This window comes from Lactuca sativa, chromosome 6, assembly GCF_002870075.4.
Source record: "Lactuca sativa cultivar Salinas chromosome 6, Lsat_Salinas_v11, whole genome shotgun sequence".
Classification (NCBI taxonomy): domain Eukaryota; kingdom Viridiplantae; phylum Streptophyta; class Magnoliopsida; order Asterales; family Asteraceae; genus Lactuca; species Lactuca sativa.
In genome coordinates, this window is record NC_056628.2 from 155,965,979 (window position 1) to 156,038,067 (window position 72,089).

A 72,089-nucleotide genomic window follows, 5' to 3' on the forward strand; every position below is an offset into this window, starting at 1 on the left:
GCTAAAACCCATCACTTCTAATGTCCAAAAACTCATGCATGGGTGAATGAAACAACCAAGATCCTATTTTTATGACTTATCAACCTTAGAGACAACAATAAATGACAACTAGAAGGAAGTAGCTCATACTTACAAGACTCAAGATTATGGGACAAAATAACATGAAAACCAAGAAGCGAATAAGATATATTACATGGACAAGCAAGGTACAAGCTTTATACCTTATGGAGCGGAATAATGCAATGTAGGCTCTATATCTACAAGCTTGAGCTTAACCAATTTTCAAGGATGGAATTCTCTTTCTTCACCATCGACTTGCATCTTCTTCATCCTCCATCTCCAACAGCCACCTGCATTAGTAGAATTGCCTATTTGTGACCTAATTATTGTTGTACATCAATTGTAGGTTTGAATGAAATTTCACCAAAAAGGTTTGATTTTTGCATCATTGTTGGACCCCGATCCCAAAAAAGGTTCCGACTTTTTTGCATCCAAGTTCATTTGATTTAGTTAGTGTTCCTTTTAAACTATATTCAAGAGTAATGGCATCAAAACATGTGGTTGTTTATATTAATTGAGTTCAATTTCCCATATAACAATGTCTACAAGATAACATACACTATCATAAACAATATTTTTCAGAAAATGCAACAAATTTGATATATTTCCAATTTTACCCACATCAAAAAGTGAAATTCTTTCATTTATGTATAATTTAAGATTTACAATAAGTTATTATTAAATATAGTTGACAAAACCAAGATCTAGCTCAAGTTTATTGATGATTATTGAGGCACAAAATGACAGAACAAACCTGTAAGTAATCAACATAAGGGGCATGTTTATATTCTATGAAATACACTTGATCCTTCTACAACTGTTTGAGCTTAGTTTGGAGTAGATTTATGCGAATGACAACGAATGTCACCCTCAACCGAAGCGGCGGAACACATCGAGCTGTGCGACTATGTTCATGGATAACAGGTAAACTGAATATATATCACAAGTACGACAATAAACAAAATAACATTCGAGTTCAATCCTGATATTTAAATACAAGGTTTTTACATATAATAATAATAATACATGAATTGCCTTAACAGATAAACATATAATACAACATCAAGTAAAGTAGGTCACCTGTAATCCAATCCGTCTTGAACGTTTGTTTAGTGATATCCTGAGAATACATGTAGTTTTGAGGGTCAACACAAGGTTGGTGAGAGTTACAAGTTTTCTGTTTAACCATAGTAATACTTTTAAAAAGTCTAAAAAGTATTATCTTTATATGAATAACAATAGTTGAAATAGTGTTTGCAATGAGTCTTTAAAAGCCAAAATGTATTTTTGTATAAGTAAATCCATACTTAAAAAAAAAAACCATGTTTGTAAAGAATCTTTGAATATCATTGAAAACCAAAGTATATTGTTACATAAGCAATTCCATACTTAAAATTGTTTTGAAAGCAACCAAGCCCATGGTTGTAGGAGAGGGATATATATTCTAATTAATGTTATAGTGAGTCCTATAACCGAGCTATGTAACTAAAATGTACCCGTTACAACGCTTCATTGGACATTGTAGTGACAATTATAGACACCTATCACCCGCTTCGATTGATCAGTTAAGGTTGTAGCTAGCAACTGTAGGTGAGGACGTTAACCCCTTATAGATTAAAACATATGTATCTTGCATTGAAGATTAACGGTTGTAGTAGTGTGGGTATGCTAAGTGTTTAGACTCAGCTAATGAATATGTCTCACTAAAATCCCTTAACTAAAAGGTTTGTGAATAGCTCTCAGCCCTAACTTAATTGTGATTAAGTCACTAGGCATAATAAATATCGTTGTATGAGGTTTATTTAAGCTGAGTATATTTGACATGTTTACAAAAGTGTGGTGTGCTCGCTTTTATAAAAATGAATGTTTCAAATCAATGAGCATATAAATAAAAACGTTGTGTACTTAAACATATAAATAAACATGCATAGTAATAGCTTGAATACTTGAAATACTACAGAGTTAAATAACATGCTTGTTATAATATGCAATGTCACATAAAAATCATTTAATTTTGTATCGTCTAGTATTTGTTGTGTGAAATGGTTATTTCACGATAAAATAACCATAATACATAAACTAAAAACTTATACTAGTTTATTCGTAATAATATTGTAATTGTTAAATAATAATATTTTTATAAACAAGATTTATTGTATTTTCTTATAAAAAGGAAATTAATTTGTATAAACAAAATATATAGGCACATGTACCCCAATGCACGTGCGCACGCACGAAAATAATTAAAATATTAAAAAGGGGCTGTAGGCACTCACCTTTGAAGCGTGAGTTCCAATAGTTCAAATTCAGTTTCTTTGAGAAGTTTGACGTGAGAAACAATAAATCCACAATTCTTGAACTTTTAAATACTCTCAGAGCCAATTTGTAACAAATTTGAATTATTAGGGACTGACTTGTAATTTTGCTAAAGTATAGGGGCTTTTTGGTAATTTAATTATCTGGTTTGGACTGTTTTGGTAAAAAAAAATAGCAAACGAGGGGTTGTTTTAAACAAATGGATTCAGTAATTGGGGTTGGGGCTGATTTTGAATAAATAGTTTAACAGTGGGGGCATTTTGGTCCTTTCACACACTAAATGAAATTAGGGCTTAAATTTACATCCCGTGTTTTCGTTTTCTTTGTTTGATCGGGCATATGAAGGAAAAGGAGATACTAATCGAATGCCAAAGCAGTGAACGAAGACGGGAGATGGAGGCTCGCATGGTGCTCAATCCGGATTTGCTTGATCGATCGATCGCGAAGGAGGATGTCGTCTCCGGTGTTTGACGTAGCCGAAGAAGATAAGGATCGAAGCGGCGGGGGAAGAGGCGTACGAGGGTAGCGGCGTTGCTTCCGGTTCCTCGGTCTTGGCAGACCACGAAGAAGGCCGAAGGCAAGAGGAAGCTCGCAGCGACTAATCAGGGGGTTTTTGGGGTCGATTGCTTGCGAAGGCGGTGTTTCCGGGATCGAAAGGGGCCGAAGAGAGGGAAAAGGAAAAGCAGCGAAGCGGCTGGGATTTCGGAAGTGGAGCTCGACGGAAAAGAAGAATGGTGCGATGGGCGAAAAGGGAAAGAGATTCAAGGATTTTCAGATCGATGGTTTGGTATGGCTGTTCTTGGCTGCTCTTCTCCTCGTTCGATCGGAAGTAAACACGAAGGAAATGGGAAACAGTTTGGATTGAAGAGTAAGGACGAAGCAGCAACCGGTAATCCTCTTGATTTTTTTTTTTTTTTTTTTTTTTTTTTTTTTTTTTTTTTTTTTTTTGAAATTTGGCCTCCAATCCAAAGGATGATGACACTGGCAGAATCGATCAAGGGTGTTTTGTTTTCCCTCTCTTTTATTTGGGTTTTGGTGTTTTGACAGGGAATGAAGAAGATGGTGATCAGAAGATGTTGGAGTGTTCTCGTTTTGCTTGCACGATTAATGAAAGGGAATGGCAGCAAGCAACCCATTTCTGGTACGATAGGATAATTGAAAAGTGTTAAGGAAACTTTTAGGCTTTCTTTTTAGTTAAATGAAAACTCCAAACTTGTGCAATTTATTTGAACTATTCGTTTAATTATTTGTGTATTTTGTATAATGTATTTGTTTCATTATGTATGTAATGTGTGTATTTGTTTCATTTGGTATGTCTTATTAAATTATAGTGGTTCAATAATTATGTATTTTGTGTATGTGTTTATTTGTGTATGAATTTATTGATTGGTATGGATGTATATTTTTAATCGATTTAATATACATTCTTATTGTATGTATGTGTATATTGGTTGGAGGCATTTTATACCATAATATTCACTCACTTTCACATTAGAAGTTTTCATGTATGTTTGTAATGTAGATAAAGAAATTGAATATTTATACATAATAAGTGTCCAAATTTTGCAATATGTACTACTAATTGTTATTTGGAAATGTTACATCACACATATATATATATATATATATATATATATATATATATATATATATATATATATATATATATATATTTATTTATTTATTTATTTATTTGGGAAAAGTGAATATACCCTTAATGGTATATACGCTTAGGTATCCAAAATCACTATACTACATCCAAAATCACTATACTACGTCGTTTTGTATATCATATAATACATTCTAATTGTCCAATGTTCTTATAATTTAACTTATAACTTGATTTACTTCCATGATTTTTATAAATTACATATTTATCTTCCTCTTACATAGTTTTCATTTTCAACTACAATATATATAGCCTAGTAGGTGTTCAGCAAAAAAATGTGATGTAAGATAAAGATACTAGTGAAATTTGGAAAATCTTTAAAGTAAATCAAGTTAGGGGTTGAAGTTTAAGAACATTATAACGAATATATCAAACAAAACGACGTATTATAGTATGTTTGGGTACTTAAGCTTATATACCCTTAAGGGTATATTCAATTTTCCCTATTTAGTATTGTTATATAATTTTAATTATATAACATATATGCATTTTGATTACACGACTAATTTAGATCATTTGAAGTCGCATACGACACCCAATATATATATATATATATATATATATATATATATATATATATATATATATATATATATATATTGATATAGTGGCTTTGTCGTTATACGTTTTATAAACTTTATTCATAATAATAATTACAATATAATTTATATATATTTATTTAACGTGATTTATACCTTAATTTGTAACGCCCGTAGATCCGGGCTAGTCAATTTAGAGACGATAGGCGTCAAAAATGACTTTTTGATGGAAGATTATTTAGAAGGATTAATCTTAACCAATTTGTAGTATATGTCACAAGGTTTCTGTGCATATAAAGAACGCCAAAATCCGAGTTATAACGAAGAAGTTATGACCTGTCGAAGTTTCGCGACAGAACCAACACGACACAACGTGACGTAAAAAGTGAATTTACGTTAGAGCGATATTTATCCAAAACAATCTAAATGAGAATTGAAGATCACATCGATAGTAGTCCAACGATAAAAAGACAGATGAAAACGGAGTTCAGATGAAGGAGTTATGAGTTTATAACGGAGTTTTCCTGTCCCGACCTACTAAAAATAATATATAAGTAATATAATTATAATATATTAGAAATAAAGTCAAAATTAGCCAATGAAGTCTAAACGAGAGTTGTAGAGCATAATCTCACATTCGCGTCGATATAAAGAACGTCGAAAACGGAGTTCGTATGCAAAAGTTATGAATTTCTGAAGTTCGGGGCGCGAAACCCCAAAACTGTCAGAGACCACGACGTGGCAAGCAGTGCCACGACGTGGCAAGTCTCCTGACACCTCTGGGAGTCCCCGAGTCCCCCAGATGCAACTTGCGATGACACATGCAGTGACGACCAAGCCCACGACGTGGCAAAAGGTTCCACGACGTGGAAAAGGCCAGTTTTGCCCTATAAATAGATTTGAAGGGCCAACCGAGTTTGGTTGCTCATTCTCTCATCTCTCTCCCATATTACATCGATTTACGTGCACAGAAGTACCCCCGAAGCCCCGGTATCAACCCCGAGACCCGAAGCAAGTTCCGAAGCCCGAAGATCCCGAGAAGAAAAGAGTTTCCGAGCCGAAGCTCTGCCCGCGAAGAATATTACTTCTACAAGCTGTAGTGCTGTCCGATCGTCTTCTGATCAAGTGAGTGTATAGTCACTTTCGTATTACACATAGATATGAAGTATTTTATAAAATACGTGCTATGTGTATATATATTGTTGTTTATATGAGTGAGTGTGTGGTCACTTTCTTCTAACACATAAATATTAAGTATTTGCTATGAAATATGTGCTATGTGTATAATATAAAGTTGTTTATATGTGTGAGTGTGTGGTTACGTTCTTCTAACGCATAGATATGAAGTATTTGCTAAGAAATACGTGTTATGTGTTTATACATTGTTTGCTTATTTAAGATGAGTGTGGAATGGACGTTTTATATAGTTTTTAAATGAGTTAAACTGTATATGTATTTTATATCTACAAATATGACATGGGTATATGAAATATTTGATGTGAGACGAAATAATAAGTATTTGAACTCAATGTGTTCATTAGGTATTTTATAACTCTATGTGTTCACTTGGTATTTTTGGACTCAATGTGTTCATTAGGTATTTTATAACTCTATGTGTTCACTTGGTATTTTGGACTCAATGTGTTCATTAGGTATTTTAGAACTCTATGTGTTCACTTGGTATTTTTGGACTCAATGTGTTCATTAGGTATTTTAGAACTCTATGTGTTCACTTAGTGTTTGAAGTCAATGTGTTCATTAAGTATTTTTGAACTAGATGTGTTCACTTGGTGTTGTTGAACTGAGTATGCTCACTAAGAGTTTTAGAACTAAGTATTCACCAGATGTTTCGAATTAATTGTTCACTAGGAGTATTAGAACTAGGTGTTTGTTAAGTATGTTGAACTAAGTGTTTACCAGTCATAATTTGTGGACCTTGGCAGTGGGGACTTTGTGTCAATTCCTTAGGTCAATCCTTAGGAATAAATGGATAAAGGATAGTTGATTCTTAGGGTAAATCCTTAAGAAATAAAGGAGATAATGGGAATGAGTATTTGGTTTGATTGTTTGATAATTGAATATAATAAATGTATTATTGTGGGTTGAAAACCCTATATGCTCACCAGGGTCCCAAGCCTGACCCACTCAGTTTAATTGTATCACAGGTATCGATACGAAGCTGATTTGCACTGAGAAATTAAAGGAGATGTAAATCACTAGAGTAAATGAATGTATGTTCTGTTTATGCTTATGTGTCTGTATAAGAACATGACATCCCGATGTTTTATTATTTAATGAAAATACATTCTCTTTGAGAAATGTTTTGATAAGTTTTTATCATATCTTGTTTTGGGAACAAATTCCGCAACCGTTTTCTTTAAACGATTACTCTGATCTATAAAACAAAGCATAAACAAATCGGTCTTTTCTGGCCGTGAAAAATGAGGATGTCACATAATTCTCATGCCCTCTCATCGATTATATAAATTTTCTAAAAGTGCTTGCTTAAGGTTCAGGTCGTGGTGATTCCAAAAATGTAGACAAAATTGAATTATGTTATACTGATCTCTGTGAAACGACGTTTAAAGTTTCGCGTTTAATTAAGCTGAAAACGTCTGATTTTTTACTTTTGTAAATACTTTTACAAAAATATTTCAAATATGAAATTAAATATTAGACTATAGCTTGAGTCCAAAAATGCTTTCGGAATTTCCATTTGAGGTGTGCAAGTCCCTCACCGGATAGAAACGGTTTTAGTGGTTTTAAGAAAAACATTATTATACTAGTTTTGGATTCTTAAAACGGTCGTATCTTTTGCATACAAACTCTGTTTTGGATGTTCTTTATATATTTGGAAAAAAGGAAACACGTACTTCGAGACTAAAATGTTTGCTTTGCTCCCAAGGGAGGAAATAAATGATAAAGAGATTGGAATAAATTATGGTGAAACAATTAGAATAAATGACCAAAATGAAATTGGTAATATAAGTGTCATATTTTCTTATTCAATTGCATGTGATATTATGAATGATGATCCTGAACCACAATTTGTCATTGAATGTCAAAAGAGACCTGACTAGGCTAAATGGAAAGAGGTTATGCAAGATGAATTAACTTCTCTTAATAAGAGCAAGATCTTTTGAGACATTATTCTCACACCTCGTGTTGTGAAACCATTAGGATATAGATGGATCTTCGTACGAAAAAGAAATGAGAAAGACAAAATTGTAAGATATGTGGTTAGGCTTGTGGCTCAAGGTTTCTCACAAAGGCCTGGAATTGATTATGAAAAAACCTATTCTATTGTAATGGATGTAACCACTTTTAGATATTTAATCAGCCTAACATCAATTGAAAATTTAGAGATGCATCTTATGGGTGTTGTTACAACTTACTTGTATGAATCACTTGATAGTGATATCTATATGAATATCCCTGAAGGATTTAAAATGCCTAAAGAATTATGTACAAAACCCAAAGAAATGCATTCTATAAAACTACAAAGATCTTTATATGGGTTAAATCAATCTAGACACATGTGGTACAATCATTTAAGCAAGTAAAGGTTATAAAAATAACACTATTTGTCCATGCGTATTTATTAAGAAAATAACATCCAAATATGTGATAATTATTGTCTATGTTGATGATCTAAGCATTACTAGGACGAATAAAGAAATCCTTGAAGTGATTGAACTTTTGAAGAAAGAATTTGAAATGAAAGACTTTGGAAAAACCAAATATTGTCTTGGTTTATAGATCGAGCATATGCCTAATGGAATACTTGTGCACCAATCGAATTACATAGAAAGAGTCTTGAAATGTTTAAATATGGACAATGCAACAAACCTTTTTACGAACGAACTTTCTACGACAATCTTCATAAAGTATGTACATGGCATTAGAATGAGACATCTGCACAACATATCTACCCTAATAAATGAAAATAATTTTGTCACATGTCATACTTTCATTCATTTTGCTAGATGTCATACTCTCATTCATTTTGCTACATGTCATTTTGTGGTTATTTTGAATTAACTTTTATTCCACATGTAATTTTGTGGATTTCTATTTTATTAAATTCCATATTATATTTAAATTTAATAATAAATGCATATAAATTTCATTAATAGACTTTCCTTATAATTTCAAAATTACTAAAATAAAAGCTCATTAATTTGCTTTGGTTATTTATCTAAATTATTTGTTTAAATTTAAAAAAAGAAAAAACACTTTATTTTTAATAATTCAATATTTTTTTTTTTATTTTTCTTATAAATTCAAATTTCTCAAATGTTTAAACATATTTAATTGTTTTAAATACATCCATGTAATACACGGGGTTCACCCCTAGTAGTATAATAAATGTCTAGATGAGGGGAAGTCAATTATACATTGCACTCTTTTTCCGTTAACTAAAGTTTTTTCCCATTGAGTTTTTTTTAGCGAGGTTTTTAATGAGGCAGTACTTCAAAGTTGAACGCTAAATTTTAAATTGTGTCATCAGGAGGGAGTGTTGTAAATAATTGATGAATGACACAAATAATTGGTGCATTAGTAAAAGTTAGCACTACTAGTTGCGTAGAGATATAAAGAGTAACATATCTAATATAAACATCCCTATGTTGTAAAGAATGTGATACAACATAGGTTATACTTTTTCATAAGTGACATAACTTTTATATTATCTCTAACTCTTCTTTCTTCTCCATTAAAGTTCTTAACAAAGTTACTTGTTTGGTTTAATTTAAAGTTACCTTAATTACGTTGAATTTATATATATATATATATATATATATATATATATATATATATATATATATATATATATATATATATATAAGTTTTAAACTATTAAATTTATTTAAATTTTATTTTCTTTTAACATTTTTAATACTTTTATAATCATTTAATGTAATTTAAAATTATTATAATAAGAGTAAATTATATGACGGTCCATATGGTTTAAGGTAATTTGTATATTTGGCTCATAATCTTTTTTTAAACTTGGTCCATCCACGTGGTTTGGTTTTATTTCGATTTTGGTCACTGGTTGCATTTAAATGACTTAGACCTACCCACCTTACCCCTATCAATACCCTCTCCTTTCTCGTTTCTCTCTTGCTTGCTCTAATCTCTCACGTTCAGTTCCACAACATCAACTTTATCTCCTCCATCCTTGTAACGTCCCAAAAATACTAAGTAATTTTTTTCTTTAAGTCAACCGAAAACAACTATTTATTCATTCCAAAAGCCCAATCAAAGTATAAAATGAATCAAATAGTTATTAGAGTACAAAACATGCCATAGCATGCGAAACACTTGTGGATGCAATGAAATCACGTCGAGATCTTCCCATTGGAATCAAAAGTACTTGGAACACACAAATGAAACCGTAAGCACAAAGCTTAGTGATTTCCACAAAATACCGCATACCATACATACATATCAGCTCGAAGCTGTAATGAGGCTATTTCACCCCAAATCCATTTCAACTCAATCAATGTTTTTCAACCGAACGAGTCTATTTCACCCCCGGGTCTATGCCTCCCTCGAGTCTATTTGAACTCGATCGATTTTTTCCTGCCGAAAAAGTATACTTTACCCCCGAGTAGCTGAGTCTATTTCACCCTACAAACACATAACATACATGTATATCAACATTAATCACAAAGAGAACAAGCACATAATAACACTTAGTGTCCTACACTACTATGAGAAGACTCACCTCGATAGATAAATGAATAGATATCACACACGATCTTCTGGTGGTAAAATCTCTCCCACTAAACATATACAAAACCAAACTCTAATTAATAATTATGGTGGTAATCGATAATCAAGGGCCCTAATTATATTTTCTCTTTCTAAGGTAAAAGACAATTTTACCCTCCAAAGGCTAGACCCCACTCATCTTGACCAAAAGTCAAATTTTGACCAATTACACACTCTGGTGCTACGCCTTGCGTACACAACGCTCTATGTGCTGCGTAGAACCTCAGATGGAAGGATCAGGGAACCATCAGGCTACGTTGGGGGTAGCTGAATTTACGTCCTCTATACAATGTTGTTAAGTCACTTCCATTTTTAGCTCTTAATCTATAAAGACCAACCACCTATTGCTTAGATATGGTCCTAATAAACATCTAAACTGATAAAGTTCCTAACTTTATGTATTTGCATGGCTAAATAGAGCTCAAATCCAAACCCTAGTTTCCTAACACCTTCTAATGTCCAAAAACACATGGATGGGTGAATGAAACAACCAAGATCCTATTTTTATGACTTATCAACCTTATAGACAACAATAAATGACAACCAGAAGGTAGTAACTCATACTCACAAGACTCAAGATTATGGGAAAAAAGAACATGAAAACTAAGAAGCTAATAAGATCTATTACATGGATCAGCAAGGTACAAGCTTTATACCTTCTGGAGCTGAATAATGCAATGTAGGCTCTATATCTACAAGCTTGAGCTTAACAAATTTTCAAGGATGGACTTCTCTTTCTTCACAATGCACTAAAAACACACAAAATGCTCAAATCTTGCTCAAGAGGATTAGAGATTCGAGATGGTGGCTATGGAAGTGGAGGTTGAACATAAGAAGGGCCTCAAAGGTTTAAGGTCCTTAAATAGGGCTCAAAATCCCACAATTACAGTTTGAACCCCGTGCACTTATGCCTTACGTAGGTAATAAAACTCTCGCATGGATTTAATAAATTACGCCTTGCATAATTGGTTATCTATGCCCCACGCAGAACCATAATTCCCAAAATAATAAGCTTTAATAACATACAGAAATGTACCTGAGGAATGGGTGTTACAATCCTCATTCTTCACCTCTAAATGCATCTCCCCCTCCATCTTCACCATCGACTTGCATCTTCTTCATCCTCCATCTCCACCAGCCACCTGCATTAGTAGAATTGCCTATTTGTGACCTAATTATTGTTGTAGATCAATTGTAGGTTTGAATGAAATTTCACCAAAAAGGTTTGATTTTTGCATCATTGATGGACCCCGATCCCAAAAAAGGTTCCGACTTTTTTGCATCCAAGTTCATTTGATTTAGTTAGTGTTCCTTTTTAAACTATATTCAAGAGTAATGGCATCAAAACATGTCGTTGTTTATATTAATTGAGTTCAATTTCCCATATAACAATGTCTACAAGATAACATACACTATCATAAACAATATTTTTCAGAAAATGCAACAAATTTGATATATTTCCAATTTTACCCACATCAAAAAGTGAAATTCTTTTATTTATGTATAATTTAAGATTTACAATAAGTTATTATTAAATATAGTTGACAAAACCAAGATCTAGCTCAAGTTTATTGATGATTATTGAGGCACAAAATGACAGAACAAACCTGTAAGTAATCAACATAAGGGGCATGTTTATATTCTATGAAATACACTTGATCCTTCTACAACTGTTTGAGCTTAGTTTGGAGTAGATTTATGCGAATGACAACGAATGTCACCCTCAACCGAAGCGGTGGAACACATTAGGCTGTGCGACTATGTTCATGGATAACAGGTAAACTGAATATATATCACAAGTACAACAATAAAAAAAATAACATTCGAGTTCAATCCTGATATTTAAATAAAAGGTTTTTACATATAATAATAATAATAATAATAATACATGAATTGCCTTAACAGATAAACATATAATACAACATCAAGTAAAGTAGGTCACCTGTAATCCAATCCGTCTTGAACGTTTGTTTAGTGATATCCTGAGAATACATGTAGTTTTGAGGGTCAACAGATGGTTGGTGAGAGTTACAAGTTTTCTGTTTAACCATAGTAATAGTTTTAAAAAGTCTAAAAAGTATTATCTTTATATGAATAACAATAGTTGAAATAGTGTTTGCAATGAGTCTTTAAAAGCCAAAATGTATTTTTGTATAAGTAAATCCATACTTAAAAAAAAACCATGTTTATAAAGAATCTTTGAATATCATTGAAAACCAAAGTATATTGTTACATAAGCAATTCCATACTTAAAATTGTTTTGAAAGCAACCAAGCCCATGGTTGTAGGAGAGGGATATATATTCTAATTAATGTTATAATGAGTCCTATAACCGAGCTATGTAACTAAAATGTACCCCTTACAACGCTTCATTGGACATTGTAGTGACAATTATAGACACCTATCACCCGCTTCGATTGATCAGTTAAGGTTGTAGCTAGCAACTGTAGGTGGGGACGTCAACCCCTTATAGATCAGTACATATGTATCTCGCTTTGAAGATTAACGGTTGTAGTAGTGTGGGTATGCTAAGTGTTTAGACTCAGCTAATGAATAATGTCTCACTAAAATCCCTTAACTAAAAAGTTTGTGAATAGCTCTCAGCCCTAACTTAATTGTGATTAAGTCACTAGGCATAATAAATATCGTTGTATGAGGTTTATAAAAGCCAAGTATATTTGACATGTTTACAAAAGTGTGGTGGGCTCGCTTTTATAAAAATGAATGTTTCAAATTAATGAACATATAAATAAAAACGTTGTGTACTTAAACATATAAATAAACATGCATAGTAATAGCTTGAATCTTTGAAATACTACAAAGTTTAATAACGTGCTTGTTATAATATGCAATGTCATGTAAAAATCAAATAAGGGGCTGTAGGCACTCACCTTTGAAGCGTGAGTTCCAATCGTTCAAATTCGGTTTCTTTGAGAAGTATGACGTGAGAAAGCGTAACTCCACAATTCTTGAACTTTTAAATACTCTCAGGGCCAATTTGTAACAAATTTGAATTATTAGGGACTGACTTGTAATTTTGCTAAAGTATAGGGGCTTTTTGGTAATTTAATTATCTGGTTTGGACTGTTTTGGTAAAAAAAAAATAGCAAACGAGGGGTTGTTTTAAACAAATGGATTCAGTAATTGGGGTTGGGGCTGATTTTGAATAAATAGTTTAACAGTGGGGGCATTTTGGTCCTTTCACACACTAAATGAAATTAGGGCTTAAATTTACATCCCGTGTTTTCGTTTTCTTTGTTTGATCGGGCATATGAAGGAAAAGGAGATACTAATCGAATGCCAAAGCAGTGAACGAAGACGGGAGATGGAGGCTCGCATGGTGCTCAATCCGGATTTGCTTGATCGATCGATCGCGAAGGAGGATGTCGTCTCCGGTGTTTGACGTAGCCGAAGAAGATAAGGATCGAAGCGGCGGGGGAAGAGGCGTACGAGGGTAGCGGCGTTGCTTCCGGTTCCTCGGTCTTGGCAGACCACGAAGAAGGCCGAAGGCAAGAGGAAGCTCGCAGCGACTAATCAGGGGGTTTTTGGGGTCGATTGCTTGCGAAGGCGGTGTTTCCGGGATCGAAAGGGGCCGAAGAGAGGGAAAAGGAAAAGCAGCGAAGCGGCTGGGATTTCGGAAGTGGAGCTCGACGGAAAAGAAGAATGGTGCGATGGGCGAAAAGGGAAAGAGATTCAAGGATTTTCAGATCGATGGTTTGGTATGGCTGTTCTTGGCTGCTCTTCTCCTCGTTCGATCGGAAGTAAACACGAAGGAAATGGGAAACAGTTTGGATTGAAGAGTAAGGACGAAGCAGCAACCGGTAATCCTCTTGATTTTTTTTTTTTTTTTTTTTTTTTTTTTTTTTTTTTTGAAATTTGGCCTCCAATCCAAAGGATGATGACACTGGCAGAATCGATCAAGGGTGTTTTGTTTTCCCTCTCTTTTATTTGGGTTTTGGTGTTTTGACAGGGAATGAAGAAGATGGTGATCAGAAGATGTTGGAGTGTTCTCGTTTTGCTTGCACGATTAATGAAAGGGAATGGCAGCAAGCAACCCATTTCTGGTACGATAGGATAATTGAAAAGTGTTAAGGAAACTTTTAGGCTTTCTTTTTAGTTAAATGAAAACTCCAAACTTGTGCAATTTATTTGAACTATTCGTTTAATTATTTGTGTATTTTGTATAATGTATTTGTTTCATTATGTATGTAATGTGTGTATTTGTTTCATTTGGTATGTCTTATTAAATTATATTGGTTCAATAATTATGTATTTTGTGTATGTGTTTATTTGTGTATGAATTTATTGATTGGTATGGATGTATATTTTTAATCGATTTAATATACATTCTTATTGTATGTATGTGTATATTGGTTGGAGGCATTTTATACCATAATATTCACTCACTTTCACATTAGAAGTTTTCATGTATGTTTGTAATGTAGATAAAGAAATTGAATATTTATACATAATAAGTGTCCAAATTTTGCAATATGTACTACTAATTGTTATTTGACAAAACTGGAAATTTGGTCATTGTGGTTTTCAAAACCTTTGGATGGGGTTCAAAAAGTTTTCAGCTTGCATGGAAGGTCAAAAATGAAGGTTTTTCTGGGTTTTTGGTCAAAAAAACTTAAAAAGACGATTATGCCCTTTTTTTTTTTTCTTTTTTGTATTTTTTATAATTATTCTAATGCTGTTTTAATTAAAAAATAAAGAAAAAAGCAAAAAAGTATCCCCCCCCTCTCTCTCTCTCTCTCTCTCTCTCTCTCTCTTCGTCTTCTCAAAAATCTCATCTGCGTTTTTTATCATCATCCCGATCGGCCCTTTTGCGATTATGATGGTTGTTTATTTGGAAATCTATGAAGAATACGGAGGATGTAGATGGAATTTTTGTCCCTGTTAAATCCTACGATCTACCATGGTTTCTCTTCAAGAATCTCCCAAATCATCTTCTTCTACGTCTTTTAATTAACATGATTACAACAAGATAGTTTCGCTGATAAACAGATAGAAAGCTTGAGAGATAGTGACAGACCATAGTTTCTTCACCATCGTCATCTCACCTCCTACATGCCCTTTTTCACTATCATCACCACTGAACATCCTCTCCGATTGAGGTACTGAGGAAAAGGAAGAAAAGCTTGAGACATTGTGACGAGCCCTAATTTTTGACCAGTTCTTAAGAACCCTAATTTCATGGATCAGACTTGTTCACATCGACCTCAGGGATGATGGATGCCGGCAAAGGACAAGACTGGGCCTTGCGCTTCAAGTATTGTACCACAAGTTCTTCATCCGTCGGGTGGAACCTGAACCCAGGTGGCAGTCTCAGGACACCGTTTTTCACAAAATTCAGCTTCTCCATCTCTCGATACTAATTTCACCAACGAATTAAATCAAAAAACACTACAACCTTTGATCGATTAACCCAATTTACATCTTGAAAATCCCATTTGAAATCGACTAGAATCGAACAAGAAGAAGAAGGGAGGAGGAGGAGTAAATAGGAATGGGTATGTGAACAAGTCTTGAATAAATCGCAACCAGACCATCATCAACCTTCGTCTTCATAGTAAAACATAGGTGCATCCCTTACGCAGGTCCGTTCATCGGAGAGCCATAAAACAACCACCACTACTGTAACACTACCGACGATTTGATGGAGCCAAAACACCGCAACGATCGTTCATACAGATGGATTGAAAATCGATTGTTTTTAGAGATTGAGATACACATGGGGGTTTTGAGAGATCGATTCTCTATATGTGTTAGTTTTGTCGGAGAGCTCAAGAGATGTGTGTGTGTGTCTTAAGGCGTGTTGGTTCAGAGAGAGAGAGAGAGAGGGTGGGGATACTTTTTTTTTTCTTTTTTTTTTATTTTTATTTTTTAATTAAAACATCATTAGAATAATTATAAAAAATAAAAAAAAGAAAATAAAAGGGCATAATCGTCTTTTTAAGTTTTTTTGGACCAAAAACCCAGAAAAACCTTGATTTTGGACCTTCTATGCAAGCTGGAAACTTTTTGGACCCCATCCAAAGGTTTTTGAAAACCACAAGGACCAAATTTGCAGTTTTGTCTTGTTATTTGGAAATGTTACATCACATATATAAAAATTTATATATATATATATATATATATATATATATATATATATACTACCTTATAAAAGAAATCCTACTATTTCTATAAATAGATCCAATAAAATAATATTATTTTTTTAAGACGTTCAACTCTCTAAGCATAAAGTACAACTAATCATGAATAAAATAATATTAAATTTTAATCTGATTACCTTTGAAATCTTATCTCTTCTAAAAATTTGACCCGATCTCTTATCCAATTAAAATAAAACAAATTATCCATTATATAGGCCATTTTATTTGTAATTTTTTTTAAGCTTTATTTATTGTTTATGTCCTCTAATAGAAATTGACCAATCAGTTGTAAAATCAAATACTTTGTTTAATATTAAAAAAAATATCTATGTATGATTTATGACTAATAGAAAATTAGTTTTCCATTTGTTATTCATGTTCCATAAAATATGGTTGTATTAATTTTATTATTTTTCGTTTTAAAACTTTAGATATTAAAGTGGATAATAGGATATATCCGTTTAGACTTATCTGTATCAAGCAAACCGGGTTGTTAAGATTAACTTTGATTCTCCCTTTTATTAACTTTATCAATACTAATAAAGGTATAAGCAAGTCACTTCGTATGGATGTGTCCTGATTTCTAAAATGAAGGACTATAAACGTACACTACACACCAAAATATTTAGTTTCTTTTGTATTGCGAGGGTTACATTTATTTGTTGCCGTAAAACCGATCGATAACAATATGCATATGTTTTGTGTTACTTGAAATCTAACATGTTTCCGTATAGAACTTATTGCCGAATGAGAAACTATTTTTCGCCGCCGCTTTGCGCGGGTCTACGGCTAGTATATATATATATATATATATATATATATATATATATATATATACACACACACACTATATTATTAAGGATATTGCCCATTTCTTGAAAATTAAGAAGTACAATACCTATTACCTCATGTACAATAGTATTAAGCTTATAATCACATAGTATAGCTATACACGGTATTAGGTATTAGATGGTACCCTAATATTCTCTCTACACACAATAACCGCCGTCATAAAATAGAAACCCTATTCTTTCCGTCTCCTTCCTACACACAACACTACTCACCAAATCAAAGCCACCTGAGATGGACCCTAAAACTTCAATCAAGATTTTGGGTTCTTGCAATGGATTAGTATGTTTAATCGATGACACACGTGACATAATCATCTACAACCCATCAACCAGAAGACATTTCAAGCCATTTCAATCACCTCAAAAAGTTCTTCATTGCTCAAACCGGATCGAATTCGTGTATGGATTTGGGTGTGCATAAAAAAAACCCTAATCGACCGAGCATATGGTGGCGAGCGTCCACCACTACCTCCTTTGCGCAAATACATGATCCACGTCACTTGCCAAGCTTAAAATTGGTCCAAATTGCTTTTGCAATCTTATGTGATTTTGTGGAGAGGATGACAAGCCGGAAGTGACAGAGTTAAAGAGTATAAGTCGAGGTAGACATGGAGGATTAAAAAAAATCGAAGGTTGGAGAGGGAAATCAAAATGACAGAGGTAGAAAGTTAGAGCTTGGAGAGGAAAATTGGAGTCGGAGATGATGAATACGACGGAGTTGTGCGAGGATTCTCCTCCGATTTTTCTTACTCCACATCCCTAAAGCTATTGTTAACCCCAATGAAATCAACCCTATTTTTTTGCCAAAAGTTAAATATATCGAGTGTTTGTTGATGTTAATTAACCACTCTTATTTATTCTTGAAGTATCTTTCTACAGTTTTCCCAAAATACTCAATCATGAAGCATATTTACAAACATTAATGGAGAAACTATATACCATTTTTTTTGACCTAAAACACAAAATTTCTTGTTTACATGAGTATTTTGAGAGAGAGATAGAAAGTGAGAGAGAAGATTAGTTGGATTTTTTCGTTAGTTAAGATGGGGTGATCGAAGATTCTTGTAATGGGGATTTTGTGCAACACTACCCTCATAATTCTTGAATTCAAACAATTTTTTTTTTTTTTTTTTTTTTTTTTTTTTGTACTTAACAAGCTGTAGTAACAAATAATGATTTTGGGTTGACTGTGGTAAGGTTTCCAACTTTACCTAATATTTGTTCTTACATGTATTTTTTCCTGCTTTCTTTGATTATTTTCAGGAAAAAATGGGCAATATCCTTCAGACTAATATTTGTTCTTACATGTATTTTTTCCTGCTTTCTTTGATTATTTTCAGTCAAAGAAACCATGGAAGGCTAATGGAGAGGTAAGACTTTCTTTTATATTTCAGAGTGTTCTTGATTATGTCATATATAACCACTGTAATTTGCTTTTACTTGATACAAACTATCGATTGACAATGGCTTGAACAAGTTAGTGAACAAGCCTGACAAACAGCTCTTTTGTGATGAAATTATAAAGTGAAATCATCTAAATTGTAAAATCCTTGCTGTAACTATTTCCTCTAACCTAACATTTGATTACAATTTGTTGTTATATATATATATATATATATATATATATATATATATATATATATATATATATATATATATATATATATATATATTGTAAAATAAAGTATGAACTATTAGATGAAATTCCAAATGTAGACTCAACTTCTGTCGTATTGTATGACTATGCACTAGCAAGAAACTATCCGTTGAAATGAACTATTCGACACAAAATAGTCTACCAAATGGACGCAATGCATAGCTCACGTCTAAAGGAAACTAATCATCACTGATAAAACTATCTTCCGAAAGAAACTCTTTGCCGCCCGGCGCTTAGCGCGGGTAAACGACTAGTATATATATATATATATATTTATTTATTTATTTATTTATTTATTTATTTGGGAAAAGTAAATATACCCTTAATGGTATATAAGCTTAGATATCCAAACTCACCATACTACGTCGTTTTGTATCATATAATACATTCTAATTGTCCAATGTTCTTATAATTTAACTTATAACTTGATTTACTTCCATGATTTTTATAAATTACATATTTATCTTCCTCTTACATAGTTTTTTCAACTACAATATATATAGCCTAGTAGGTGTTCAACAAAAAGATGTGATGTAAGATAAAGATAATAGTGAAATTTGGAAAATCTTTAAAGGGATTGAAGTTTAAGAACATTATAATGAATATATCAAACAAAACGACGTATTATGGTATGTTTGTGTACCTAAGTTTATATACCCTTAAGGGTATATTCACTTTTCCCTATTTAGTATTGTTATATAATTTTAATTATATAACATATATGCATTTTGATTACACGACTAATTTGGATCATTTGAAGTCGCATACGACACCATATATATATATACATATATATATATATATATATATATATATATATATACATACATACATACACACATACATAGTGGCTTTGTCATTATACGTTTTATAAACGTTATTCACAATAATAACTACAATAGAATTTTTATATATATTTATTTATCATGATTTATACCTCAATTCTCGTGCCCTCTCATCGATTATATAAATTTTCTAAAAGTGCTTGCTTAAGGTTCAGGTCGTGGTGATTCCAAAAATGTAGACATAATTGAATTATGTTATACTGATCTCTGTGAAACGACGTTTAAAGTTTCGCATTTAATTAAGTTGAAAACGTCTTATTTTTGACTTTTGTAAATACTTTTACAAAAATATTTCAAATATAAAATTAAATATTAGGCTATAGCTTGAGTCCAAAAATGCTTTCGAAATTTCCATTTGCGGTGTGCAAGTCCCTCACAGGATAGAAACGGTTTTAGTGGTTTTAAGAAAAACATTATTATACTGGTTTTGGATTCTTAAAACGGTCGTATCTTTTGCATACAAACTTTGTTTTGGATGTTCTTTATATTTTTGGAAAAAAGGAAACACGTACTTCGAGGCTAAAATGTTTGTTTTGCTCACAACTGCTTAATACGAAATTTCAGGTTTTCACACGCATTCCTTGGGTTGTAGTTTTGAGCTATTTGATTTATTTTCCATATTACATATTTGGAAGTAAGATATCATTTGGGATCTTATAATAGTTGAAATAACTCATTTATTTTACATTAGATATATTAAAACTCAATGAGTCAAATTACCAAGAGACTTACTGTGAACTTGACCGTTCACAGTCTTGGACCTAAATTCCGGGATGTCACAACTAATATACCGTTTGTTCATGATTTATTGGATTACACCAAAAAAATACACCAGGTCAACCGAAAATGTTTTAAACTGATAATCGACGCATAATCAAGTCTATATTTGACCATAAGAGATTATAAAAACTACCTAACATTTATCATGTAAAGAGCACTACAAAATCCATTTCCACCGATAAAGTCATCCTAAAGTATTATTTTCCAAAAGAAAACAGATAACCAACCACAAATTAAGCAATGTTGGTATGTGTATTTGGGGAGGGGTTTTCAAGAAAACTAGTAATCATATAGGAAAAAGGTGGAAATGAAAAGCTACATAAAAGTTACTTTAAACTCATGATAAAGCAAATGCTATAATATCGCTTCTCTTATGCATTTCATCAAACACCTATTAGGCATCATCATAAAACATAAATTTCTTAACATCTTTCATCATTTACCTACTTCAAGCATATAAAAGCATTATGTAACGTCGTAAAAATTAAGACTAAAAATTTCGAATTTTAAATTAATAAAACCAGTATCTAAAACATCTTAAAGACCATGGTGAATCAAGGTGTATCAATGATATCCAAATACATCAGAATAATATAAATTGCGGAACGATGTCATGTGTGTACTGCAATCATCACGGGCTCTTCCCATTCGAACCAGAAGTACCTGAAACATAAACTGGAAACCTTAAGCACAAAGCTTAGTGAGTTCCCCAAAATACCACATATCATACATATAAAACATATAATGGGCCCCACCCGACATCGAGCCCTGCTCAGTAAACAGATATGTCCATCATCTGGCCCCGCCTGGTATACATATAAACATATAAACATATAATCACACAAACACATGCAATGATCACAAAGATAATAGTATACATGATAGTCATCGGGCCCCGCCCGATAAATATATAAACACATAACACATACAAGAGTCACGCAGACAACTAGCATCCTAACATATCAAACCATAGGCTAAAATTGGTTCCTTTGACCTGCTAAACATAGTGAGGAAACTCACCTCTAGCTGTTGAATCTCCTAAATAAATCCCAGTCTGTTGGTCCGAAAATCTCCGCGCTAACATCATCAAATAATATCCAATTAATAATTGGATCTCGACCCATAATCAAAAATCTAAGTTACTTGACCAATATCTAGGGTAAAAGACCATTTTATCCTTTTTCTTACTTGGCCCAAAACCAAGGCCCAACCTATTTGCTCCAAAAGCCCAAATTCATAAATGGAATCACAAGGCCAAGTAAGGCCCAACTTCCAAATTGGGCCCAAAAATCATCATGGACCTAATCCCAAGAAAGTCCACAGTCTAACCATGGACCAAATTCAGAAGTCCAATGGCCATCAAGGCCTAAACCCTAAAAGCCTAAGATAAGGCTCAAACCCGAGAAAGTCAAACCGAAAGTCAATATGCTGAGTACGTGGGGGGTACTCAACTTGTATGCTTAGCGTACTCCTTACGGGGCCAGTATGCGCAACGTACCAGCTGGGTACGCCCAACATACTCCCTAGGTTATCAACCTAACCCATTAAACATTTATTTGGTTAAGACAACATGCTAAACTCTCAGATCTGATTCTAAACGGCGACTTAATACGTAAAGTTGGCAACTTTACATCCATGCATGACTTAATGGGGCCCAACACTAAAAAAGAAGCTTAATAAGGCTCTTAATACTTGCATGGACCACTATCTGTTGGGTTATTTTTTGTTGTGTTAATAATGTTTTGTTATGTTTATAGTCCATCTTTTGTAACGAGTTGGGCCTGTCCACCCGGTTATTAATGTGCCAGGGTTAAACTATTTATAGTGCATGCATGCACCGTGATTAGTATCGATTATACTTACCCTAAACTGCCTTTACAGTAGAAGCTCTTTATCGAGCTCTTCTAAGGCAGTGGTTTTTAATCATTAAACACATTTTTGATCATTGTGTTCTTGGGTTTGATTCATATACCTATTTAGATTCTATCGATCTACTATTTTTATTCCAACAATTGGTATCAGAGCGGGATATTGTGTAAATCATATGCAACTCTTCTGTCAAAGTGTTATTAGGGTTTTTCCACTTTTATTGGATATGTTCTGGCCGTCTACATTGTTTTGATCGATTGTTTACGTTGGATCTTGATCTTTAATACGCCCTAAACTATTTTCTAGTATAGACATCTGATTCTTTACAAGTTTAAAGTGAATCGACAACATGCAACCAGAAGATCCATACACTCTTTATTTTAATCTTTCAAGCAACATCGGATCCACTACTAGGATCCCTGTTCTCTTCCCTCATGAAAATCTGGGCGTTGCATTTTGAGGATTACGTCCTAGGTCTTGAAGATAATGGTTCCTTGATATGGGAAGCCATGACTGTGTAGACGTTCATACATACTGGTACAAGAAGGGTTATTAAAACTCAATCCGATTACAACAATCTTCTTCTCCAAGTAAAAGACATTCCACGGGACGAAAAAGAAAAGTTAATTAGTAATATCAAGGCAATGAGGATAATTAGGTTTGCTTTGCCTTTAGACATGTTTCATCAGGTGAGTTCCTGTGATACAACGAAAGAGATATGGGACAGGCTGAGAGAACTCTACTCGAGTGATGCTGATATTGAGCATTCTATTCAGACGCTACTTCTTTTAGAATTTGGAGCCTTTATCCAGAAGCCTGAGAAAAAATTGGATCAAACGTTCAACCTATACAACCATCTATTAAATAAGATGGTAAAACATAAGATAGGACGTGAACTAATAGAACAAAAGGTCACATTCATGAATGGCTTGAAGTAAGAATGGAAAGAAGTGGTGTCAACTGTTAAAGCACACAAACAATTCAAAAGCTACTCCTTAGCAAAACTAGTGGGGATTCTTAGATCCCACGAGGATGAAGTGGCAAAGGAAGCAAGGATAATGTCTGGGATGGGATCTTTAGCCCTAGTTGCGAAGGGAAAGAAAGCTATAGAAGAAGAAGGTTTGGAGTTTGATCTCTCCGACTGCAAGCTCACAAAGGAGGAATACACACTAATGGTGTCAAACCCCAGAAAGTTTGCAAAGAAGAACTTTGGACGCTCCAAAAATAGGAATTGGCAAGGGAGTTATAGTTCTGACAAGGTGAAGGAAGAAAGCTTTAAAAACTCGCCGAAGGATGAGGTCAAGAAGGATAATAAGCTTGTAGGAGATTCTGGATATGAAGGTAATTACTGTCATGGAAAGAATCATTTGGCAAAAGAGTGTATGTTGAAAAGGCTAAATGAGAAGAAGGACGAAGGATAGAAAGATGAAGCTTACTATCTTTGGAAGATAGAAGAGCTTAGAAAGAAGAAGAACGCAGATAATGCTAAGTCTGCTTTAATTGTGCAGGAAGATGATGATGAGTTCGGAAGAGTCGAAGTGTGGTCAATCGATTCGGAGGATGAAGAAGTACGCAGACCCACACATGGCTAGTGCTTTGTCGCAAAGGACGAGTTCCCTAAGTACGAGGGAAAGTGTTTGATGGTTTGTAGTGACTTTTCAGATCAAAGAGGATACACCACTGATAGCGGCAACACTTCGGACAACTATTTCACCGCGAAACCGGTCTCTGAGCAGATCAGTGAATGTGAGAATGTGATCAACAAGGTACATTTTGTTCTTAAATATCTAAATATTCCTGTCTCTAGGTATGAAACTGAATTAAATGATTTAAAATTTACAGTCTCTAATTCAAGTGATAGTTTAAAGAGAACCCGTTTAAGTAATATTAACTTAACTGATCAAATCAGCAGGGTAACATTAAAAAGTGAAGAGAGGCGAATGTGGATTCAGAAGTTAAAGTTGGAGTTATCTAGGTCTAGGGACGATTTTATTTATTTGTAACAAGAAAATTTAGGGCTTTTGAAACAACGAAACATTTTTTTGTTTGATTGCTAAACGTCTTTATTCTAATATCACTTAACTGCACATTGACTGTGAAATAGGAAAGAATATCCATAAAATGATTTTGCCCTTTCTAGAATTGAAAGAGGACAAAATCAATGCAGATTGCTACAGATGCGAATCTATCGTGTCATCTGACGAAGTCTTTGATGCTTACAGAATCGGACTGGACAAAACTGAATCTTTCATACAGTCTAAAGATCATAAGAACATGCCAAAACAAATTTTGAGCGAAAAAGATGAAGAGCAAATTAAATCTGATGTTGTACAGAAATTTGATTCATTATGCACTAAATTGAGTTTAGAAAATACACTTAACGATGAAACTGTATCTGAATTTGATGATGATAGTGACATGAGTGAGATTTCTATGGAGGATAAGGTTGATTGTTCAAAATTTGTAAAAAGTGAACCTACACCTGCGGAAAATTTAATTTCTGAAAATTCAGTTGAGTATGTTCGCATTTCTGAAAATGGTTCAAAAGTTTTAAAGAAAAGGCAACTGTTTTCCCAAACGTTCAAACTATTTCGAACCAGGTTTTTGCAACTTCCAGACTTAACAAAAATCAGACCAAAGAACTATCGTCCCTCGTAGAAGAAGACAATGCTGATGGGTGTGACGAAGATTTTTGGTCTGCCCCATTGACAATGCAGCTGAAACCAAAGGTCTCTCAGAAATGACTTCTTGAAGACGAAGGGAATATATGTGGCAGAACCTTTGAAAAAGGTCATCTCAAGCTACGAGAAAGGAAGTCCTAATTGAACCAAAAATGTTCCAAGTGATACGTCGTTAGAACAGGCTAAAACACCTGTTAGAAAGTCAAAACCTAAGGCTAGTTATCATAAGTCTGATGAGCAATTTGCGTCTCAGAAACATCAACGAAGTGCTAGATATAATAAAAATCTAAAAGAAAGAAAGCATTTCTAGAGATCCGGAAATCTGAACTTTGTTTATCAAGAAAGATCAGCAAATTTGAGAGCAAAAGTCTTTTCAAATCCGAATCCTAAAAGTTTTTCAATACCTTAGTTTACTTCTTCATCGATTTCAAAAGCAAAAGTTTTTCAAAAACCCCCGTTTTCAAAACAAGCGAAATCTTTTGAGCAAACAAAGCGTAATTTCTCTCAAAAATCTAATGCTTCTCAATCTGCCAAAATATCGAAAGATATAAAGGGAAAAGGAAAGGTTGTTTCAGAGTCAAAAGTTCCTTTCAAAAACTCCGAATCAAACTTGAAAAAGGAAGAAAAGAAGGTTGAGAAAAGGTTGTCAAGCAACAAATGAAAAATAAGCAAAGAAAAACCTCTTTTTAAAGAAATCCTAAAGATGACAAGATTGTTGTTTTTAAAATAACTAAGAGAGATAATTCCACTTTGATTAAACGATCTTACTTGGTTGATGAGGTATAACATTTCTTGTGTCTATGAAAACATCACGTGGACCCACACAACTTTGGGTTCCTAAATCTCTTTGATTTTTGTAGGTGATTCGTGATGAGCAGTTTGACTCCGAATTGTGCATTGGCTACTCACGTTACATGATGGGAAGGAAAGAAGAGTTGAGAGAGTTCAGATCGTTGAAGGATGGTGGGGGAGTCAAATACAGAAACAACTCACTCAGAGAAATCAAAGGATATGGAATGATCACGAGTGGGGAATTTTCCATTCGAAAGGTAGCTTATGATGAAGGTCTGCAACACAACCAAATTAGTGATTGTCAATTGGTTATAGGTACCGGGTTGAAATTGTTGTTTGATGATGAGGGATATGAAATTATTGAAAAGGAGACCAAAACAGTGCTTCTAAAGTCCAAGCAAAAAGGCGAGATGTATCCATTAAATCTATATCCTATCAAAGGAAAGTCAACCATATGCTTGTTACGAAAGCACCTTCAGATGATAGTTGGCTTTGGCACCGAAGGCTCTCGCACTTAAATGTCAAGGATATCAACAAACTCGTGCTAGGTGATCATGTACGAGGCTTTCCACCTCTAAAGTTTGAGAAAGATCATCTTTGTGCGGCATGCAAACTTGGAAAGCAGAGTAGGAAGATTCATCCTGTAACATCTGGAATTTCAGGTATCGTAATTTAAATATTTTTTTGAGATGAGAAGAGGGACTTGACAAGTTGACGCCTAAACTCGTCGAGTGGGATCATGATTGATGACTCGGATTAATGAATGGACTCGAAGAGTCGGAGGGTCGACTCGACGATTCCGCGCTGTGGACAAAAACCCTAAATCTTTGGGCCAGTGCCCTATTTAAAGGACCTTATGGCCTTCATTTGCAGCCACACACTCACTTGAGAAACCATAACGACCCAGAAGCATAGAGAGTGAGGGAAGGAGCTAATTACTTCACTTTTAGTGCATTCTTGCAAGAAGGAAGGAGGGGATTCAAGCTAGGCTGTTGGAGGAGCTCAGATCTGTTATCACTTCATTAAAAGTTGTTGTTTGAAGTATGAATCCATGCCAATTTTCGTGTATATAGTAGATCTCATGAAACTAGGGTTTCTTTACCCCTTCTTTAGTTGGAATATGGGGCATATGGAGTCCCATTGAGGAATAGACTTTAGATCTGGACCTTGAGAGGTCCAGAGAGTCCCAACCATCCAGCTTTATGCAGTCCCATAAGAGTTTTGAGTCTAGGCACTACAAGAAAAAGAGCCTTTCACGACGCGCAAATCACGACGCTCACTGATTTATGTTACGCAAAAGAGAGTGACAATAAAAACGTGTCGTCTGTTCAAAAAGTTTGAGGATTTAGGTCACGCATTATTGCGTGCCCTTAAATTAGTGTCTAATGTAAAAAAAATAAAAACACGGAGGGCACATTATCTAAAACGTGCGTCCTCTGTGATTGTCGCTTTATGATTTTTACTAAAACGCGCGTTCTTGAAAGGGGGAAATGAAATCCCCTCAAAATTCTTAAAATTTTTAATACCCCGCTTCAAGATCCCCTTCGTTCTATTCTTCCCTTTTCTCTGCAAACCCTAATCACGATACCATCTCTGTTGTATACCTCAACAATTCATATATCAGAAAATCATTGGGATAATTTCTAGGGCTTTTTAAAACACTCATTCGACTCTTTTCTCTCCCGCCTCCCCTGTCTATCTATTTGGTGCTCTGATATCCCCCTTCTATTTATGCCGCCGTCTCCGTTGCCATCAAAACGAGGATATGAGACAGTGCTTGATCTACGATCGTCCAGTCGCCGATGCCCGATTAATAGGAGTTGAAAACATCATAACATAAAAACTGTTCTTAACCTTGCCGGACTCAGAAAAGTCGATGTGGCACATCCACGAGTATGAGGTGAAGAGCGACGTCCTTTTCCTTCCCGACGTCATTGGTTCGGTTGAGCGGCAAGATCGGGAGAAAGCGCCGAAAACTTACGGGAAGACGATTCACTTTTTTGGCAGGTGGATAGAGGCGATCAACTTCCCCTAGGTCTCCCACAGGTGGATCGAAGGTTGCAAGTTAGATTTGGGATCGAAATTCTGAGGTTTAGGGTACGATCGGAAGCATCAAGATGCAGAAAAAAAAGCGGAGGAGGCATCAGGTTCGAAGATTGTTCTCTTCTTCTTCATGTATGTGCCCTAGATTTCTTTCTCTTACATTCAATCTCTAAAGATTCTTTTATTCCCTAAATTAGGTACGAAGATTATTCTCTTCTTCTCCATTTGTTTTTTTGGAATGACGACCTCTCCTCTTAGGAGTAAGTCCTGAGTCCCCAATACTTGATCTGCAAGTTGTGACATGAGTTTTTAGTGAAGATAATGAGTAGCAGACTTCAAAACCCATTTGTTGGGGCAGCTTTCCAATCTTCCTTAAAGCCAAGAAACGTGAACTGTTTGGGTTATCTTGGAAACAAATTTCCCAGAAAACCTCGGTATGATATCATTTCACGTGCCAAGAAAAACGACTGGATATCTCACGGGATTAGGTTCTCACAATCATTCGGGGAAGATGTTGAGATTTTATGGAAGAATATGGGATTAAGAAGTGGGTTTGTGGTGAAGTCCGTGAAAGAGCCTTTCACTAGAAGCAAAGCTATAGTTAGGTCATTATCCATAGTCTGGGAGGAAGATTTGCTTCTATTCCAGTGTTCTGTTTTCTATGCTGTGATATCTGGGGTGTGCTCTTGCTTCTTCACAAGACTTAACTCCTGAATTGAAGCTTACAACTGCCTCAGCAATAGCAACTGGTATATTCCATTCAAGAAATAACAACCTGAATGCTCAAATTTTGATCTAAGTATTTCTTAAAGATTCATACTATACTAAGATGATTATGGTGAGATATAAAATAGCTTTTTTTGTTCATATTAAGGTCATTAAAGAAGTTAGCACCAGTCTTTCTTTCTAGAGAATTATGGTGTTATCTTTTATTTACTTGTTCGGTTGCAACACTGTTGCCCTGATGAATTCATTGCATCTTTATCAAACTTTTGCAATAACTAGGTGAAGCTTGTGTATGATCTTTATGTGCATTTATAGTGCCAAATCTTGATCATAGGTCAAAGTGGACAATTACATTCAAAGAATATAATTTATGTACTGCATTTATATTAAAAAAAAATTCAACATGTTTTGGTTTTACAGCTTGAGGAGTTCCGTAAAAAGAAAGCAGCAACTAAAAAAGCTGCATCCAGTAATTCTGTTAATGGAGACTTACATGAAGTAAAAACTTCAGTTGCTGATGCTATAAACACTTTCAATAAACCTTCTACAAATAATAATCCAAAGGAGGATAATAATCATAGCAATTTGAATCATTACAGTAATATAGGTGCATTCTTAGGGACATATGAAGATAACAGATTTAAATCCGAGTCAAAGAAGCCTTATCTCAAGTCAATTGGCTCTCTTAACCTTGGAGGTTGACCCGAGTTAGATAAGAAACTCAAGTACACAGAGCATGTTTGCTCAGGGGTAATTTTGGGAAAAGAGCTTGTAAATGCACCTCCCAATGTACTTACCCCTGGTTCGTTATCCTTCTTATTTTCAATTGTTGATAGATACATAGAATTAAAATATAGTTTTTCATTTTTCTTTTTTAATAATTGTAACAGGGGTATCAGCGGAAGAAGCTGAAAAGATTGCTTCAACAATCGATTGTGATAAGTTATCTGATATAGGTTCCGAGTATGAAGGGTAAGATTGTCAAACTTGTTGATAGAGACATAGAGTTAAAATAATCTTTTAAGTAAAAGATTTTGAATTTATGGAATGCTTCAACAAAAATGTAAATAATGATAAAATCTAAATTGGATAGTTTTTTTTTGTTGTTGTTGAAGGTTTTGGATTGACACAGCTGATAAGCAACCTTGCATTGGTATGGACAGTGGCGGATCTAGTGTAGAAGAAGTGGGGTGCATGGACCCCACTTAAATGCTGGTCCCACAGTATATATATATATATATATATATATATATATATATATATATATATTAACATAATAAGTTTTTCTTTATTGAAATTGGATATGTCCCCACTAAATTGATGCTGGCACCCAAGCCGTTTGAATTTTTCAGAAAAAATTGGCTCTCTTCTCCCTCTCATCTAACCTAGTTCACTCCCGCTACTCTCTCCCTTTTCTAACCTAGCCGCCCAAGAAGTTTTCTTGCCCCATTCACCACAGCCACTGCCCTGTTCTCTATGTTTGCCGTCGCCGGAGTGAGCCTGGCCACCACCGCTGCTCATGTTCTTTCTCTAATCACTGCTAGATTAGCCGAATGGTATTTTTCTTATTTCTATTTTTCAATTAATTAAAGTTAGTTTTGTGGAGTATGTATATCTGTAATAATGAGTTCCTTTACCAGACTTTGTTTTTATTCCCCCAAAAAATTAGTGCGTGGTATATTTCTTAGTTTTGATTAGTTAAATTTGGGATTTTTAATTTGTTTTTGTTTTTGTTTTTTTTTTTGGTAATGAAAGTTTGTTTGTTTTAGTTGTTAATCGTTGTTAATAAAGTGGGGTAGTTAATTGAGATTTAATATTTATTAATAGTCTGATTATTCACTAGAACCATGGAAATATAGCTTAAATGTTTATACGTATTTACATATTCATTCTTTTGGGTCCCTGCAGTCTTCATAGCTTTGCTTACAGCTGCATACACAAATATACAATAAGAAGCAAATAATCTAAAATCTGATACTTGTAAAATACCTTGAAAGGCTAATTTATAATATAGTATACATTAATAATATATAACTTGTAAAATACCTTAAAACTTTGCTGATATAACTCATGTCATAGTTGATGAAGTGCATGAACGTTCTATCTTGGTGAGTTAGTGATATTATAATTTTGTTTATCATTTATTTGGTGAGTTAGTAAGATTATAATTTCTTATGTCTAATTTTTTTTTTCAAATTTTAATTCGTTAACAGGGTGATTCTCTACTGATTATTTTGAAGAGTTTTATAGAGAAGCAATCTGCTCAAAGCACACGAAAGTTATCCTTATGTATGTATGATCACATATATGCCGAAACTTACAAAATGTCATAACTCATGAATATTTTTATTCATAAGTTAATTTGTTTTTCAGGTCAGCAAGAGTCGATTCACAACTATTTTCTCATTACTTTGGTGACTGCCCTGTTATTCATGCACAAGGCAGAACACATCCTGTACCAACATACTTCCTTGAAGACATTCATGATAGTGTAGATTATAAGCTAGCTTCAGATTCTCTAGCTTCTTTGAGATCCAATGCACCAAAACAGAAGGTATTTTACAAGTTATATATTAGTAATTTATAGTATATTATAATTATATATTGTCTGGCAAATCCCAAAGTCAGCAGTTCTAATAACCTTGAAACTTTGCTGAATGGAAATGCAATATCTATCCTAGTGTAAGTTAGGTAGTGTAGTCCAATCCTGTAAGTGTGCTCGTAAAGTGTTTCATATTTTTCTAACAAAGATGAGGGACATACACCTCTTCTTCTACATCGCCATTTAGAAAGGCTAATTTAACATCACTCTGATACAAGAAAGGTGAAAGCCCTAGAAGAGTTGATATGGGTGAATAATCTCTATTCTCTAATCTCTCTGCCTTTTTGTTGTAGGATGGATATAATTATATATATTGAATATGGAAAGTTTTGTGTTTTGTGTTGTAAACACTTAAATCTGTTATTTGTTCTGTTGTGTGTGCTGTTACAGGACACAGAAGAAGAAGATACACTTAAAGTTAAAATCAACTTTCACTTTATTTCTTGAAGCTGACAAAAACAAAGGTAAACTACATAATCTGAATCTAAATTGATTGGGCTCATGTGCATTACCTTGCATGCATCATGTGAATCACAATTACGAATGGAATCTGTACAGGTCTTGCCTCCCTCAACAAAAGCTTATGTCTCTTCAATACCATCCGGAAGCTTCTCCTGGACCCCACAATTCATACCTTGGTAATATTCAATGCCTTTCTTCCTTATCATTCACAAGTTGAAACAACTTTTACAAATTAAGACCTTGCACAATAACAAGTAAAAATAATTCCTTATCATTGTACTTGTATTGCTTTGTGTATTATAGCATCCTACTTTCATTTTTTCCTATCACAAGGTTGCACTTAAAATACCCTATTATAACAATGTCATTCTTATACTAAGGGAAAAAAACTAGAAGTACAATGGCATAATAAAAAAAATGAAAGTAGTGTTCAACAATTACTGTGAAACTTCTAGTGTTTAAATTTCTTACTGGTTGTGAACATTTGTTTCTTCCCTTTCTACCCTTCACTTGCAGGTTGATGATTTGTCAAGAATGTTCAGACTATTTTCCAAAAATACCCCATGGATTGGATCCTGTCTCTAGTATGTTTAAAAAGGTTTGTGATTTAGAAGCTTTCGAGGAAACAAGACTCAAGCAAAAGTGAACACACAGAGAGTTGTTGGCACATAGTAAGCTAGATAATGCAATTGTATATAAATGAGTTCATTTTTTTTATAACATTTACTGGAATAGTTATTTGTATTTGACATATTAGTGAAATGAATTATCTTTGTTATTTATGGTATTTTATTTTGTATTATGAGATTTTTAATGTATTATTTAATTTGAAAATTAGTAAATCTATTAATAATATTTTTTTTTAAACATTTAAAATTATGATACGCAAAAATGTGTGTCATCTTCATTTATGACATGACCTTTCTTGACAATGGCTTTCTTGATACGCATTGCGTGTCATTAACACGCGCGTCGTAAGGTTACGACACGTCAATGTGTATCGTCTTCCTTTATGACAGGGCCTTCCTTGATACGCATTGCGTGTCGTAAACGCGCGTCGTAAATGCGTGTCGTAAATGAGCGTCGTAAATGCGCGTCGTCTATAGACGACGCGCAAAAGCGCGTCGTCTTTCTTTATGACAGGGCCTTCCTTGACGCGCATTTGCGCGTCGTTTGAGCCTTTTACGACGCGCAATGAGAGTCGTAAAAGGCTGTTTTTCTAGTAGTGAGGGTTCCATTTTAAGAGTTATTTCATCAAATAGAGTTGTTTGTGCGATGCATGAACATAAAGTTGGGACCTTTACGTGACTTTTGGGTGTTAGAAGGTCAGATCTATAAGTTAGAGAAACGGATCTGACCTCAGAAGGTTGTTTGAGCATTGTAATGGAGGAAACTCGCCGAGTCCATGAATGGACTCGACGAGTCGGGTCATGTTGTTCCGCGATTCGTGATCAGTGGTAACCCGTCGAGTGGCAGGTTAACTCGAAGAGTCGAGTGAGGCCTTAGAAGGATTCAGAGGACACACATGGACTCGCTGAGTCACCCGAGTGCACTTGGCGAGGGTCAAAGTTGGACCATTGACTGAAGTTGACTTTCATTGACTTTTAGGGTTTGGTCAACATTTGGACATTTGGACCATTGGAAGGGTAAAATGGTATTTTCCCCTTATGATAGATTATAGGAAGGGATTAGTCAAGCCTATGAGAATCGTTTTTAATTAGAGATAAATTACTTTATGTGATTAGGCGAAGGCTAGATCAGTATTTCGAGTTCGAGACTTTCCGAGATTATCCGAGGTGAGTCTTCTCACTATACATTACCTAGAGTGGTATCTATGTGCAGACCGGAGGGTCTTATGTGTATGTGTATGTTTGAGAATTATGTGCTTTGTGTTATATGTATGCTATGTGTTACATAGGCCGGACCAGAGGGTCCAACAATTTATGAGGCCAAAGGGTCCTCGATCAGACCGGACGTAGGGACCAACGAGCAACGGGGCTTGAGGGTCCCGCTGGGACGCATTGACCAGAGGGTCGTACCGAGTTGTAGCCTTGAGTGGCTTATGTGTTGTATGTGTTATTTTGGGGAACTCACTAAGCATTTATGCTTACCGTGTTAAGTGATTTGTGTTTCAGGTACTAGCGAGGATCGCGGGAAGGCGCCGACATGATTTGTACACACTAGCAGCGGATTTGTAATTGAGATTCTAGGATATGTTTTACTGTGATAACATTTGATACCCTTGAGTTTTGAGATGATTTATATGTGACATGTTATGTTTGAAAAATGAAAATTTGTTTTAAATTTTCACATCGTTACACATCCAACAATAGTGAACACCAAAGTGATGGAGCCTCTTGAGCTACTGCATTTATAGATCTTTGTGGTCCTTCGGCTATCGAAAGCATTGGTGGTAACAAATATATTCTAGTAATTGTTGATGATTTTTCCTGATTTAACTGGGTATATTTTCTTAAACAAAAATTAGAAGCCACGCCTCAGCTCAAGGAATTTATAAAGCAGATCGAGCTTCAACTACGAAAGCTAGTTTGCAACATTCGTAGTGATAGTGGTTGGGAGTTCAAAAACTAAGCGTTTGAAGAATTCCTAACTAAAAAAGGAGTAGCCCACAACTTCTTTGCTCCTTACACTCCTCAATAGAACGGGGACGTTGAAAGACAAAACAGATCCCCGTGCGAAGCTGCGAGAACCATGCTCTCATTTGCGAACCTGCCACTTTATTTCTGGGCAGAAGCTATCGGCCCGCCCTACTTTACACAAAATCGATCTCTCCTAAACAAAAGATTTTCCATCACCCCTTATGAATTTCTTAATAAAATAAAACCTAATGTTAAGTTCTTTCATGTCTTTGGTTCCAGGTGTTTCATTTTCAATTCAAAGGAACGAAGGAAAAAATTTAATATGAAGGCTGACGAATGAATTTTCTTGGGGTACTCTCTAACTTTAAAGGCATACCAAGTTCTGAACAAGAAATCAAGAAGGATCGAAGAAACCTACTATGTCACTTTTGATGACACTTATTTAAAGTATCATAAGACTGGCTCTCAATCAGAGGAAATTTTTCCCACGAAAAATCCGATGAGAATTCCTCTCTCTAGCCCTTATCATGAGTTCATGAACCTCTTTGACGAACCAGATAAGGCGATTTCGTCAGAATCCAAAGCAGCAGATAACAAGGAAGACGAGCTCAAAAAGATCATTGATGATGCTGCGAAGGATCTTAAAAATGAGCTTCCATGTCCGAAAGACTATGATTTCCATCTCAACCACAAGCTACGAATGCTCCATTTTAGGGGGAGGGTTTTGCTTATACACCCACCTCAAGCACACCCATTCAGGGGGAGCATTCAACTCCTCCAGTAAACCACAAAAGTCCAATCCAGGGGGAGAATCCAGTTCCAAACGCAGATCCAAATCCATCATTTGAGGGGGAGAAGGAGAATGCAAATGATGATTCAGATGCTCAATTGAAATTTGAAGACGTGAATGCTGAACTGGATCCATCTTATGATCCAAACTACCCTCCACTAACTAAATGGACCAGAGATCATACAAAAACACAAGTAATAGGATTGCATTATTCTCCAAAATGGAATTTTGCATGTTCAATTCCTTTATCTCCAAAATTGAGCCCAAAAATGTTAAGATTGCTTTTGATTATTCTGATTGGGTGCAAGTAATGCAGGATGAGCTTAATGAGTTTGAACGAAACAAGGTTGGGAGGCTAATTCCAACTCCTAAGGATGCTTTTGTTGTTGGTCTCAGATGAGTGTTTCGTAATTAGCTTGACAAAGAAAGTAATGTGATACGAAACAAGGCTCGGTTAGTCGTTAAAGGGTATTGCCAAGAGGAAGGCATAGATTACGACGAAACTTTTGCACCAATCGAGAGACTAGAGTATGTTCGCATCTTCCTGACATATGCAGCTCACAAGAACTTTGAAGTATGTCAAATGGATGTCAAATGTGCCTTTCTAAACGGGGAACTAGAAGAAACAGTGTATATGGAACAACCACCACTATCCGTAAGCGAAAAGTATCCCAACCACTGTTACATTCTAGATAAAGCAGTCTATGGTCTGAACCAAGCTCCACGAGCATGGTATGAAACTCTCACTAGATTCTTAAAACACTCTAACTTTAAACAAGGCTCGGTCGACCCAACCTTCTTTCGTAAGAAAGATGGTGACCATTTAATGATCTTCCAAATCTATGTTGATGATATCATTTTTGGATCTACTGATCCTAGATTAACTGCTGAGTTCCGAAAGTTGATGGGTCGGATTAACTTTTTCCTTGGTTTGAATATAAGGCAGAGTCAGGAGGGAATCTTTATCAACCAGGAGGCTTATACAAAGACCTTACTTATGAAGTTTGGTATAGTGGGAGATTCGAAGGTAAATGTTCCAATGGCATTCGGAACGAAACTAACACCGTCATTGGAGAAACCATCTGCCAATATGACACTCTATCATGAAATGATAGGTTCATTGTTGTATCTAACCGCTAGTCATCCATACATTATGTTTTTTTGCTATTGTGCCAGGTTTCAAGCAAATCCTGGCGAACCCCACCTGACCGCTGTGAAGAACATCTTCAGATATCTTAAACGAACAACCTCGCTCGGAATTTGGTACCCTTCAAGCTTAGGGTTCTTTGTGCAAGCATTCTTTGACGCTGATCTCGGAGGTTGCGATCTAGATCGAAAAAGTACAACGGGAGGATGTCAATTTCTTGATAGCAAACTCGTAAGTTGGCAATCGAAAAAGCAAACTTGCGTCTCCCTCTCTACCGCTGAAGCTGAGTACATTGCAGTTGCCTCTTGTACCTCACAAGTAATTTGGATACAAAGTCAGCTTCATGACTATGGGATTAATATGGAGCGAATCCCCTTATACTGCGATTCCGAAAGTGCCGTTTGCATCTGTCATAACCCAGTGCAATGCTCCAAGACCAAACACATCGCACTGAGTTACCACTTCATAAAATATCACGTGGAAGATGGGAATGTCGAAATCCACTTTGTTCGATCCGCTGATCAGCTGACCGACATCTTTACAAAAGCCTTACTTGAACAAACCTTTAATTACATTCTTCAAGGCTTAGGAATGATTAAAGCTGAATTGGTTCTGAAACCACCTTCACACTACGAAAGTATTGGTTGAACTGCGAATGGGTGCGAACGCTCGTAGTGATTCGTAGTCCACTGTTCACACTGCGAATTGGTACGAGTGCTCGTAGCGACTCACAGTCCACTGTTCATTCGGAGGTTCGGAACTTCTTGTATACTTTTGTATATTTTGTTTGTTACTTCTTATTAAATTTTTTTATTTTTATTTCTTTTTCAGAAAAATCAAAAATCCAATAATATTTTATTTGTTTATGTTTTTATTTCTTTTTCAGAAAAATCAAAAATACAAAAATATTTTATTTGTTTCTATTTTTATATATTTTTCAAAAAAATCAAAATACAAAAATATTTTCTATTTTATTTATATATTTAAACACCAAAAATAATAGATAATTCAGAAGGATTGACGGAATATATTATGATACTCTCAATTACGAATGATGGGGCATGTATTTAATTCCTTATCTTTGCACTAGTTAAGCGTCCCTAGAAGCTTGCTGTTGCATATAGTCCAAAGCCTCTAAGACTCTATGTCTGAAGCCTTAATGAATCGAGAATACCAATCGTTTCTTCCTAATCAGGCTAATATTCATATAAGTCATTGAGCTAACTTACTCTTCTCATATTAAGTTAAGAGTTTACTGCTTGGTCACTTTTGTATAGCAGAGGTACATTTCTCTTTGGAACCACCTCCCACTACTTCTCCATCATTTACATTTCACATTCGTAACCCTTAAGACTCTCAGATTTTACCACTAAGGTTTATGGTTACACGATTTTTGTGTTTATGATCTTCAATTCGTTATCACCACGAATTGAGTGAAACCCACAATCCAACACATATCTCAAAATTGACGGTGAACAATTAATATGTTCTAGCTTCTCACCATGGAATTAACGAATATCCACCTTCGTGGTTAGTACCTTGAAATCTATTTTTATTTTTGTGAGATCTTAATGAAATGTTCTAGACCTAAGACATTTCTTCCCAAAAGATATAGTTTTTGTTTTTCTTGAGATTTCTATATTATCCAGCCAATCAAATACTTCCAATGCATACTTGTTCTTATGGCTACACTGGTCAGACAAGTACTTCATACGAACGTTCAGACTTATATTGAGTTTTGGAGTTTGCTTGAAGATTAAGCCACCCTTTCGCCTTATTAAAAAGAAGCCTTTCATTGTTTCACAATAAACAGATGATCGTAATTCAACGGGACACCACACAGGCACTTCAGAGTCTCTCTTGACTTCGAAGGAAGAGATCGTTGCTCGGGATCCATCTGCTTTATGTCAATTGAGACATCACTAGAATTCCATATAATTATATTGATTTATATATTTGTCTTTCACACACTCTTGCATGAAGATCTTTGTGATTTTCAAAAAGTATGGTTCGTAGTCCTAATGGTTACTTTCAGATTCGAGGTACGGGAAATGGTGATCAATTGCGAAAGTGAACAACTGAAAGGGCGATATTTAATGAATAAGATTGCGATTCTGGCATGTGAAACTGACCCTGACATCACGCCGCCTGACATCAACCCTGACACATACCAACCTGTCATGCCATTTTAGGCACTTTTTCAGTGATTATGGAGTGCCAAACGCCGGATTTCTCTCTCTAATCATACCGTATAAAAGGAAAATCGTCGATTCATTCTACCTTAACACTTTTAAAGATATCAATTTTTCTTCCGGTGAATTCTCTCTTTCTCTTACTTTTCATCTTCTTCACCAAGCAACAATGACAGCCTCGTTTGAAACTCCTTCTGTCGCTGAACAAATGGATCAATCAACACTGCTAGGCATCAAGGCTAACCAGATTCTTATCTTGGACCTTGATCCATCCAAGTATGACGCCTTTCTCCAACCACTGATTGAATGCCTAAGATACTCTCTGTTGGCCACTGCTCTATCGAAGACCGAGAATGTTCCGTTGTCCCTTCTATCCAAATCTTTCTCTACTGCTCATTATGAAGCAAGCAGTGCTACTATTACGTTTGAGTTGGGTAATCAACAAACATCCATCACCAAGTCTAGTTTTACTCTCTTAATGGGGTTTTCTTCTGATAGGGATTTGATTGATCCAGAAACCATCTCTAATTCTGCTATTCTGGAGATGTTCTACCAGATAGGTTATAAGGAGTAACTTGCTATCGTCTCCAAGTTCAAGAAGCCCAATCTTCCTCCTGTGTGGAATGGGCTATTTAACCTAATTTTTAAGAGCTTATCTGAAAGGGTAACTGTATCAGATTTTGCAAGTAAGCTCTTTCTTACGATTATGTATGGTGTCTAATCTGGGGTAAATTTAGATTATGGGTCAGTACTTTGGACTCAACTTGTTAAGAGCACTCTTTCTGCTACAAGGCACAACGAGATTTCATGTGCACATTTAAGGCAATCATTGTGCAGAGGGCAATTAATCGCCTCCATATTCTGGTGATAGAGGGTTCGATTATTGCTTCCATTCCTATTTCCACACTTCAAACATTACTCTATCAAATAGTTTGCAGTTTACCTTCATCGGATCTATTCCCGAACCAATGCTCCGAAACGTTCCAGCCAACAGTGAAGTTATCAACGCATATCGCCAACAACCAGCTTCAGGTGCTCTCCCTTTAACAACTACGATGCGACAGGTTTTAGAAGAAACTGACAAGCCTAAGAAAGGGGGTAAGCGAAAAACGAAGGTTGGACCCTCCGAGCCTATGCAAGTTCCAAAGAAGAAGGTCAAGCGAATCACTCGCAAGTCTAGGACGCCTACACCAAGCGATGAGGAGGATTCGCAGTCAAACACCATCTCTGATATTCGCAAACAAGATCAAGTACAACACGAAACCATTGCCACAGCTGAGACTTTGCATCCTATAGTTTCGGAGCCGTCAACGAACAATCCTGTGGTAATATTTTCAGTGCCCACTTCTGTTCCCATAATAGATGTTTTTTTCAAGGATTTTACTCAACCTTCTCATCCTACTACTACAACTCCTATGAAAATCGCTCCATGTCCACCTGTATCTGTTGGAGTTAAACAACCACAGATCTCCACTGCTCATACTACTCCACTGTTCATAGACTCAACTACAACAACAACCCCGACCACTAGTACTCCACCGGTCACTGTCAACGTATCTGATATGGGGGCATGGGCTTCTCGTTTCACTTCTGGTGTTGATTCTTTTCCTATCTCACCACTACGTCAAGATGATCCGGATATAGTTTTTTGGTGACGATCAGGATGATTTTGAAAACTTTCACTACAGTCCCTTCCATATATATCAATTTATTGATGATGATGCTCCTATGACTCATCTTCAGTTCAAGTTTCTTCAAGAAAAGCAGGACACTTTGATTTAGTCATCCAAGTCCTCTTCCAACTCTGAGTATTATCTTGCAACTCAGAAGGCTTTCTTGGATGCATTGACAAAATAGCATGATGCGAACCTTGAAAAATCTAACAAAGTTGTTGCGGATTCAGCGACCACTTGCAAGGAAACGACCAAAAAACTCAAAAAACTAATTTCTGATGTTCAAACCTTCATGGGTTATTTTAAAGCCTCCTTTGAATCCAACACTACCAACGCCAATCAAGTGATCACTTGCCTTGGGAATGCTCTCCAAACAGGGAAAGCATCCATTTCGAAAAGTTCATACATATATCCAAGCTGATAATAACGAGTTTCATACCTCCATCTCCTCCAAAATTGAAAAACTTCAAGCAGATCTGGCAACAGAAAAGATAAAGGTTATGTCTATGAAGTTGTCTCAAGCGAATCAATAGATCAATGAGCTAAAGTCTGAGAAAGCAGTGATTAAGAGTTGTGTGGCTGATCTGAACGCTCATTTGCACAATCTTATCGAGACTTGTGATTCCTTCACACTGTGTCTGTTCGTCAGCATCTAGCTGAGAAAATGAAGCCAATCTTCTCCATGCTTGATAGAATTGAAGGTGTTTCAGAATCTTCTATTCCAAAACAAAAGGGAGAACCTGCGAGAACTTCCAATATTGTAAGAGAAACTGGCGGTGGAAATGATCAAGAGCAAAAGCCAAAGTTAAACGAACCAAAGGATAATGTAGCTTTGAGTTCGTGAGGAAAAGAAAAATCGATTGATGACTGTGATGAGGAAGAAGAAGATGAAAATGAGAAATTAAGAAGGAAGATTCGTTGTGCAGAAATTGACGAAAATCATCGCATTGTTAGGGAAGCTGAAGAAAGAGAGAAGGCTGCTCGAGAAGCTCAAGTCACTTTGGAAAATCAAAAGATTTTATTTCCTTTGTGGACTTTGGAGCGTATATTGAATGAAGCAACTAATAATCCGAGCGTGTATTGGTTAGATCCGATTGTGTCTTTCGAATTGGAGAACAGTCCGGACTCCCAGCTTGATCTACCGATTACTCTGAAGGCCTTTCAATTTTGGTGTTTTGACAAAGTTGCGAATGTTCCTCTTTCTGAAAATGGCACTGATCAGATGCTCTTCTCGTTTTATCTGAAGCATATGAAGCCATAGTACGAAATGTGGAGCTCGAAGAAGATAACAGTCGTGATGGTTTTGGGCCCTATTGAAACCGAAAGCCTTTTTAACGCTCGTTTCAAGGTTGCAAGAGGAGCTGCCAGTTCAGTGTATGAATTCACATTTGATGATTTGTTGTTCCTTAACCCGTATGATTGGATATCTTTGCTTCATCTTGTAACACCCATAAAATTCATGCCAAATTTAAACTTTTAAAAACATTTAAAATACCAATAGTTATTACAAAAATGTTTCCAAAACAGTTTCATATCAGAGTTCCCAGAAATCATAATCATAAACTGAGGAAAGTGTACGGTCACGCCTTTGCCTTCGCCTTCCCGCGGTCATCCGCCAAGCCTGAAACAATAATCGACAAATGTAAGCTCGAAGGCTTAGTGAGTTACCCCTGAAATACCAACCTCATATAACCATAAGCATATCGTATCAACATGTATAGAACAGTCGGGCATCTCGAGTCTGTAGTGTGGCTGGTCCGCCCGCACCGGGACTTCAGTCCACCTGGTCCACTCCATGAGTCTACAGTATGATTGGACCACCCGCACCAAGCCTTCAGTCTGTCTAGTCCACTCTTCGAGCCTTGGCACGTCTGGACCGCCCTCTCGGGCCTTCAGCCTATCCGGACCGCTCGCTGGGCCTTCGGCCTGACTATGTGCCCATCTGGGTCCACAGTCTATCTGGTCCGACCTGGGTATGTTGGCCTACATCACAAAGCAGGACTTGCCTCAACCCAACCCCCATGCCAAACAATCATGTGCACATAACATATAATCACATAACAGACCATATATAAATAAAACGATCTAACAGATCATATAGCATAGCAACATCTTAACCAGGATACCGACCTAATCGGGCCACTAACGTAACATCATCCTATATACCAGGATACCGACCTAAACTAGGTCACTAACATAGCATCATCCTATATACCAGAATACCGACTTGAACCAGGTCACTAACATAATATCGTCCTGATCACCAGGAGGCCGATCTAACAGATCAATAAGCATATCTAACAAATACAAGTATACAATCCAAGAAAGGGTCGACCTTGGTGCCTTAGACCCTATTGATATAGTGAGGATAACTCACCTACAATGCCGGACTGAACCATGAAATCACGCTCCAGAAACACTGCCCCAAGCTCCAACACCTAACCATCAATGATTCATTTTATAAATACCCGCTTACCAATTATCCTCAAAAGTCAAAACGGTCAACCCTTGGTCAAAGTCACAGTCCTGGTCAAAGTCACCCTTCCTGTTTGACCCTACTCGCCGAGTCATCCTAGTGACTTGGCGAGTTCATGAACTCAAAACCCCACAATTCGCGACTGGACTCGTCGAATCACCCCATGACTCGTCGAGTCCTTTAATCCGAGTCATAGCCTGTCCAACTCACTGAGTCACCACTCAACTCACTGATTTGCATCATAACCAGTTGGGTTAGGGTTTGCAACCCGACTCGTCGAGTCCAAGAACAGACTCGTCGAGTCTACTTAAGTCATCCCTATTCAGATGATTTAAGACCATCTCACTGCTTCCAACCCATAGATCCGGACTCCTAGGGCTAGTTTCACACGTAAAGTTTCCAACTTTATGTGTATGCAAGGCAATATAGGCTCAACACAAGCTAGAAAGAAGGTTCAAGACAAGAATGCTCTTATACATGCACAAAGGCTGATGCTTTATGCTTCCTTGGACCAAAACCAGCCTAGATCTGAAGTTGCAACCTCAGATGTCACAACTAGAAATTTTTGTGCCTTGTAACTATAACACTTAAGTCAAATTATGAATCAAAGACATGAAAGCATGCATGATACTTACTCTTTGACAACAAAATTTCAATCAAACACACCATACAAGCACTACAAATAGTCAACAAGCAATTGGAAACCCTAGAAGTTCTTGTTTAGGTCCATTTTGGACTAGGACTTCCTTATTGGGCCCAATGGACCAATAAGCTTCCAATTTGACTATCTTGGGCTTAGAACTCTTAAATGGGCTCTAATTGGACCCAATTTCATTTATTTCAATATTTTGGGCCATATTGGGCCTAAAATGAAATAAATTAATTATATGAACCATTTTGGGCCCTAATTAACCTAATTTAGCCCTAATAGGTCATAAAAACTACACTTTGATTTATTTCAGTCAAGCATCATCTAGCTTAACTATAATATGGGCTTAAGGGCAAAAAGCCCAAAAATTTCCTTTTTCCTCTCCAAATCTCGGCCCCAGCCCAAACCCAAGGAATGAAGAGTTGACTTGTGAATTGCCACCTCATTTATACATCACATACCTCCATGCAAGGACCAACATGCATCTAAGTTAGTCATCTCAACTCTCTCTCTCTTCTTCTTCTTGATTCTCGGCCGAGAGCATCCCAAACACACACACTTCATCTAATTTTCTTAAACCAACTCTCTTAAAGAACATCCTCACCTTTCTTCATCAAATTTTCGAGAATCAAGAGCTTTTCAAGGAGGTTTTTCCCACAAAAACATCATCTAAGGTAAGTTGATGTTAGATCCATTAGCTAGTTATTTCATTCCATTCAAGAATCACCTATTAATCCATTCAAACTTATGATTTAGCACCTTAGAAGCATCCAAGTTCGAAATCTTCCAAGGAAGGTTGCTAAGGCCAAATTTCTTCTCATTTTTCCTTCCAAAACCGAAACCACACCCAAGGTGAGCTTCATACCCACTATTTTTCTGTTTTTATAAGTTTTTGTGGGGGAGAATACAAGCAAAGGTGTAGATCTATGAGTTCATGTATGTCTTGTGTGATTTTATGCATGTATGTATGATTTTTATGTGTTATGTGATGAAGTTGTTAGCTAAAAATACCTAAAAACCGAGATACACAACATGAAGAATGAAATAAACATAGCTTTTACCATTTTACACTAATCAAGTCAATAAAAATAATTTATTTGGTTAGGATGAACATTTTTGGACACAAAACCCATTTTTGGGCTCAAAATTTCAAAAATACAAAACTAAGGGACCCAAAACGACAAAAGATAATTTTTGGAGGTTGAAACAAGTCCAAACAGTTTTTAAGAAAATTTTTCTGAATAAAAACACTTTGGAGGGGCTTAAAATGTGAATTTTAAACATAACGGGCTAAAAATGGGCTTTTCGGCCCAATAAGCCCAAATTGTGAAATTTTCGGAATATAGGGGCTGAAACTGCACATTTCTGAAAAACAGGGGTTACTAGTGTAATAAAACTAATTCAAGGGTCAAAAATGTTTTCAAATTAAAAAGGGACCAAAAATGCAAAAATTTTCCATTTTGGGCCAAAATTGTAAAAGTTGCGAAAATGGGGGTTTCAACCGAGAAAAGTTCATTTTTGAGGGACTTAAGCTGTTTATCAAGTAAATTTGGGCTGAAAATGTCTTTTCAACAAGTTCTGATACTGAAGTGTCAAGAAAAATGGTTTAAGGACTAAAATGTAAATTCTTTTATATAAAGGGTTAAAAGTATAAATTTTATCCAAGAAGGGGCATAAAAAGAAAAACTCTAATGTTTAAAACAATAAATCCCTTAAGATAAAATACGAGTACCATGGCTACCGGCAAAACGTAATAGCAAATACACTTTCAACACCAATATCGTTGCCAAACGAATTGATTCGGTCTCGAATCAATAACGAATCAAAGATCAATAAACAATAGTAATTCAATACACACACAGAAATCTACGAGAAGTCAATATTCCATCTTTGGGCTTGCAAGTTTCAAATCATGCTTGTTGGGCCTAGCTAGCCCAATGACATGATCTTTAGGCCCGAAGGGAACGCGCTTACATGTTATTGGGTCTTCTATGACCTAATTCCGTGTAAAAGGACTTTCAATAGCTTTATTGTGCTGTTGGGCCCAAAGGGCCCATCAGTACTGCTAGCAAAGTCGAGAAATCAAATGCGAGTCGGGCCTAGTGCCTTTCGCATTCACGATAGCCTTGAACGACTTATGGAAATAACGAGGGCTTCATACCCTCTTTTCTCCTCAGTTGTGGGGCTATGAGAAGTCAGGGTGGTTGGATTAAGTGAGTCTTACGGACGACGCCAAAAGGATCGTTTGTAATTGGTAGTTATAAACTAGTCATTTTCATTAATGCGTGATTATAACGACTCACAACCCATAATTAATCCAATGTCACCTGGAATTATCGAAAACAAACGTCGTATCGGTATAACAATAAATAAGACACGTAATTTGATGTATTAGGAATACATCGGGTTTTCCTAGGGAATTCAACGCTTTCACCTATCTGATGCATACAAAGTCTAACAATTATTCACATTTACAGAAATCAACAAGCATACTTACGGATGTTCACACTTTTTCTTATATACAATACTCTTTTCAGAAAATATCGGATTTTCTGGTGGTTTTCAAAATAATACAAATCATTACTTTTCAAACATTACTTATGAACTCACCAACATTTTATATGTTGACGTTTTTCCAAAATACTTGTATTCTCAGGTAACAGGTAAATCGAAGAAAATGTATCCAGTGATATCATGATGTTTTGTTTAATTAATATCGAACGTTTTATGTTTTGGAAATGTAATGTTTTAAAACAATGTACTGAATGGAAACAATATCGGTTGTAATATTTCAATGCATGGTGATGAATGATGTTAGGATTCATGTATAATCATTAGGATGGTATTCAATTAAGTCACAATAGCCCTCGGACGTTTCCGCCGTCTGGTTCGAGGGTGTGACATCAGATCTAGTCCCTACACCCGAAATGGACCCCAATCAAGCTAAAAAGCCCCAAAACCTTAACCATGAATAGATCTAAAAGGGATAAACTCAAGGTAACATCTTGTTACCTCAGAAACGTACCCCAAATGAAGTAGATTCCAGATCTACAAGGATTCTTTGATGCTAGCCTCTTGATCTACAAGCTTCTTTCTCTATATTCCTCCTCCAAAGCTCAAATCTCTTCAATAATGGAGGCTCACACTATTCTTTGATGTTGGTCTTGTTAATCTAGGAAGTAAGAAAGATGGATGTATGAAAAGATGGCTGATATATGGATTTTCAAATAAAAGAAAGGTCTGATGCTAATTTTCATAAAGTTTTGCTTCTACCTATCCGACAAGCATCTATACTCCACCTCTTGCCTCCAATACATTTTGGAGTTCATGCGTCAATGCAAAGCGAACAGTGCAGGGGACAAGCAATGTTTCTCTGATATGATTAACTGGTACATCCAGGTTCGCAAGGCCTTGCAGGGCATAATGCCGAAACTATTTATAGTTCAGAAGCGCCAACAACAATGAAGATCTACCTTCCTTATTGACACAAAAGGGGAGATTGTTGGGTTATTTTGTGTTGTGTCAATAATGTTTTGTAATGTTTATAGTCCATCTTTTGTAACGGGTTGGGCCTGTCCACCCGGTTATTAATGTGCTAGGGTTCGACTATTTATAGTGCATGCATGCACCATGATTAGTATCAATTGTACTTACCCTAAACTTCCTTTACAGTAGAAGTTCTTTATGGAGCTCTTCTACGACAGTGGTTTTTAATCATTCAGCATATTTTCGATCATTGTGTTCTTGGCTTTGATTCATATACCTATTTAGATTCTATCGATCTACTATTTTTATTCTAACAATATCTTACATAAAGTTTGCATTTTTATGGACAAAGGGACTTCAAAGGAGCAAAGATCTAACATACATAGCTTCTGGAGTAGACCATAACTTCATATATGACTTAAAAGACCCAAAAAGGCCTAAATAGCACCATAAAATGGATCTAGCACGAAGGACAATCAAGATGAGAGCTTTTTACCTCAAAAGGCTTGCTAAGGAGAAGATAAATCTGGATCTACAAGCTCAAGTGTGACATCCCCAATTTCACGGCCAGAAAAGACCGATTTGTTTATGCTTTATTTTAAAATCAGAGTATCTTTTTTTTAAGAATACTATTGCGGAATTTGTTCCCAAAAAACATGATAATGATATTATCAAAGCATTTTCGAAGATGTATTTTATTTATATTAAAACATTGGGATGTCATCGTCAATGCAGGAACATAAGCATAAACAGACCTTACATTAATTTACACTAATGATCTACATCTCCTTGAATCCCTCAGCAGAATGTATCTTTAATATCACTACCTGTGATACAATAAACTGAGTGGGTCAGGTTGGGAAACCTGGTAAGTACATAGGGTTTTCATCCCATAATAATATAGTTAATTCGTTTCTTCACATATTTCATGTCAAACAATTAACCTGATTACCCATCCCCATTTTCTTTATTTATGATTCCCTAAAGATTTACCCTAAGGGTCATCTCCTACATCGTATTTACCTTTCATCACCTTACACCACATTTCCTTATATGTTTGTTCCAAAGGACTTTTCCTAAGGATCATCGCATAGAGAGTACTAATTCGGGGATTACTCCCCCAATACATGTCCAGTAAGGGTTAGAGTATCATCACATGAATATGTAGTTACTACATCGCCTGAACTCGTAATTCATCACCTACAGGTTATGATCTTGTCGGTGTTTCCACACGACTTGTTTAGATTAGTCAGTGGTCACCATCTATAGTCTGGTAGATGACTACATGGCAACATCACAGGTCAAGGTTATGGCATCTCATAATCATCTCTTATCTCTCATCACCTATTCATCATCGCACATCTATCATCACCTTTCTATCATCACCTATCTCTCATCACCCATAGCTACCCAGTACATATTTGAAAGTATATAATACTTATATGATTAAATTAGTTAAACATCATCTCATAATATCTTATCTAGCACACAATATTCTCGGCATAGATAATAGGCACATAAGCATGTAATTATCAAGATACTTCATATCTATGTGTAAGATGAAAGTAATTATGCACTCACTTGTTAAAGTGACGATTCAAAATTCAGACAGCGCTTCGCTTCTAGCAACTGTCTTTTCCTTTGACGTAACCTAGTATCATTATCACTAAGTCTTAGTCTAATATTTAATGCAACTAATTATTTGTCTAGATTCATCATTAACTCAAAGTCTACTTTCGTGATCTATCAAGTAAGGAACAACCAAGTAGGATCATACCTGAGGTAGGGTCCATTTGGTATATGAAGTATACCTTTTTGGAAATCCCACTTTAAGCACCTCACTAAATCACACCCTAGACATCATCCTCATAAGTAGATCAATCATTATAACGACTTGGAATGACTGATAAATCTTGTTTATAGGTTCATAATAACGATAACGAACTTAAACATAAGTTATATTTAAAGTATGGTAAGCATAACTTACTTATATGGGGGGTTTAGTGAGGAATCGGGCTCTGCACAGGTAGAACTTATGAGCCTAAAGATCTTCTTATCGGAGCCTTCTGGCGCTCTAGGATTCGGTTCTAACACCTAGGAGGTGCTAGGGGAAAGAATAGAGGGTTTGGGGGTGTTTGCGAGAGAATGGATTAGAAAGGTGTGAGGAATTGAGTGATTTGCACCTTCTATTTATAGGCTATCCAGGAGCTCTTCGCGTCGTGACATTTACGTTCGTGTCGTAAATCACTCAATTTTACCACGTCGCCTGGTGTTGCTGTCACACCCCCAAACCAGAATGGCGGAAACATTCGGGGGTGGATGACTTCACGTAGTATCACAACCATTGAATATTGTAAAGAAAGTAACACAACCATCACATATATAATGAAAACGTATGTTGTTGCGTTATACATATTAGCAAAAGAATATTACAATGAGATGATAAATGTTCCATAATAAAACATCCTTAGCGTTCCCTTCTCCAAAAGCTGGTGGTTACCTGTATTACTGATTCCCTGAGAAATACAAGTGGTTTCGAAAAAGTGTCAACAATTAAGTTGGTGAGTTCATAAGTGTTTTTCATTGAAAAGTATGTCCTTTTTGATAGTAACTCGATGAACGAGGTCTTCAGAAAATCCAATATTTTCTATAGATGATTTGAAAAGTTTCCCGTGTTGGAGTGCATTAGTGTTTTCCATGCTTGAATAATAGTGATAAAATTTGTGTTAACAATAAAATGGAAAACTGAAATGCATATATGAATCTCGTAAATCAAACTTGTTTTTATACTTTTATGTGAGTTTTATAACCATACTATTGACACTGACGGCCTGTAATAACATTCTTCAGGTGTTGTAGTGTTATGACATTTGTCACCCCAGACCTGCCGGTCTAACTATAGCTAATAGTTTAGGTGCGGGATTGTCAATCCCGTATAGATCTATACACAAGTATCACGCTCTCTCTCCAAGAGATTATGGTATATAATACAGGACTTGAAATGCATACATACGAGTACGTTAAAGTTTAAATGTCTCACATTACTTGGTATAAACAGATTTACGATAATAAAGACTTTACTTCTTTTGAAAGCATTTCATTTGTCGAGATGTATATGTAAAATGTATGAATCACTTGAATACTACACTCATTATAGTTTCTCAAAAGTATGTTCCCATTTGGTAATAACAACTTGGTGATATAATAGCCCTTTAAACATAAAGTTATTTTTGTATCAAAACCCTATAAGAACGATATTATAAAAATGATACTTTGATTTGTAATGTACTTGTATTCCCCCCCTAAAACGTGAAAAGATTTGAAAAGTAGGGGTATGAACTCACCCGTTAAGTTTGAAGAGAGAGGCTAGGGTTGAGCAGAACTTCGACCGCGGATGGTTGTGTCGTCGGGCTCTTCGGGGATCTCTGCAGCGTAAATCTTTCGTCGGGGGCTCGAGTGCAGAAACCGAGGTGAGGGAATGGTCTCTGGTGCTTGGAAGGGTGTGAGAGTATCTGGAGATTTGAGAATGTGTGCCTAAACTCGCAGCTGATGCCATCTATTTATAGTGCTGGGAGAGTGAGTACGCGGGGCGTAATTTTGGATTACGCGGGGCGTACTCACGTACGCAGCGCGTACGTCGTTACGCTGGGCGTAAAAATGCGTCATGGCTTACGACTCCTGGCTAGCTAAGCGTAGCTTGGGCGGGCCGATGGGACTCGACTCTGGGTCTAGTACGCGGGGCGTACTCCCAGAGAACGTGGGGCGTAATCCGGCCTGTCCTCTTCTAAATTCCGTAACTTTCGCGTACGAGCTCCGTTTTTCGTGTTCTTTATATCCACGCGTAGGTGAGATTATGCTCTACAACTTTCATTTAGACTCCGTCGGCTAGTTTTGACTTTATTTTTAATGATATATTTTTAATAGGCCGGGCCTTCTAAAGTTCGTTAAAAATTCATAGGTTCTTTATTCGACGTCGGTTTTCGTTTGTCTTTTTATCGTTTTATTACCACTGAGGAGATCTTCAACTTCCGTTTAGGTGGCGATAGCTAAATAACACTCGATCTTCAATCCGAGTTTTTAGCCCTCTACTACTGTTACGAAACTTTGAAAATTCGTAACTTCTTCATACGAGGTCCAATTTGGGCGATCTTTTTATGCACGCTCACCTTTCAACGAGATCTACGACTTTTGTTTAGATACTTAAGGCTAAAATGCATTTTATTGAGATTTTACTTTTTACGTCAAATAATGTTTTAACGTCGTGTCGTAAATATACGAGTGGTTATAATTTCTTCAATATAACCCGGTTTTGAGCGTTCTTTATGTTTTTGGAAACCTTGGCATGATATCTAATATTTGATGCATCCCAACTTAGATACTTGAACACTTTATTTTCGAGGTTAATTTCGTTGTTTTTAGCTTTCGAGTGTTTACAATGCTTTTGGAAAATATAGGGTTGTCACAGTTGCCACGTGGCGCAAGATGCAGGTAAAACAGTCAATTTTAAAAAATTCATAACTTTCGCATCAGAGCTCCATTTTTGATGTTCTTTATATCCACGCATAGGTATTGAAAAGATCTACAACTTTCATTTAAATTATGTCGGCTAATTTTGACTTTATTTTTAAAGTTATATTTTAACAGGCTTAGACCGTTAAAGTCCATTAAAAATTCATAACTTTGTTATTTGACGTCCATTTTCGACTGTCTTTATATCGTTGAGATCCTATTAACGAGATCTTCAATTCTCGTTTAGGTCGTGTCGACTAAAAATCGTCCAATCTAAAATTCAATTTTTGGGTTGTGTACTGTTATGCTAAATCTTAGAAAAATCATAACTTCCTCAAACAAAGTCAGATTTGGACGTTCTCTATATGCATGCTCTCGGTTTATTATATACTACGAGTTTCATTTAGAATGCTAAGGCTAAAAAGTAGTTTATTGAAAAATCATTTCTTTTACGATATGTGACGCCGTGCCGGTTTAGTCGTGAAACTTAGACGGATCATAACTTCTTCGTTATAAGTAGGATTTCAGTGTTCTTTATATGTACGAAATCCTTGTGACATATGCTATAAATTTGGTTCAAATTATCTATCCTATATAATCATCTACCAAAAAGTCATTTTTTACGCTTATTATTTCTAAATTGACTAGCCCAAATCTACGGGAATTACATCAAGCTACTCCTAAGCAACCTCCAAGCGTTCCTCTTCTTCTTCTTCTTCACCATAAAACACCGACAAACTCACTTTCAAGCTCAAATATCACCAAATACACTTAGGGTTTTGATATTAGGGCATAGGGTTATAGAGGTTGATCAATAGAATGTCTAAAGGTGTTTTAAGATGTTTAAATAGGGTGTAAACCCTAAAAATTAGAGTTTGCCCCTGCACCAGGTAGTCATGTGTACTCCACGTATGCCCCACATATGTGGGTGAATCTTGCGTCTAGAAAGGAGCTAGTACACTAAGACTAGTCATAGAGTATGCCCCCGCGTACTAGCTAGGGACCAAAATGAAAAGGATTTTGCATTAAAGGGCTAAAAGGAAACTTACCAAATTACGAAAGTTACAATTCTCCCCCACTTGAATCAGACTTCATCCTCAAAGTCTGCTACCCCAAACAACTCCGGGTAGTGCTCCCTCATCTCATCCTCCAGCTCCCACGTCCATTCGGATCCCTTGCGATGCTGCGACTGAACTTTCACCAACTCAACAATCTGGTTCCTCAAGGTTTTCATCTTCCTGTTAAGAATCGCCATCGGTCTCTCGATATAATTCAAATGATCATCCACCTGAATATCCTCCAATGGAACCACCGCGGAATCAACCACTAAACATTTCCATAGCTAAGAGACATGAAACGTGTTATGGATATGACTAAGCTACTTGGGAAGATCCAAGCAATAAGCAACCCGGCCAACCCAGACCAAAAACCTGAAAGGAACGATGTACCTAGGGCCCAATCTGCCCTTCTTCCTAAATCGGATGACACCTTTCTAAGGTGACACCTTATGGAGAACCATATCCCCAACCTGGAACTCTAGATCTAATCGAAACTCCCCATGATTCGCTGAACGACCTCACCCCAACATATCAGGGTCCTGCATTTCCTTGCTTAAAGCATCTCAAAAGGAGGTCGATCAATGCTGGTGTGATAACAGTTGTTATAAGACAACTTCACCAAAGGGAGATATGTATCCCAACTCCCACCGAAATCCAAAACACACGCCCGAATCATATCCTCCAAGACTTGAATAGTCTGATCGCTATGACCGTTAGTGATCAGGTGGAAAGTCATGATGAAATGCAGAAAAGTACCTAACTCGTTGTGGAACCTCTTCCAAAATCTGGAAGTAAACTGGACGTCCCTTTCTGAAAACACGTAAACCGGCACCTCATGTCGTGCCACGACCTCCTTGATGTATACCTCAACCAACTTCTCCGCAAAGATACTCTACTGAATTGGAATAGAATGTGCGCTCTTGATTAATCGATCCACGATGAACCAAATGGAATCTACTTTGCACGTAATCCGAGGAGACTTCGTAATGAAATCCATGGTAATCTCCTCCTATTTCCAAACAGGGATATCTAATGGTTGCATCTTGTCGTGAGACTACTGATGCTCAACCATGACTTTCCTGCAAGTCAAGAACCTCTCCATATGCCAAGCTACTTCTCGTTTCATGTAGGGCTACAGATAATCAAGAAGAAAATCTCTATACATCTTTGTCACCCCGGGATGACTGGAGAATCTCGATTTGTGCGCCTCCTCCATCATAACCTGATGCACACCACCCCAATACAGAACCCACACTATCCAATGAAGAGTCAATAATCCTTGGCTATCATAATCAAAGGAAGCCACCCGACTCACTATGCACTCACTCTTCCGGTGCACTTCCTTCATAGCTGACACACCCCAAAACTGGAACGGCGGAAACGTTCGGGGGTGGATGACGTCATGTCAAGTATCACAACACATGCATTATAGTAATCAAAGTACAACAAAACATTGCATTAATAGTAATAGTTTTACATGGTTACAGTTCAATACATCAAAGTAATACAAGTAAATACATAGTTGCAGCTTGGCACAAAATAGTCTTCAACGGAAACTCCTGGATTGTACCTGTCTAATGCTAACCTGAGAATACAAGTTATTTGAAAAGCGAGTATCAGCATTTTTACAAATGCTAGTGAGTTCATGAGCATTTAGTGACATTTTATACAAATGACTTTATATGAGTAGTAGTTTTCAAGTATACAGTGAAATGGAGTCCTTTCCAGAAAATCCTATATTTTCTAATTAAAAAGCAGTCTTCTACCAAGACTGGTCTGTGTTGTGTGGTAAAAAGTAGTTTTACCTTAATCGCTATCATTATCAAAATACAGAATTTGATTATTAAAGAAAGCAAGAGAAATCAGGGAAATAACATATGCCTCAGCAGTGAGGACTGCTGACTAAGGCAAATGAGTCATAGACTCCAGGAGAGTATCGAACGAACGACATGCCTGGCTTAGTCTAACAAAGGGAGACACAGACCCCAGACAGTACCAAATGAAAAGTACAGCTGGCAAGGTCTAAAACCGAAGAATACAGACCGCTGACAGTATCAAAGGAAAGATACAGCTAGTAAGGTCTAAAACAGAGAATACAGACCGCAGACAGTATCAAATGAAAGATACAGCTAGCAAGGTCTAAAAATAGTGTGACTCTGAGAATGGGTTTCCAGCATACAGTGTAAATTGCTGGTGAAATACCGTTACCTTAAGGCCAAGAATTATAAGGTAACCTGGGATACTCGTAACCATACTAACCGACACTAGAGTACCTGACGCCCTACAAGCGTCTATAAAATATGACATTTGTCACTCCTTGGCTTGGTAGGCCGTAGACTGTAGCTAGCAGTCAAGGTGCGGGGGTGTCAATCCCGTACAGATCTATACACACAATGTCCGCTCTCCCTGCAGGAGACTCTGGTTACCAACTAGACGACGGAGAAGGCCGTGTCCCGAAGATGCATCCCAACTAGTGGGTAGTGGGTTTTATATGTAAGTGCTGAACTAGAGGTAGAGACTCGTAACTGAACTGACTAGAGTAAACCTATATGTCTATGCTTGTATACATAATATACATCTAATGATCAAATGACCTTCGGACGGACATCTGAACCCACCAGACCACATCTCAACGAAGAAAAGGAAATAGGGCGGACAAGCCTTCCTAAGTCCTTCAATCATTATTTATATGCAGCTATACAAGCACAAACATACATCTAACTACTACTAAGTGTGTAACAAGTGGAAGCGTATTGCGATGTATAACCGAATCGTGGTGTGTAAGCGTACAGTTTGGAATAACCGAATCGTATATATAAACGTACAGTGTGGAATAACTGAATCGTATGTATAAACGTACAGTGTGGAACAACTGAATCGTGTGTATAAACGTACAGTGAGGAATAACTGAATCGTATATATAAACGTACAGTGTGGAATAACTTAATCGTATGTGTAAACGTACAGTGTGGAACAACCGAATCGTATGTATAAACGTACAGTGTGGAATAACTGAATCGTATGTATAAACGTACAGTGTGGAATAACTGAATCGTATGTATAAACGTACAGTGTGGAAAATTCAAATCAGAAAGTGTGAACGAATAGTATGGAATAACCAAATCGTAAGTGTAAACAAACAGTGTGGGATAATCGAATCGTAAAGTATAAGCGTTACCAGATATAATTGTATCACAAAGTGGAAACATTATCGAAAAGGAGTTTAAATTAAGTAAAAGCAAAGCAGCGGTATCTAACAAGTGAGAGTATAACATGAACGAGAACTTTGATGAAAAGCTTGGAAAAACCCTTGTACCTGAGAAAATCACAACTTGGTATTCTTGGGTAAAATAAGTTTGAAAACCTTTAGAAATCCTTTGGAAACTTTTCATAAACCAGCTTGAAATGAACTTTGATAAAACAATATAAGTATGAGTTATGAACAAGTGAAAACATTTTAGAAAACCATTTATAGTATCCTACTCGGTAAAACAGTTTACAGTGTGGTAAATCCTTGTGCATGCGGGTTATCAATCACATGTGATTGATATGATAACTGGCATGTTTAACTTGTATTCCTCCCCCCCTATAAAATATGTAAAAACATTTCAACGGTTCCTTTAGGGGTATGAACTCACCTAGTGTAAGTGGATCCGACGAAGGCGCCGGTTGGGTGCTCGGTGTCAAATAAAGACTTGGACACACTTAGTAACGTATTTAACATATGATAACATATGTTCACATACAATTAGTATATTTAATACTAATTAAACAAGTATACGCACTCTAAGGAGCGGAAAACACTTTGGTTAAGTGTTTGGGGTGTCCCGGGTAACATTTAAGGGTGTGAATGACTTAGGAATGGAGTTTACTCTTCAAGAGTAAACTCTTTACACTTATTTTACGGCCCTAGGACAACTCCTCATGAGTTTACGGCCGTAAACTCATGGTGAGGGGTTTCTAGGGTGTTTTAAGGCTTCATATTGATCGTGGAATTATACTAGGTCCAAATCTAAATTGTATGTGTGGATTTAAGGGGTTTAAAGGGACTACATGGGAGTTTATGGCCCATGAACCACCCCCTATGGGAGTTCACGGCCGTGAACTCCTATCTTTTGCTTTTATTGAAGTTTAAAGTTCCTATTACACTTCTAGTATTTTATAATGAGGTATGAGGCCATTTGGGGGAATTAAAACCATCATTAGACATGGTTTGGAGGTGTTTACGGCCTAGGCACTTGTTTGCGCCGTAAAATCCTTTCTACCCCCTATTTCCTTGTGTTTGAATGTCCTAAACCCGAAATAGCAAGTCCCTAATTTATGTCTTAAGCCTACGGGTGGTTTGGGAGTGTTTTTGGGGCATTTTGACAAGTTTAAGAGGTGTTTACGGCCTAAGCATGTGCTTAGGCCGTAAACTCTCTTTTATGCCCTAAAATCTTGTGTTTTGATGATTAAACACTCCTAGACAAATTCCTTAGTTGGTTCCTAGGCTCAATGGGACAAGTTTGGGTCATTTTGGCCTCATTTAAGGGGTTTACGGCCTAAGGAGGATCTTGGGCCATAAACTCCTTTTCAACCACTTAAATGGTCAAACTTTGAGCTACAATCATGAGTCATAATGTTTAGAATAGGTTAGGGTAAAGAGACTTACGTTTTAGAAGCGTTTGGTTGCGAATTTGAGTCGAAAACGTGATTAATGCGATAGAGTATAGAGAGAGGGTGATATGGGAGTGGGAAAAGATTGGAATGAAGTCCACTCCCCTTTATATAGGGGCTTGAGTTGGGGCTCAATGGAACTTTACCTGATACTGCCGTTATACGGGGCTTTTGGTCGCACCCGATTTAGTGGTCGTAATAATAAAACTAACTTTTTCCCAATTAAATGGAAATGTAAATTAAGTGTCTTTATTTACTTTATTACGACTATAACGACATAAAAATATAAATAAATAAAACATTTATTTACATTACGACCTCGAATTAACGGAACTTTTATAAAATGGAATATTCCGTTAATGGTAACGGGGTAATGTACCGGAATAGACTTTGGGTTGTCACATCATCCCCCCGTTAGAGGGAATTTCGTCCCGAAATTCAAGTCTAGGCAAGGTACTAGGTATGAATGATAGAGGCAGGAGGGTATTTCCTATTCTGTTTGCCTTTGCATTCCCAAGTGAACTTTGGTCTGTGATTGTCATTCCAACAGACCTCACGTACGGGATATGGATTCCGTCTCGTGTAGTTAGTGGGTTCTGACTGGTGTATCTTTGAGATTAGGGTTTTCAATGGTTTCTATCAAGATGAGTGGGGTACAAATAGTGACGTCGGGTAATCGCATATCAAGTCTAAGAAGTGGATCGATCGGGTGTGAAACTTGTGGAATATCCGAAAGTAGTAGTGGTCTGACGAAGGTTGGACTAAATCTCCATGAGGATTCTCAGATGGTCCTAAGCTCTCGGAAGGGTAGAGCTTTTCAGTACTTATAACATAGTGTACTTCTATGGCAAGATCATCACTGACGTGAGCACCATTCCGAAGTTCCTAACGTTCTCACTCGTATTGGATGTGTAGTCCTTCAGGTTGGTTCTTAGGAAGCTCGGGTTGCCTTTGGTTTCGCGTTTCCTATCAACTGGTTGTTAGAGGCTTTCTAGATCATCGCATGGGTTGGGTGGCTATGGCTATCTGTTTGCTGTAGAGTGTCTATCTCAAGCTCGTGCACAATGAACCTGCACTAACAAATCTTGAGATGCGGAAACTCTCAGGGTCGAGGAGATAGGGTTTCACCAGACGAGTGTTGGACTATTTCGAGGAGGTGGTTCTACTATTTCTGAGCGAGATAGTATTCGTGGGGCATCTAATAGTCCAATGAATCTCTAAGTCTTTGGTTTATTCTAGTACGGAAAGCGCATGTTCCTGCATAACCTCTCGACTAACACCAAGGCTGGTGTCAGGTCTAAAATCTCTTCGGGATCCGGGTCATGAGGCTTAACGCAACTACTTTCGCACTTGACCAAGTGTTCTTGGCTGCGGAGGTTATCCTGTGGTTCTTGGTATTCTAGTGTTCACTTCGAAGAATGAAGTCTATCGTCTATTGGGCGATGACGATTTCCTCCATGCGAGAGGGTGGAGGATTATAGGCACTACTTGTCTGAAACAAAGTGGAAGAAGTGCCTGAGTAGTGCAAACATCATCAGCAACTACTCTTCCGAAGGTTATGAGTTTTCCCGGTCTAGGTCAAATCTAGTGAGTATAGGTTCCCATCACTCAGAACTTAAATCCTCTCGTCCATTCTTCTCAGAGTTTAATCATCGCAGCTTTCGGATTTCTGGGCTATTCGTTGTGTTGCTTACTTCGAGGAGTTAAGCATGAATGGATGGTCATAGTCAATGGTCTTGAATCTTATGACTCAGATTTCTTTACCAACCGAGGATGTTAGCTACTATGTTGGTTCAAGCGGAATGACAACAACTTCGGATTTGTGGTCATTATAGTAGCTCAATCTGTAGAGGTTCTCTTGCCTCTAGCTCCCGTTCCATGGGATAGGATGAAGGGTCTTTCTAGGGGATCTACTAGGTATGCTTCGGGTGGTTATCGTCTTCCGAAATGCATGCAGTGTCTTTCGCTTCGGTTCTTATCTATCTAAGGAGGGTTGGTCAACAACGTGCGATGCCCCTCTCATGGGTACTTCGGAAGGTTTGAGATAAGAGGGATGACTGACGGATCGCATTAGGTTTGATTATTTGTATTCTGTTTTAGGTTCGGAAGAACCTTTATTTGCTGACATGGCTTATGGAGAAAGTTCTTTTTACATAGCACTAAGGATTTATACATGGTTGCACATGGTCTAACCATGATCGATAGAGCCGTCAAAGTTAGCATACTTCGACATGATATAAAATGGAGATCAATAGAGTCATGTGCCGAACAGGCACACAGGTTCTAGGTGTCTCGAGTTTCGTCCTGTGTATCACTGCCACGGATACTTGGACCGATAGAGTCGACGCGGAACTATAGAGTGTTCTAAGTGTTTCTGAGTGGAGTACCTTTTCATGAATGGATTCTCACGAGGCATTTCTATAATCGCCTAACATATACTAGTCATGTATAATTAACGTGGGGAGGACTGTTGACTGAGCGACTCCGCCCTAAATCCATAACCAAACGAGGAACAGGAAATGAGGCGGCATTCACTCACTCTATGTCTATCCATCTTAACTATACATGGCCGTAATGTATATGTTTTGCCATTATAGTTTTACCTGATGAATTTTAAATTTTATAATAGTGCTGCGACTTTCGCCTTAATGGGGAAGTACTTACATTTGAATTAGCCTTTTAATGTTTTCAGTTTAGTTATCCGAGATCGAGAGACGTACCAAAATCTTCCGGGTTCCTTGATGCTTCGCCCTAAGCAGTAGAGTTACGCTCCTCCTGTGTCCTTGCTGTTTCCTTCAGTTGGGCAATCTCTTTTGAAGTGTCCAATTTCACCACATAGTCGGCAAACTAGACTGGCCGTCACATTGGTGATTGATGCAGTACGCTCCACCGGAGTTCTGCATACACGAGCAGTATGCCCCTTCATGTTGCATCTAGCACATATGAGTTCCCGGCAGACACCATGATGATGGTAGCTTCATTTGCTGCAGTGGGGGAGGTTTCCTAGGTATGGTCTCCTAGACATAGAGATGGAAGGGTTGGCAGGGAATTTGACCATCTCGGCTCGTTGCCCTTCGGGAGGTCCTTGAGCCGAGGTACTTCCCTCCTCGATCTTGATCTTTCTCTTCAGTGGATTTGAGTGAGGTTCTTGGCGGCTGGGTATGCAGAGGTTGGTTGTTGCTGTCTACTACAAGGATCGGAATTTCCGATAGGTCTCTTACTAACATTGGCGTTGTTAGTATTCAGTTGATCCATGACAGCTGCTACGACTGCTGAGACTGCAGCTTGGAACGTAGCTTCATCGAATAAGAGAGTAGGTTTCTTGATTGTGGACTGGTTACGCTTCTTTGGTGGCATAATTTTTCCTACGCGGAAAGGAATACAAGATAATGAGAGACGATGGCTAGCCCTGGACATATCTGTCCTCACAGCTTTAGGCATAAATTTTTCCCGTCCCTCGGGTACTGGTTGTCTGAGTGTCAACCTACATCCCTATGATGTAGTCATGGTAATCAAGGTAGAAGTATGGGTATCGGAAAAAGGCCATAAGATGCAAGTCGTTCCTACTGCGTTACCTTTATACTGGGAAAGGTTTCACTCTCTCCGGCCTGAAGAGATTTGAGAACAGTTCGGAACGAAACTGTGGAAAAAGAGGCTCACATAGGCGTATGGCTAAACTCTCTCAATGGAGGTGCGGGGATCCACTCTAATCGCGTTACTGGCAACGGGAAATGATGATTGTCCTAACACATAGCGTGAGCAGTGTAACCACTAACTCACTAAATTGTATTATTTTATGGGTGTATTAGCGTGACGAACACGAGGAAAAGACACTTCTCAGGTTCCATATACTGGCTCCCTCTGTCTTTCTCGTATCCCTGACTGGGACCGGTGTTGGCTTCCTGAGGGTAGTTACCTAGGGTTCTCTTCTCGTATAGACATATTGAATTCCTACTCCGCCTTCCTTCTGATTCCGACTCTGGGTGTCATCACTTCATGATAGATGACTGGAATCTCGGAAGTTTAGGCGAATTTCTCACCGATGTCCTAAAAGATATATGCACTTGGCGAATTCAATAGTCTCGACCTAGTTCATTTACTTCCGAACTGGAAATCTTCTCAATGAACCTCTTCTAGGTCTGAATCAACTCTTCTGTCAAGCATTGAAGTGGATAGGGTTTTCTATAGGGTTCGTGCGAGAATGGAAATGTCTAAAGAATCCTAAGAGACTATTAACATTTCACTGAGTGATCCATATCGAGTCCTGCTATGATTACACAGGGTATACAAATCATATATAGCTTAGATCCAACAAGCCTTCGAATATGTGATACTACTCTAGATCCACATCCCAACGAGGATAAGGAAATAGGGAGAAACCACACATTCTTAGCTTATGGGATCCTTATTATATAACCTCGGGAGTATACTCTCTGTAATTGTAGGTATATCAATAAGGATCTTTTTAGTTCTTCACACAAGGTTAGCTATGGATCCTAAAATACCCCTATGGTATTTTAATTCTTGTTTGCTTCTTATCTTCTGATTATGATTCTGGGATTAATGTGAATCTTTTAGTGTTCCAAAATACTCCTATAGTATTTTGACTTTGTGTTTGGCTCTAGCATTCCTAGTTGGTAAGTTTCAGACCTGTTGCAACACCACTATCACTCCCAAGCACACGTTCATCGCATCTCGAATAAATGTAGTTGATCAGGTTACATTTATTCCAGCGTACGATTATATAACTGCCCAGGTTTGACTGTAGTGCTCAACATCCGAAGACTTTTATTATTGTTCTTCTTGTGATACTTTTGTTCGAGTGTTTAGGTTTTGGATGTTCTTATACTTTGGTAAAATATGGTTATATTTTAAAGTATAATTCTTGATCAGAGTGTTTTATCCCTATGCGTTTATAGGTTGTATATCTTTTATGAATTGATATACTTAGCTCACTATAAACAATGCTCTGATACCAATCTATCACACCCCAAAACCGGAACGGCGGAAACGTTCTGGGTGGATGATGTCATGTCAAGTATCACAACACATGCATTATAGTAATCAAAGTACAAAAAAACATTGCATTAATAGTAATAGTTTTACATGGTTACAGTTCAATACATCAAAGTAATACAAGTAAATACATAGTTGCAGCTTGGCACAAAATAGTCTTCAACGGAAACTCCTGGATTATACCTGTCTAATGCTAACCTGAGAATACAAGTTATTTGAAAAACGAGTATCAGCATTTTTAAAAATGCTGGTGAGTTCATAAGCATTTAGTGACATTTTATACAAATAACTTTATATAAGTAGTAGTTTTCAAGTATACAGTGAAATAGAGTCCTTTCCAGAAAATCCTATATTTTCTAATTAAAAATCAGTCTTCTACCAAGACTGGTCTGAGTTGTGTGGTAAAAAGTAGTTTTCCCTTAATCGCTATCATTATCAAAATAGAGAATTTGATTATTAAAGAAAGCAAGAGAAATCAGGGAAATAACATATGCCTCAGCAGTGAGGACTGTTGACTAAGGCAAAGGAGTCATAGACTCCAGGAGAGTATCGAACGAACGACACACCTGGCTTAGTCTAACAAAGGGAGACACAGACCCCAGACGGTACCAAATGAAAAGTACAGCTGGTAAGGTCTAAAAACGGAGAATACAGACCGCTGGCAGTATCAAAGGAAAGATACAGCTAGTAAGGTCTAGAACAGAGAATACAGACCGCAGACAGTATCAAATGAAAGATACAGCTAGCAAGGTCTAAAAACAGTGTGACTTTGAGAATGGGTTTCCAGCACACAGTGTAAATTGCTGGTGAAATACCGTTACCTTAAGGCCAAGAGTTATAAGGTAACCTGGGATACTCGTAACCATACTAACCGACACTAGAGTACCTGACGCCCTACAAGCGTCTATAAAATATGACATTCGTCACCCCTTGGCTTGGTGGGCCGTGGACTGTAGCTAGCAGTCAGGGTGCGGGGGTGTCAATCCCATATAGATCTATACACACAATGTCTGCTCTCCCTGCAGGAGACTCTAGTTACCTACTAGACGACAGAGAAGGCCGTGTCCCGAAGTTGCATCCCAACTAGTGGGTAGTGGGTTTTATATGTAAGTGCTGAACTAGAGGTAGAGACTCGTAACTGGACTGACTAGAGTAAACCTATATGTCTATGCTTGTATACATAATATACATCTAATGATCAAATGACCTTCGGACGGATATCCGAACCCACCAGACCACATCTCAACGAAGAATAGGAAATAGGGCTTTAGTGATATTGAACCTTTCAATTGAAATGTTCAATGAATCTCAAAGGATCTAGGAGTTTTCATAAATTTAAAACTTAAATTTATTTTTCGTTTTTCGTGGTGGAAATTAGTGAATCGTCATTCACTTACCTTCAAATGTTCTGCAATTTGGGTTACGGCATCCTTCTCCCGAGTTGTAGAATATTGTGTTGGGTCCTAGCCTTAGTATCTCATTTGGGTGATTTACTAAGGACTCAATCAATCAACTAACTTGAATTTGTTTCTCCCGCTTTGTAGATGTCTAAGTTCGACAACTATGGTCTTCCCAAATCCCGTGGAACAAGCATTCCACATGAAGATGGTATTCCACGATTCGATCGAGGAACAAGAAATCATGCTTCACTTCCTCCACCTCCTCCAATTGTTCTCCCTAACCCACAAGATCGAAGAATTGAAAGGTTCAATATCACTAAAGCCCTATTGGAAATGAAACATGAAGATGGTAAATCCGTGTGTGCCCACCAGACCAGAAAGATAAAAGTTTCTCCATTCTAAGAAGAAGGGAGAGTACCTTTTATGCTTTATGATAGGTCTTAATGATTAAGAACCATATCTCAATTGATCCTCTAAGTGAGTCTTAGTACAATTGTATGTCTAAAAAGAGGAATCAAGAATTGAAGAAATGGTTAATTCAAAAAGTCAATCATACTTCGTTCCAATAACAAGTCTTAAAGTTAAGATTGTGGCAATAAGTGCCAAGTATTAATATGGTTTTTGACATTCATCAAATGTGGAAAGTTGTGATGTCTTGGATAAGACAAAGACCAACTAGGACCATTTTATGAAGTGTTATGTTTTGATAAAAACTACACTAACTCTTGAATATTTGGTTGTCAAGAAATGTTTATTGACAAGAGAATCTTATATGTCAAGGAGTCAGTGGGAGTCTTAATGATCTTGAAAGGTTTCAAGAACAAATCAAATAAACATTATCGATCATCACTAGCACACGAGTTGAGGTTTACAACCTATCGTGTTGACACTATTTTGTTTTCTATGCCATTCCAATTGAGTTAATTGTGCATATGAGTCCTATGAGTTCTCGTTTGAATGCATAAAAGGCCAGGACCTTGATCAATGGAAAGTACTTTGATAGGCAAAGGTGAACTGCTTAACTTCTTGGAAGACATGGTGGGCAGCTGTGCTACCATAAGGCAAGAAATCAAGATTAAGAAAGTTCGGTCCATATGAGTTTGAATTTGTCGTAAACTTTGGTTTTAACAAATTCACATGGATAGGAACACATACACCGTTTAAATCTAAGTGTCATAAGATATACTCCTTCATGAAAATGATTGTGAGGAAATGATTTCACTAAGAAAGATTTTAAAAAGATAATGATTGTAAAATTGCATTCTCAAATTCGATTATGATTACGGTATCCCTTTCCATGATTTGAGTTGTGAGGTTTGGCAATTAGTCTTAATTGTTTAGACACACATATGAACTATCTAAGGCAAAGGTGTATAAGTTCAAGAAGCTTTGATAAAAGATTATCAAAGCACTAAGTATTAGAAACATGGACTTAAGAAATTCAATAGGTATTGTTTTTCTGAAAGTTAAGATGTTTATGAATACATGTCGAAGCTAGTGGGAGCATAAGTGTTATGTTTTATAATAATCATCAAGATAGTGGGAGCATAAATGTTATGATTGTATGATTATTAAGGAAAGTATTGCAAGTTGGCAATATTAATTATAGAAAACAAGAGTCATTCTTTGCAAAGTTGTAAGGATGGAATAGTTGTTTTGCTATAATTGAGGGAGAGAATATTATGCTTCATTTCAAATCTAAAGGCTTAGGTTGTGGAATGTTAATAAATTTAGTCAAAAGTACATAGTGTGTTCTTAAAATTTCGATTATGATTACGGCATTCCTCTTCACAATTCGAATTTTGAGAACATAGCAAATAAAACATTATAGCAAAAAATTGATAAAGTATCAAATCTTTATGTAAGACATTTTGCATCGTGTCCCATACGCTTTGGGTACAAGATCGATTGCAAATGCTATAATATTTGACCATTATAAAAATTTCCAAATGTTTAGCGCATTTAGAGGGAAAAAGGACTAGAATCGGTTTTTGACCAAAATAATTAAACAACTATCAAAGGACAATCTAAAGTTCGCCGAGGATTGATCGCTTGTGACTAGTTGGAAGTATAGTATTGGAAAATATGTAAATGTTTCCATATTGGATGGACCATATCGACATTATTATGAATAGATAAGATTCTATTAAGAATGAGTTGTCATATGGAAAATATGGAAACGTGTCCATATTGGGAATTGAATATTGAAAATCTATGTCTAGATTAGAAACTTTTATGCAAAAGGATGTTCAAAGGAATGTACTTTGAGTGAGAGACATCACATCTATGGAATTGTCTTGTAGCAATCTCCGATAGAGGACTTTGTAATTTCATTGGCAATAGTCTTTGTGACTTTGGTGCAGTGATATTACAAATAGATCATTGCATAAAATGTTAGAATCTAGCATATTCTATAAGTGGCAAGAATTGATATTCTTACATTTAAAAAATGGATTAGGAGTTGTGAAATGAGAATGATTGGAAATGTGTTCAATTTGATCTATTTCACAAAGTAAGAACCATAGGTAAACATTGTGTGCATGCTAATAGCATGGGACAAGTGTAATAATTCAAGTAAGAAGTTGATTACTCGAAACAACAAATAATGAGTAATCGATATGGTGATAAATAAAAGGTGTTTTATTTATGCTCAAAGGTTTGAGGCCATATGGGATTAGTATTATTCTTGTGTTTCATTTTGCATGTTTTGACTTCCTGAATAATTTAATTGATTAAGAACAGTCAAATTATTCGAACGGGCCACAGTCGTTCATATTTTGGAAGTAGGTATGAATGAAGACCGTCGTGAATTGGTGTGTGGAATGTCTAAAAGAGTATTAGACATAAGCAAATGTTTGCTGCAACGTTCATGAGTGCTTATGAATATGAATTTGAGCATTGGATCAAACCCACACTCACTTGGATCACTCCATGGATTGTATCATGAGTGATTGGCGAGACGATAAGATCTTATATTCTTGAAACCGAGATGTGTGAGGTGTATCTTGAAAATCGGTTGCACATTAATAATATGTAAACGCACTAGTAACTTGGTGTTATAAAACATATTGTTGTGTGTAATTAGGTGAGTGAGTGCAAGCAAGCATTGAATCAAATTTTATCCGTTCCTTTTATTCAAAGTAGGATAAAAGCAATATCTTTGGGTCCCTCGATGGTTTAGTGATGACAAACGTAAATACTCGGCCGGGCTAGGGCTAATTTGATTTGTTCAATTAGTCAGTCGTCATAAATCGGAAGTCGAGAAATAGTACAAAGAGAATGATTTAAAATCATATCTCATACGATATCTAGAATGGAGGAATATATGATCCCTTATCTAAAGGACACGCGTATCTAATAGGATTAGAGTTGACAGCGGCTTTGGAAAGCTACGATTGCAGATCAGGATTTGAAGTCATGCGCATAATAGTTATTAGACTTATCCAAGTGGGAGACTGTTGGATTAGTGTCTAAGTCCATAACTATTTTGGTATGTACTTGACCCGATGGTGCATGGTCCTTTTGGGTTGCCTTCACCAAAGCAACTTGATAGGATGAATTATGGAGAGAAAGGATTAAATATGATTTATTAATATATTATGAGAATAATATATTAAAGGAGAAATCATATTTTTTAATTAATATTAGTCAAGAATTAATAAGAATTAAGTTTGTGACTAAAAGAGATTAATTAAACTTAAGGGTCTAGAATTGTAATTATAAGATAATTGCAATTTGGGCTATGGATTGTCTTATATTAAGGAGTGGACGAATTCTATGGGGAAGCCCATGAGGAAATCGTCCAAGGCCTTAAGGAAAGGAATCTATGGGTTGCTTAGGGCTTAAGCATCCAGTTTAGGGTTTCCTTGTTAGATAACCCTAATAGCCTCCTATATATACATCCCTTATGACCCAAAAACGTGGCTAAGCATCCTTCTAGGGTTTCACACATTTTAGGGTAGCCTCCATCCTCTCTCCTCTTCATCCTCTTGCTCTTGGTGTTTGTGAACCATTAGAGGAGTGACATTTGTGACTCTAAGATTTCTAAAGTCAATACAAGGAGGAATTGGATTGTTATTGCTACATAACAATCAAGGTAATGTCTTAAACCCATTCTTATGTTAATATGATTACTTTTATGCTAGAATTAGGGTTTATAGTCTTGGATAACTTGCATGTACAATAGAGAAACCTAGATCCAAGCATTAGGGTTTGTATGAGCACATAGGATGTTCTTATGACCAAAACCCATCATTTTGTTTATTTAAAAACTTTGGGATGTCATCGTCATTACTAAAAACATAAGCATAAACAAATCTTACATTCATTTACACTAGTGATTTACATCTCCTTTAATCTCTCAGTGTAATGTGGCTCCATATCAACACATGTGATACAAATAAACTGAGTGGGTCAGGTTGGGAAAACTACTGAGTACATATGGTTTTCAACACACAATAATGTGGTCATTATGTTTCATCATCAAACAATTAACCCAATTATGCATCCTCATTATCTTCTTTATTTCTTAAGGGTCTACCTTAAGAATCATCTATTCCTCAATATTTATTCCTAAGGAATAGGCACGAAGTCCATTGTTGACAGGGTTTATATAACAGGAACTAAGTCCATAGATGTCGATGTCATTTGTTATGCACTAAGTCCATAGCTGCCATGGTTTATCTTTTTTATTAACAGTATTATTTTAGGGAGTTCACCCACAATACATGTCAATGGGTTGTTAGAGTACATCTGATGAACATATCATTCACAACACCTATAAGTTGTGAGCCTGCTATTGTTCCACTAGACTGTCTAGAATAGTCCGTGGTTGTCATCTATACTCTGCTAGATGACTGGGCCATCGCTTGGGCCAAGGCTTCTCATCATCTTTTACCTCTCATCATCTATATCATATTTCGTCTCTGATCATTCATCTCATATTTCATCTCTCATCTCATCTTTCATTTACCCATTTTTATCCATCATAAATATAGGTATAAAATTTATATACAGTTTAAATTGAATAAAGCATGTATATTTTGTACATCTAACATAGATATCAAGAACATAGATAATATGAACAAATAGCACATAATTTATATTAAATACTTCATATCTATGTGTAAGATGAAAGTAACTATGCACTCACTTGTTAAAGTGATGATGCCAAACTCGGGCAGCGCTTCGCTTCTAACAATTCTATTTTCCTTCGGCGAAACCTAGTATCATTACCGCTAGATTTTAGTCTAATATTTATTGTGATTATTCATGAGCGATATTGTTTTATAAGTGTTAAACAATACTTTTCAACTACTATTTATAGACAGGGGCCAGACATGAAACACCGGAGGGCAGAACCATTTTGGCATTATAGCTATTCTGAAATCCAACAATCCTATGCGGCCCTTCAAACATATTCCCCGTACTGAGAGTAGTCAAAAGGTATTATAATAACACTTTGTATATTTTATAATACTTACTTATATTGTTTATAAGTTAAGAATAATGATATTGAACTTAAACATAAGCTATACTTAAATTAGGGTAAGCATAACTCACTTACTAGGAGGTTTGGCTAGGAACCGGGTTCTGCGAGGGCAGAACTTCCGAGCCGAAAGCTCTTCTTCTCGGAGCCTTCTGGCGCTTCGAGATTTGCCTCTTAGCACTTGGTAAGTACTAGGGATTGGGAGGGGTTTAGAGAGATGTTTGAGAGAGAAATAAAGGTTGTGGTGTGAAGAACTAGGAGAAACCTCGCATCTATTTTTAGCCTACAACTTCGGACTACGTTGGGCGTACTCCTTGGAGTACGTTGCGCATATAAGGGGGTAGCTGTCATCATCCGAAGTAAAGAACATGGGGAGCAAGTGAGGGTCAGGATTCGGCCACGTCACCCTCTTCGCATCAACATATACTCAACTTCTAAATTTTGTAACTTTTGTATACGAGCTCCATTTTAACGCGCTTTATATCCACGCGTAGGTGGCGACGTAACCTACAACTTTTGTTTAGACTCCGTAGGTTAATTTGGACTTCGATTCTCATTTAGATTGCGTGGGCAAGAAATCGGTCGATCTAAAATTCGAATTTCGGGTTGTGCACTACTATGCTAAATTTTAGAAAAATCATAACTTCCTCATACGAAGTCAGATTTGGACGTTCTTTTTATGTACTTCTCGGTTTAACGTATACTATGACTTTCATTTAGATTGCTAAGGCTAAAAGTAATTTATCAAAAATTCACTTATTTTACGTTATGCGGTGCCGGTCCGGTTTAGCCGTAAAACTTCGACAGGTCATAACTTCTTCGTTATAGCTCAGATTTCAGCGTTCTTTATATGTATGAAACCCTTGTGACATATACTATAACTTGGTTAAGATTATTCATTCTGAATAATCTTCTATCAAAAAGTCATTTTTGACGCTCATTGTCTCTAAATTGACTAGCCTGGATCTGTGGGCGTTACACACCACACTACTCACCGCTATCAATTGCAGAAGAAAATCCCATTAACCTCATTTAACTAGCTCACATATACAATTACATATTACCAAGACCGGATAAATCTTCGAATGGAATGTCTCACACTAAAACGGTTGGACCCAAACAAGAGTTGCAATACAGTTAAAACCTAACAGTCTAAAATTATTTAGTCTCAACAATATGTAATTTAGTATATTCGCTTACTAGTTAGCTGAAGCGAATGGGATCTCCTAAAAAGAACAAAGCAAGCAGTATTCGAGCATTGAGTAATCAGAACAAGCATAACCTAAACAGGCCATCCTATTTCCGACTGATCAGTACTAGCATGTAGGTCTACAAGCTCATACGGTAGCCATATAAAGGAATCTATCCTATCATTCTATCATGCAAATCCTGAGTAGATCCTTAGCCCTAACTATTATGCGATTCACAGATTCACAAATCAAAGCATTTCATAACACATGTATGGGTATTTTGGAAGAACATACTTGAGCTTGGTCGATTGCATGCACCACACCTTTTTCTTTTATTAGAAAACCATTTTTATAGAACATTTCTTTTGAAAAATTCTACCAAACCCTCAGTTTGAGTTCAGACACGCCCGATAGTATGTTTGAATCCCTCAAACTAAGGCTCTGATACCAACTTGTAACGTCCGAAAAAATAAGACTAAAAATTTTGATTTTTAAATTAATAAAACCAATATCTTAGAGACCATGGTGAATCAAGGTGTATCAATAATATCCAAATACATCAAAGAAATATAAAAGGCAGAACGATGTGGTGTGTGCGTTGCAATCATCCCGAGCTCTTCCTCTTCGAACCAGAAGTACCTGAAACATAAACTGAAAACCATAAACACAAAGCTTAGTGATTTTCCCAAAATACAATATACCATACATATAAAACATATAATGGGTCCCGCCCGTCATCAGGCCCTATCCGGCATCTGGCCACGCCTGACATCGGGCCCCGCGTACGTGGGTGACTCATGCGTCCAGGAAAGAGCTAGTACGCTAAGCATACTCATAGAGTATGCCCCGCATACTAGCTAGGGACCAAAATGATAAGGATTTTGCATTAAGGGCTAAAAGGAAACTTACCAAATTATGTATGTTACACATTTAAGAAATAAACTTAAGCACAACTTTTGTCCAAATTCTATGTAAACTATCATAAAAATATTATTTGTCGATCGTCATTTGATGTTGCCATAGTTAGTTATATATTTTGGGCAATTATCTTAATATATTAATCTTAAATGTTTTATTTAAAGATAAATGATTATGCATTGAATTGGATTAATGCATATAAATTCCTAGTTGATCACATTCTTTGCTTTTGAAAACTCTTGTTTAGTTGATAAATCAAGTTTAATTTATTTTAAACAATCCACCAATTTTGTTTTTTACTTTTTTGTTTCTAGTTTAATTAATTGTTTTATTATTTGAATTAAATCAAATATGTTTCCCTAGAGTTTAATATTTGGTCTTATCACAACTATACTGCTATACGATTAAGTACACTGTCTAATTAAGTCCATGTGTTTAAGTCCAGTTGAGAATAAACCAATTTTATAAATTCAATCGTCTGATTAAATTTTAGTATATAAAACCACACATCACCGTCTTAAAGTTCACAAAGTAGGAAAATAGGAGAATGAGAAGGCAAAGAGAAGATAGAAATTTCTAGAGTTTTTGCTTAATCAATGGGTTTATAGTGGGTTAATGAGATATTTAAATATGTGAACAAATATAAATAACTTAAGATTGTTTCAGATCGAATCCAAGATAAAAGAAACAACTAATTTTTTCATTGGCTAATCGTTGACATGGTCTACCCTAAATCATCAGATTGTTCTATATCTCATTAAATCGACAATAGTTCATCAATGATTGCCCATATTCACAGCTTGGAGCAACCATGAATGTTCTTTGAAAAAAACGCCAAGCATTGAGATCTTTATTTCATTTAAACAAACCATGTTCCGTAAAACCATTGCAGGAAGAGACATTTATAAGAAGCATGGGGAAAAACAGATATGTACTGTGATGAGGAGAGGTTAAATGCTAAAGGGAGTAATCGATATTAGAGAAGCAGTAATATTAAAAACGAATTACGG

The 72,089-nt window shown here is 36.4% G+C and overlaps 4 long non-coding RNA genes across 4 annotated transcripts; 3 read left to right on the forward strand and 1 right to left on the reverse strand.

Annotated features, from left to right (window-relative positions):
- Positions 1–2,721: 2,721 nt before the first annotated feature.
- On the forward strand, positions 2,722–3,734 carry LOC128126654 (uncharacterized). Its single transcript, XR_008224620.1, has 2 exons — positions 2,722–3,265; positions 3,424–3,734. It is a non-coding gene; the product is annotated as an uncharacterized LOC128126654 (long non-coding RNA).
- Positions 3,735–9,812: 6,078 nt separating this feature from the next.
- Positions 9,813–11,503, reverse strand: LOC111901229 (uncharacterized). Its single transcript, XR_002853443.3, has 3 exons — positions 11,399–11,503; positions 10,316–10,373; positions 9,813–10,218 (listed from the first exon to the last, which is right to left on the reverse strand). It is a non-coding gene; the product is annotated as an uncharacterized LOC111901229 (long non-coding RNA).
- A 2,164-nt stretch (positions 11,504–13,667) lies between these two features.
- On the forward strand, positions 13,668–14,591 carry LOC128126655 (uncharacterized). Its single transcript, XR_008224621.1, has 2 exons — positions 13,668–14,183; positions 14,333–14,591. It is a non-coding gene; the product is annotated as an uncharacterized LOC128126655 (long non-coding RNA).
- Positions 14,592–29,481: 14,890 nt separating this feature from the next.
- On the forward strand, positions 29,482–29,927 carry LOC111919182 (uncharacterized). The gene is made up of 3 exons (XR_002859428.3): positions 29,482–29,569; positions 29,658–29,739; positions 29,883–29,927. It is a non-coding gene; the product is annotated as an uncharacterized LOC111919182 (long non-coding RNA).
- The last annotated feature ends 42,162 nt before the right edge of the window (positions 29,928–72,089 follow it).